The sequence below is a fragment of the Hemicordylus capensis genome, chromosome 4 (assembly GCF_027244095.1).
Source record: "Hemicordylus capensis ecotype Gifberg chromosome 4, rHemCap1.1.pri, whole genome shotgun sequence".
Lineage (NCBI taxonomy): Eukaryota > Metazoa > Chordata > Lepidosauria > Squamata > Cordylidae > Hemicordylus > Hemicordylus capensis.
Genome location: NC_069660.1, coordinates 119,220,156 through 119,291,201, shown reverse-complemented (window position 1 = coordinate 119,291,201; position 71,046 = coordinate 119,220,156). Strand labels below are relative to the sequence as shown.

Genomic DNA, 71,046 nt, shown 5'->3' with positions numbered 1-71,046 from the left:
CCGCCCGCGCCCCCCCCAATTGCTTTGCTGGCGCCTGGCGGCTAGTCAGTGGCCTGGCTTGGCGGCGGCGGCGGACGCTTGTGAGGAAAAACCTAAGTATAATGTAGTATGTTGGGAGGGCGGGGGGGTGCCATTTCAGTGCTTGCCCCGGGTGCCGTTTTCCCTAGTTATGCCTCTGATTGCAGTCACAGTCCAGATTAACAAACAATAACAATTAATAGCATTAATAAGAAAATTCAAGAATTTCAAAAGTTTACAAAATCACAAACTGTTCAAATTACTAATACAGTCTTTATGGAGCTTCAACGCCACAAAACAGAACTTTGCCACATTATCTGAAATTACAGGTTTAAAATTGGCCAGCATAATTTCCAAATAAAATTGGTCTGTGTGACCAGGATAAATGGCTAAAATAGGAGCAATAAATTTGGTGTGAGTGTCCTTATAAAACTGGCAATAAAGAATAACATAGGTGATAGACTCTACATCCTCTGAGTCGCAGGGACAACAGCGCTGATCATAAGGAAGTTGTTTGAATTTACCATCAAGTACTGCCGAAGGGAGAAAGTTCAATCGCGCGAGGGTCAGAAATCTCCTAAATTTTGGTACCAAGATCTGGTCTAAATATTCAGCTGGTTATAGTTTAAAAAGTTTGAGAACCTAAGTATATTCCCTTGGGTAGCTGTGTGGACTCCTGCAAATCTATATCTCAGAGCCGTTGCTTCACAAAGCAAAGCGCCTGCTCTAATCCTCGCCCAGTAAGATCTTCTTGAGACGTGCCAAAGTGATGCAATTTTAATTTCAGAGCTTATTTCCATTTGGAAATGAAACTGTCTGATAACACTAAAGGGGCAAGACCAGCTGGGAAGATTTATTTTTATAAAATGGTGTTAACTGGTTTTATGCCTGTCTGTTTTAGAGTTGCCCCTGAAGAAGCTCTTGTCTGCCGCAACACATTGGACTTCCAATAAAACATCCAAATATTTATAAACATCTTGTTGGTACTTTGGTGAATGATTCCTGATTTATTGTGCTTTCTGGCCTCCTTCAACTAGGAGGATTCAGTCTCTCCCCTTTGTTATAATCCATCTGCCAACTTTTCCCCTTTTTTCAGAAGGACTCCCTTACAACTCTATCCTTACTTGTCTAACTTTTCCTTTCCTTTCTTTCTGACAACAGGAAAGTGGACTATAACTTAGGGAGTACCTAGGGGAGAGGGGTCCCATGTTTGCCCCTCTCCCTGGCAGCCCCTCGGAGTGAGGGTGATAACGAAGAAAATAAAGAGGAGTGGGGGGCCCTCAGGAGCTATGGGGCCTGGGTTCTTTGAACACGTCTGCTCAATTAAAGCTACACCCCTGAACTTCGTAAACTGTTACTGTGTCAGCAAGTTATCGGGCTCTCACTTTATTGAGTGAGAGTAACTACTGCGGAGTTATTTTTCTCCTGCAACACTGCTCTGGATCTTCCTCTTGGTAACCCTCAACAACAGTGTTTTGCCCTTTCAGGTTTTCCTTCCCTCTTCAATTTACCCACTTCCTCTGTCCATCTTCTGGCAACTGTAAAAAATCTTCAACTGAACTCTTCTTCTCCCTGCTGTTACTCCCCGCTCTCCGCTGCCTGCTGCAACAGCAGCCTCACCAGTCCAGTTAAAACCACATCCCTTAGCAACTCCCCTAGTAACAGCTCCTGGATTAGGCTTCACAAAATAATAAAGCCGCTGAACCAAGAATAAGCCCATATCCCCAACTAAAACAAATAGAGTCTCCGCACCCTCACACCAGTTATGGCCATGCATAAGGAACTGAAGGCTTTGCAGACCTAATTAAATTTTGCTGTTGCATTTTAGAGGGACTTCTGCAGAAATGAAGTTTTGGGATTAACATGTTGCTAGGCCATCTCTTAGGGCAGAGGTGAGCAGACTTCAGGCTTGCAAGATATACTTTGGTTTCTACCAGAAACTCAAGGTCCCCCACCAACTACATCCAAGTGTGAAATAGTGACAAGGGAAGTGGAGCCAGATGCAAAATGATCAGTCGGGGCGGAGTCAAATACCTATTGCACCTATGAGCTATACACTGGGATGTCCTCCATATACAAGTACAAATGTACATCCAAGTTATTATTAATCTGGCAGCTATATTAATCGGTGTAGCTATAATTAAGCGGATGGGTTCAAAGAACCCGGGGTGCCCAGCTCCTCAGAGGCGCCCAGCTCCACCCCTCCCTATTTTCTTCATTACCTCCCTCACTCTGAGGGACTGCCGGTGAGAGGGGTGAACATGGGCCCCCCTTTTCCTAACTACACTCCTGAATCTGGGATTTTAACATGAAACTCAAATTGGCCAGCACTCATATTTTACTTGTGAGGTACACTGAGGCTGACAGTTAAGCACTGCAATAAGCCATAGAATCAGAAAATGATGTGAAGAAGAATCTACCACTGCACCAGGCAGACTGTTCCGCAGTTGAACAGCAGTTTCTGTTAGGAAATTCTCCCTAACGTCTAGCCTAAATCTGCTTCCTTATAATTTCAATCCACTGGTTCCAATCCTGCTCTCATGAATAATGGAGAAGTATACTTCTCTTTCTATGGGACAACCCTTCCAATATTTTAAGATGGCTATCATACTTCTCCTTAGTCGTCTTTTCTCCATGCTAAAGAGGATGGTGGAGGATTTTAAAAAATTTAATTTGCTATTGTGAATTCTGGGGAGTCAGAACCCCTTGTCAATCTACTGAAAATCATGTCCGGGTGGTAGGGTTGTGTAGTTTGAAATAAGCCAAACATTTACTTTAGGGTGCAAAGTTCCCAGTTCTTTATTCATATTGGCAATGACTAGCTATGGGACCTTGAAGGTGATCTATGAAAAAACAAAGCTTTGGACCAAACACATTTTGCACCACCTGAGAGTGTTTTATTATTTTTTAAAATGTTATATTTAAAATAGCAATGTCCTGCCTTTGCATTCTTAATATCAGTATAAGGCAGCTGAAAACAAAACAAAACAAAACACTATATTCAAAAATCAGCAGCTCTAAGCAAGCAGAATAGGACAAAACAGGGCATAGAAACTGCTAATCAGCTATAATCCCAAATTCGCTCTTGAACAACAAGGTCTTAACATGCCATCTAAGAGCCATTAATGATCTGATTATTCACAGTAGTGGAAGTTTCAACCTTAGAGCACATAGTTCAGCATTAGCAAACAAAAACCATCATAAGGAGAGGAGAGCTGGTCTTGTGGTAGCAAGCATGACTTGTCCCCTTAGCTAAGCAGGGTCTGCCCTGGTTGCATATGAATGGGAGACTAGACATGTAAGATATTCCCCTTAGGGGATGGAGCCACTCTGGGAAGAGCAGAAGGTTCCAAGTTCCCTCCCTGGCATTTCCAAGATAGGGCTGAGAGAGATTCCTGCCTGTAACCTTGGAGAAACTGCTGCCAGTCTGGGTAGACAACACTGAGTTAGATGGACCTATGGTCTGACTCAGTATATGGCAGCTTCCTATGTTCCTATGGCTAAATGGATTACAGTGGGGTTAACTTTCACAGGAGCTTTTACACACATGGCTTTTAGTTCGCATCTGCTCCGGAATGGAGGGTGCGAGTTCACATATCAGTCGGATTAACCCTGAAGTGGCAGCGAGCTATTAGGGACCAGTTCACACACGATTCTGGTTTTCCCCGAATTAGGGCTGCTCATTTTCCAGGGTAAAAACATCATCTATTTTCAGCGGCTTAAAAAAACAAAACCCCAAGGCTTCTGGTATGCCTCAGTGCTTCTCTGCAATGTGTGGAATGTGCCAATGCACAATGTTAGGGAGTATGTCAGCCAGTAGGAATGATTGTGTTGGGACTAGAACAGAAAACCCAAGAGGAGTGATGGAAGACACATCTGCTGCATAAACATATATAGACAGATGTACTTAGATGTACTCCTCCTCCTATCCCCAGAACAATCCTGTCCCAAACAAAGAACAACAAAAAAGCACCAACTTGTCCCACTGGTGCCATTCATCAATCACTTTAGTTAATTCAATTGTTTTGTAAGTTGCAAATCATGCAGTGCAAAGAAAAGCAAAGAGTTGTTTCCTTTGAATTAAAATCAATTAAAACATAATCCTTTTTTTACATAATCTACTAATCTCATTTTAATTGGAACATAAGCAAACATACCCCCCTCTCCCCGCCATGTTACCAACACTGAAAGTGAGCGTGTAAGGCAGGGATGGGCCAGGATCAGTTTTGGTTTTTACTACAATTCAACATTCACTAATTGGAGTTGGGTGTAAAAATAATGGCTAACGGCAGAAACAGATGCAAAATGGAGGGTTGGGGACAGAGCCAATCACCTGCTGCACTGCCTCCTTTATTGCTATAGCCATGTGCCCTGCACTGGGATGGCCAGCATAGACAAGCCTATATTTTAATTAGTCCCTGATATGTATTATCACGAGACCCTCAAATGACCAGAAGAACTGCATAAAAAGCAGCTGACAAGCACTGAGGCAGAGAGAGAAATTATCAAGGCCAACCATAACAAAAAGTTGTTGTTGTTGTTGTTGAAGTTGTTGTTGTTGAACTTGCAAACCTACTTCCTATTGTTTCCCCATCTACTCCTGCCCGCCCCAATGTTATGTCACAACAGTGCAAATCATATGCAGTATAACAATGAATGGTTGTCAGGCATTGTGGAATCTATGTTTCTTGAGTTTCCTGAACTCTCTGTACCAGCATTCTCCACTCCATCAAACCTCTAGCTGTATTTGGGCACCCAGCATCTTGACTCCCATAGGTGAAAAGGCAGGTTGGGGAGGGCAACTTGAAAAATGACCAAAGGACAATGGGTCTTTGGGGCTGGTCAGTAAGGATGGGTGGGGTGGGGTGTGTGCTGTGCCTCTTTTCTCAGGAGGTTATTTACACATGCCTTCATGCCCCAGGGTATCTGAAGCAGCAGATTTGCAAGATGTTTAATGAGGGGATTTAAATGGACAGTTCACATAGGCTCGGCTCTTCTCTGCAATCCCTGGGAGATCTTTTTCCTGTGCTTTCCCACTGGATAGTCCAGGTTTTTTCCTCCAACCAATCACAAATCACATCAGAGAGGAGGAGAGCGAGAGAACTTTTTTGTTGCTGTTTGACAGCTACGGAGGAGGAGCGGAAGACCGGCATTGGAGGCTTCCCTGCTGCCGATGGACCATGGTCTGCAGAAGACCACACGTCCCAACAACACAATCAGTCCCTATGCAGGCAGGGGGTGGGGGTATGGGGAGCTCCGGCCATTTTAGGGCTGCTTGCTTCCATTTTGTGCTGGCTGCCCTGGACAGAGAAGGTGGGGAGAGAACCCCTGACGGAGCTGAGATGTGGCAGGGTGGGGTGGGGTGGGGTGAGAAGACAGGGATCCAAGCCTGGCATCATGTGTGTTGTTGCTGACTTTTGAGTTTGCAAGCTGCAGTTGTATGATGGGCTGCAGTGTGTATTTGCTTACATTCCATGCTTGTGAGGACTGCTGCCACATGCTTGGTGGGGTGGTGGTGGTCTTTTTTGAGAGCGGCTGCTGTGCAGGGCTACACACACCCCAGAAGATTTAAGAGGCAGGGAAGATTAAAGCAGAATCAGTGCTTTCTCTCTGTCCTGAAGAATGGAATCAGCTCAGTCAAAAAGGCTCAAGTTACATCCATTCTGCATATCTAAAGCCTATGTAAACAATGAAGGTGAGCTAACATTTGAAAAACACCGAATTACTGGCATGGCCACTACACACATCAAAGGAGAAGCAACAGGGGCACAACAGAAGCTTCAGGGTTTTTTCCCCCCAAAGCTGCTGAAACTAGAAGATTTTTTTAAAGCCGGACATACTTCCATACTTTGGGCTAAGTCAGAATGCGAAGGCTTGATTTGGGTGGGGGTGGGGAGACAGAGTCATGTCTGTATTAGTCCCCGATAGCCTGCAGAGACAGGGTAATTGCAGCTAATATGTGGACTGGCACACAGGAGTAGATTCAAAACAAAAGCCCTGTGTGTAAAGCCTACAAGCAAACAAATTCACTTGTTAAGAAAGGAAACACACAGCCTTATCAGAAGAGAGAGCAAGAGCGCCATTTTCTCTGAAGAGAAAGAAGCTTGCTTCAACCCCTCTTCCCAGCTGTTGGAGCCTCCTCTCTCTCATTATTGGCCAGAAAAGGTGCCAATCAAGCTATCCTGTCATCTGATTGTTTGGGGGCTCCCCTAAGCATCATCCTCTCCTGCCCCAAGGAAAAATACACAGGCTGATTGCAACAGGCTGATTGCAACAGCCTGTGTGTTTTTCTTTTTCCCCTCAGGGGTGGGTGCGCAATGCTTAAGGGAGCTCCTGAACTATCAGAAGACTGAATAATTTGACTGACACCTTTTCTGGCCAATCATGGGAGAGCGGAGACTCCAGCTGCAAGGAGGAGAGGTTGAAGCAAGCTCCCTTCTCTTCACAAAAAATGGCGCTCTCTCTTTCTTCTGATTAAGAAGTGAGTTTTCCTTCTTAACAAGAGCATTTGTTCACTGCCCTCTTGCCTTTACTGACTGACTGTTTCTTCCCAATGGATTTTTTCTTTCCTTTTTTTTTTTTACTTTGCACCCCCCCACTCTAGCTCTCCCTTTTCCCTTTTCTTGACCTATTGGGTTTTCTTTTTCTGCATTTCCCCCACTGTAGTTCCCCCTTTTACCTTTTGTTGCCCAGTGGGGTTTTCTCCCCCACCCCTTGCATCCCCCCAATCCAGCTGCTTGCCCAGTAGTGTTCTCCCACCCCACCACCCCTTTTCCATTCTTTTGTCCAGTGGGTTTCTCTTCTTTGATCCCACACCTCCCAGCCACTCCTTTCCTTTCTTTTGCACAGTGGGGTTTTTCCCTTCCTTCCTGCCTCACTCCTTTCCACTTCTCTCTTGCCCAGCTGATAGTATTTCTGTGTGGAGATTTTGCTGTGTGCTTGCTATAAGAAAACACTCAGAGATCCCGGCTTGCCAGTCTGTCCAGCTGTGAGCAGTTGTGCAGGCCAGCCTGCTGTGGCAAAGTGTTTGCAATGGTGCTGAATGGGGAACTTCATGTTCTCAGAAAGTGAGGGGAAAGTCCCCAAGGGATTAATACCTGGAATGTACTCGAATGACAAGAGTGCCAGTCGAAAACAGCGGGTGCTTCTGGAAGGTCCAGTGGAAATCCTGGGAGCCATGGATACCAAGTGACATGCCTGCCTGGCCTCTAAAGGAATAAATGCATTGATTTTTAGAATATCCTTTCATAACAATAAGATATAATGATAGCAAAGTAAGGTACATAAAACAATAAAAATCAAAGGAGGCATAAAAGATAGTCAGCAATTATTGTATAATAAAGATTATGAGTTGGTATCGCTTCTCTCCTACCCTCCTCTGATACAGTGACCAGTAGCCTCCACTGCAAAGGGCTAAGAAGCTGAGGCAGTTGCAGGTATTCAAAAGATCCAGGCTCACAGCCCCACTTTTGATAATTAAACTCAATCATCCTCCCCCAAGAGAATTATATCTGATTCCTCCCCAAAGGGAAACTGGAGGTGACAAGTGCTGTATTGGAGGTGAAATCATCTGTTTGGTCCCCAGCACAGCACCTTTTAGTGAGGAAACTTTTCTGGCCTCAACACACTTCTTAATAATAATAATAATAATAATAATAATAATAATAATAATTCAATTTCTATACCGCCCTTCCAAAAATGGCTCAGGGCGGCTTACATAGAGAAATAATAAATAAATAAGATGGCTCCCTGTCCCCAAAGGGCTCACATTCTAAAAACACACACACACAAACACGATAGACACCAGCAACAGTCACTGGAAGTACTGTGCTGGGGGTGGATAGGGCCAGTTACTCTACCCCTGCTAAATAAAGAGAATCACCACAGTAAAAGGTGCCTCTTTACCCAGTTAGCAGGGCACTTTAGGCTGTGTGTCTATCCCTGGTGTCCCAGGTTGAGGCAGTGGCCAGAAGTGCCTTCTATCAGCTACGGCCAGCTGCGTCCGTTTCTTGAGATAAACGACCCCAGAACAGTAGTACATCTGCTGGTAACCTCCAGACTGGACTACTGCAATGCACTCTATGCGGGGCTGCCTTTGCATGTAGTCCAGAAACTGCAGTTGGTCTGGAATGCAGCAGCCAGGCTGGTCTCCGTGTCATCTTGGAGAGGACATATTTCTCCCATATTGAAGGAGCTACACTGGCTGCCGATAAGTTTCCGGGCAAAATACAAGGTGTTGGTTATAACCTATAAAGTCCTAAATAGCTTGGGCCCTGGGTATTTAAGAGAACGTCTTCTTCATCATGAACCCCACCGCCCATTGAGATCATTAGGAGAGGTCCGTCTGCAGTTGCCACCGGCTCGTCTGGTGGCTACTCAGGGATGGGCCTTCTCTGCTGCTGCCCTAAGGCTTTGGAATGCACTCTCTACTGAAATAAAATTTTAAATTTTTAAATTGCTGTAATGTTTTACTTTTTCTGTTTTTACTTTGTTGTAAACTGCCCAGAGACGTGCGTTTTGGGCCATATAAAAATAACTAACTAAATAAATAAATATCCAGACAGCTAAACTCACATCACTTCACATCTACACTTCCAAATAAATCCACCTTCAACTTTATTAAAGCAACTCAAACAGTCAGAAATTGACAGGCAGAGGATTAACTTAACTGTAGAAAGAAGACTTGGGGGAGATTGAACTGGTTAAACTGAAGCATATGACTGAGGTGGTTGGATGAAGTGCAAAGACAATACAGGACCAGACCTTCTAGGCTGCAACTCAGGATGATGGAACAAGCTGACAGGAAGGCTTTTTACTCTGAGGAGAACTGGCCTAAGCAGAGGGAGAGAAAATCCATTCGAAGTGTAATCAATCTGTTGGGGTTTGTGATTGTTTAGCAAAGCACCAAGGAAGCCACCACTCCAGTTACAGAGTGCAGAGTTTAGTTGTTGCAGCTATTTAAGTAACACACATGGAGATCACTGTAGAGTCTAAACTAAATAGGTTTATTAGTGAAATACATTTGGGATAGGAAATACCTATCCTATCTATCAGCTACATAATGAATAGGTAGGGGAAGAGAGAGATGTTTCCATCTTCTCTCTAGGAGGAAAGGAAGTGGACTGACTCACTACAGGAAGTACCTGAGGAGTCAAGGCAGGGGTCATAGAGTAGAGGCAGGCAAGCAGGGACAGGTAAGGAGACCTTCACTAACTCTCTCTACTCCCTAGTGGTCATTAGGATAGTTGGTGCAAAAGATCGATGTACTGGAACTCCATCTCCAACACAATCAAAGAAAAGGCCTAACCAGTTGCTAATAGATCCAAATAGGACAGATTATAACAATTATAAAAACAAAGATTAGGGGCAATGTAACAAAACTAGGACAACTGGGGCACAACAGAGACAGAGGGCCACAAACCTGGCCCAAACACACAAAAAGGGGTGAGAGCACGCCCACCCTGATGTCACTGAAGGATCTTCAGTTGTGTGTAACTCTCTGACAGGCAGCACAAGTTTGTTTGTTTGTTTGTTTAACATATTTTTGGTTGTAAACCAACCAGAGACTTGTGTTTTGGGTGGTATACAAATGAGTTAAATAAATAAATAAATACCACACAAAACTTACATCTCTGGGCGGTTTGCAACAAAAAAAATGACAACAGAAAAGTTAAAACAAATAAATGACAACAGAGAAATTAAAACATTGGTTAAAATAAATGACAGCAAAAAGTTAAAACATTACAACAATTTAAAACCTTAAAACAATATTTTAAAACAACGTTAAAATGGTATTTAATTAAAAGCCTGGATGAACAGATGCTTCTTTAAAGGTTTTTTAAAAATTGTCAGAGATGGGGAGACTCTTATTTCAGCAGGGAGCATGTTCCAAAGCTTCGGGGCAGCAGCAGAGAAGGCCTATTCCTGAGTAGCCATCAGAAGAGCCGGTGGCAACTGCAGACGGACCTCTCCCTGATGATCTCAATGGGCAGTGGGGTTCTTGACGAAGAAGATGTTCTTTTAAATACCCAGGGCCCAAGCCGTTTAGGATTTTATAGGTTATAACCAGCACCTTGTATTTTGCCTGGAAACGTATCGGCAGCCAGTGTAGCACTTTCAATACAGGAATAATATGGTCTCTCCGAGATGACCAAGAGACCAACCCGGCTACCGCATTCTGAACCAGCTGTAGTTTCCGGACTACATACAAAGGCAGCCGCACATTGAGCGCATTGCAGTAATCCAGTCTGGAGCTTACCAGCATATGTACCACTGTTCTGAGGTCGTTTATCTCAAGAAATGGACGTAGCTGGTGTATCAGCTGAAGCTGATAGAAGGCGCCTCTGGCCACTGCCTCAACCTGGGACATCAGGGAGAGGCTCAGATCCAGAAGCATCCCCAGACTGCAATACCTGTTCCTTCTGGGGAAGTGTGATCCCATCCAGAATAGGCAGATCAAACTCATCTCCCGAATGTCCACCTCGCACCATAAGTAACTCTGTCTTATTTGGATTAAAGCTCAATTTGTTATCCCTCATCCAGCCCATCACCACCTCTAGGCAGGCATTTAGGGAGGTTATACTTCCTCCCGATGATGTTGACATGGAGAAATAAATTCAGGTGTCATCAGCATACTGATAACACCCTGCATCAAATCTCCTGATGATCTCTCCCAGTGGTTTCATGTAGATGTTAAACAACATCAGAGACAATACGGAGCCCTGAGGGACACCATACAAAAGTTTAGATTTTGAAGAACAGTCCCTGAGAGACACCTTCTGGAGCCTGCCCAAAAGTTAGGAGCAGTACTGCAAAGCAGTGCCTCCCATTCCCAACCCTCTCAAGCGCTCCAGAAGGATACTTTGGCCGATAGTATTGAGAACAGTCAAGAGGTCCAAAAGGACCAACAGAGTCACACTCCCTCTGTCAATTCCCAATTGGAGATCATCCATCAGGCTGATCATCCATCAAGGCAGTCTCCACCCCATAACCTGTCCAAAAGCCAGTCTGAAATGGGTCTAGAAGATAATCTGTTTCCTCTAAAACTGTCTGGAGCTGGGAGACCACCCCCCTCTCAATTACTTTGCCCAGCCACAGAAAGGTTGGAGACAGGCCTGTAGTTATTCAACTCTGAGGGATCCAAGGCAGGCTTCTTCAGAAGTGTTCTAATAATTGCCTCCTTAAGACAACGAGGCATCCTGCCCTCCCTTAGAGAAGCATTTATGATCTCTACCAGGCCTTCTACAACAAGCTCACTGCCAGATAGTATCAGTCATGTCGGGCAGGGGTCAAGAGAACAGGTGCAGGCCTGTAGCCAACTGATGGCATGGTGTGTACCTGCCACACCAAAAAAATTATCTTTCCTCCCCAGCCTCACTGACTGTTTTCACTGGACATTTATAACCTGCCTCCCCTGACTTCTGCAACCCCCCCCCCCAAATCTTTGAGGCTGGCTACAGGCCTGAACAGGTAGTAGGCCGCACCGCTCCAAGCAGCTAAGCCTTTACAAAGCAGTTTCAAAAACTGTAGCCTATTTCCAGAACTCCCTGCAAGTGGGCTGAAGTGGCTCCTTGGCTGTTTCATGATCGCCACTCCTCACAACATGGGAACAGAGTGCATAGTCAAGTCACTACAATGATATTAAACTGACTCACTAGTATTTCCTGGATAACAGTATACTTAATGACAGCCTGACTTGGACATGTATTGGCATAAAGAGTTTGTAAAAATGTTTTGGGTAGGAGTCATCAGTGTATTACTTAGGGTTTCAAGTATGATGAACATATGTGCTGCTTGTGGAAACAACTTCAAATTTTAATGTCCATAGTTCATGTACAGACAACTCAAGTAATCAGTCAATTTTGTATTGCAAAATATAACCAGTAAATGTGAACCATTTTGCGTATTCAGTCATGTATAGTTATGTTTAATTTTGGGTTTAGACTGCACCATTATGGTCTGTGATGAATGTGGTTCCCCTAGCACTTTGCCTGCCCTCACTCAAAACTCCTTTTAAAAAGGCAGGATTTCCTGGATCTGTTCTCAGTCTACACTGACCTCTGTCTACACCAGAGGTGCTGCCACCAGCAGGAGAGGGGAAGAGATATTGCCACTTATGCATACTTGTTTGCCTCAAATTAAACTAGATAGCCACCCTTGACCCTTTAGGATTCCTCCCCTGAGATCATTTTCACTATGGGCTGAAGATCTGTTTCCTGGAAAATTCTCTGGGCTAAAGCAATTGCAACGATAAAGCTATAGTTTATTTAGCAGAGACCAGTAGCCAAATTAAATAATTGCACAAGTAGGGTTTTTCTTTAAAGAAGATTAGAGTTTAATGTGCTTCTAACTTGGATTGCAAAACAAGCAAGCAAAAGAGTTATATTTTACAAGCTCATTAGTCAAATAACAAACAGAAGACTGGAATAAATACCCCAACTTTCCCTAAATGATTACATACTTCTTCAAAAATTTCCAGAAGTAGGACCAATTTTCCATAAAGTTGAAGTTAGTTCCCCTGCCTCCCACCCCCTTTATGTTGGATTTGAAGGTTAGCTTTCAATGTAACTTGCATGTTCCTCTGAGTTCCTAGAGAATTTTAGTAGTGTGTAACCTGTTTCTAAAGTGGATACCTTTAACCATAGTTTACATGCAACCAATCCCCCCAATCTGGTTGCTTTTAGAAAGTAACATTACAATACAATTCTACTTACAGAAACATGGGAAGCTGCCATATACTGAGTCAGACTATAGGTCCATCTAGCTCAGTATTGTCTACAAGACCGGCAGCAGCTTCTCCAAGGTTGCAGGCAGATGTCTCTCCCAGCCCTATCTTGGAGATGCCAGGGAGGGAGCCTGGAACCTTTGGCATGCAAGCATGCAGGTGACCCCATCCCCTAAGACAAGGGTTTCCAACCTGTGGTACCCCAGATGCTGCAGAAATACCACTCCATCACCCCAGCTGAAATTTATTGTATCTGCGGGTGATGGGAGTTGTAGTTCAGCAACATCTAGAGTACCACAAGTTGGGAACCCCTGCCCTAAGGGGGAATACCTTACTGTACTCACATGTAGTCTCCCATTCAAATGCAAACCTGGATGGGCCCTGCTTAGCAAAGGGGACAAGTCATGCTTGCTACCACAAGACCAGTTCTCCTCCAGCTCTCCCCAAAACAAAGACACACTGAAAATGAGTAGAATTGTAAAATGTTTGCCCTTTACTTAAGTTATATGTAAATAAAGAGAAAAAGACCTATAATAGCTTAGGGTATACGCTACGCACATAAAGGGCCCATTTTCTCCCACTGTGATCCCAAAAATAGACAGATTGCCTACCAAGTTGAACATGTTTGCACCAAGATCAGAAACCAAACATGCAAGCAAGCAAGCTTCATCTTTGGTCAGTCCCACACAAATCTAGAATGCCTGTCTGGAATGCCTCTGGACATTTATCAAAGTCAAGCTTAACAATCTTTTGAAAGCAGTATAAGCTAGTTTTATTTGGTATAGCTTGTAATGCCTGAAGTTAACCTTGGTCAGGAGCAGAGCAGACATGAAGAAATTATGAGAAATATTTCTCAGTGAGTTTTTGAGTTCAGTTTCCTCTCTGAGTCACCAATTGTCAGATAAACTTAACCCACCACCCTAATGTGGGGCTAGGGATGTGCACGGAACCAGCAGGGTGGTGGTGCAGCTTTATGGATGGGGGAGGATGCACTTACCCCCCACTCCACCCCTGCCGCGTTTCCCCTGCCAGCGCTCGGTTTTCTAAACATCCTTCGGGGAAGCAGCATACCTCCCTGCCACCCCGCTCGCTACATTTTCTGGAAGTACTCAGAAGTAGCAGATGGGCCTACACGCAATGTGGATCAAACTATTTCTCACCTATGGCCTTATGCAGAAGACACTTCCACACATAATGAAATAGCTCGTCTGTTTTATCCAGTTCACAAAGACATCTGTCTTAAAGATAATATGGCTCCATCATTATAACACCTTCCTATGGTTATGGGATCCTTGGGCATACTCACTTTGTGATTTAACTCAGTAGTCCCCTTTTATTAGATTCTTGGGGCAGAAGTGACCAGAACAAGCGTTTGCAGTAAGGCTTAAATTCTTTATCCAACAAAATGCTTAATGAGAACACCGCGTGCGCGCACACGCACACACATGAGTGAGAAAGAACCTCAGACAATTTCTGCCTACCAGTTCTGGAGGGAACCCAGCAGGGCTGTATTTGTGCTTAAAGAGACAGTACCCATATGCCACAGTTGTCCCCAAATCAGAGCAGTCTGTATTGGTCAAAAACCAATGCTTTTTGAATTCTGATGGGGAGACAAATGAGAGCCCCCGCACACTACCATCATGTGCTTTAAGCCATGTAGGCTAGGGAAGGATGTGCACGGAACTGGTTTGGAGGCCCTTTATGGGCCTCCAAACTGGTTTGAAGGACCGGCGGTTCGGCTGGTTCGAAGGTGGGGGGGTGTCTCTTTAAGGATGTGGGAGGGTGCTCTTACCCCTCCCACCGTATTTCCCTCACCGGTGCTGCCTTTTAAAACAGTCTGGTGGGGTGGCAGCATATCTCTTTGCCGCCCCAATGCCTCCTTAGACCAGAAGTGATCAGAGGTTGCCGCTGCACGTGCACACATTGCAACGTGCATGTGAGTGCAATGTTCACATGCACAGCAGCAATTTCTGGTCACTTCTGGTCCGAAGAGGCATCGGAGAGGCAAGGAGGTACGCTGCTGCCCCACCAGACCATTTTAAAAGGCAGCACCAGCGGGGGAAATGTAGCAGGAGGGATACGAACACCCTTCCCCATCCTTAAAGAGATCCACCCCACCTTCGAACCAGCAAGTGCTGGTTCTGTGCACACCACTAATGTAGGTCCATTAGGATGTGAACTACCACATGCTACACAAATGGAAACTTCTGATTATCTTCAAGAGAAGCCTCAAAGGTCACTATAGCTGGCTAGGCTTAAAGTGACAAAGGTGACTGAAAGTGGTATGGTCTGAATGTAACGACATGGTAGCACCATTTTGCCAGATTAAACTGATGACAAGCATTCCTAATTTTACAACATGCTCTAGGCACAATGATGGAGCCAGGAATGAAAGTTCCATGTGTGACTCTTGTCAGCATCTGATAAATTTTATACTTAGGTGCTAGAAAATATTGATTCTCTGTTCACCAAGATTTTCTTATGGTTTCTGTAGCGGGTTTACCCCGGCCTTTGTCTCAAAGCAAGCCAACGTGAGAGGAAGAAAAATGCTGAATCATCCTCTCTCTTGCTTTCACCCACAAAGGCTGTTCCTTTAAAACCTTCCTGTTTCCCAAGTAGCTTAGTTGCTGCCATCACACCCACTTTTTAACAGAGTTTTATCCCCCCCACCCCGGCATGGGCAAAATTCCAGGGAACTCTCCTTTTTACCAGCGGAAAAGTACCAAAAACCCCAAAACCCCTTCCACGTGCAAACCTACACGTGATGAGAAAACTTGGTAGAGTTGTTGAACCATCAAGTTGAGGTGTGTTTTGCACCAGAGCAAGCCCTTTTCCAGCCCCCCTTTCCTGAGTTAAAAATCCACTCTAGCAGCTGGTTAAAATTGCAGAGAACAAAAAAGGGGGGGACTTTATTCAAACTACTACAGACTGCTTCCATCAGAGGCTTTCTCAGCTTTTAGTTACAGGTAAAAGGAACACTTAGTAGCTACAAGAATATTTCAAAAAGCATCCTCAGATGATATTGGAGCAGCACACTTTAAAAACTGTGGTTAACCAGCTACAAAGAAGATAGACGTAAGAAAATACAAAAAGCACCATTAAGGGTTTACAGACATTTTTGCAACACCCCACTGGAATGGTGCAGGCTGAGCATTTCTTAGCTTAGTTGCATTACAGATAAAATACCATACAACAGTTGTAAGGATATGCAAGGCACATGAAAGCAAAAATAAGTTTTTGCTTATTATTCTGACGCAAACTGACTAGCAAACTGTTTCCTAGACTAAATTTCCAGAAGCCCTGCCTTCTTTCCCCCTTGAACTCACCCCAAACTCCAGGAAAGAATTCAAGCTTCCTGCAATCCTGTCTCTCAAGAATCTACAGATGTCCTTCCATGACAGAATTCTCCAGGCTAGCTGTTGACCATGAGGCAGCAAAACTCCATTGCTCCTCACTAAGCCTTCTACCCGTCCTCTCTCACCTCCCATCTAGCTGCTTCTCCACAAAGACATGCTTCTCTTTCTGCCTCATGGCCCTCTAGGTTCCACCCACCATGTGCTGAGTGGCTGACCCCTAGCCTGTCAGTCAGGACAGGGTACACTTCCGGTTCACTCTTTACTGCCTGATCATTACAGTTTCCTTCTAGCTTCTCGTTATTTTGTGTTAGAATTCATTATAGAGATAGCACTACAAGCTAGTTATTTTTAAACAGGTAGAACCTAAGAAAAACTGTGTGCCGGGGCGTAACTATAATAGGGCAAGGGGAGACAGTTGTCTGGGGGCCCACTGCTTTGGGGGGCCCCCAGAGGCAAGTCACATGACTGACTCCCCCAGCCGCACACCCGCCCGGGCTCTCTTCAGTTGTATTCATCCTCTGAAATTGATGTGAGTGTTAAACCTGGAGCTACCAGAACAGCATGTCTTTCTGTAGTACCATTAAATGACTTGCATCGTCCACAATTTACAAAACCTTAAAAAAAATAATTTAGGATGATGTTCTATAGCGGCACATAGGTTACTATGCTTTTTGTTACTACTATTCATCCTCATTTAAGATTTCTTTACTTCATGAGCTGAGCTTCAGTGAGGTGGGGGCCCATTTTAAAATCTATTCTCTGGGCCCACTCCAACCTTGCTTTGCCCCTGTTGTGTGCCTAGTATAACAGTGTTATTACAATTAAAGGTAATACTGGAAAAATATGAGAAAAAATGGTTGTGTGCAAAAACAAACCTTGAAGTGTGAAAAAGCAGAGACCTCTAGTGGGCACTCTATTGTGAGCAGCAGTTCAAATTTGCTGGAGGAGTTTTGTATCTCAAAAACAGGAGGCTACCCAGTATCATGGTGTACTACCAATATTTTCAAAAGAAACTGCCATGTCCAGATTTATTTTGCATTTATTGAATTATCAGCTTTAAAGGATAATAAACACCACCAGATTATATTCAAATAGGAGCAAACCCTGTTTACAGATTTAATCTTCACAAAAAGTATTGTGGCATCTTTAAATGCCATAACAGATGTATTGAGATAAATGTTTTTGTGAGCCACTACTCATCTTTTATAAAAGTTTATGTTTTTATGAAATCTTATTAAGCTAACTTGGATGCCACTGGCAGGAAAGCAGCATAGTAGGAATTATTTAATACATACATTCAGTACCACAAAACTCTTTGTCATTTTTACTGCAACGAATTAATCCCTCTGAGTCTTATCATTACCATTATTCCAGGTCAACACAGAAGCAGGGTTAATGCACACAAAGGGTAATCTCAGGACAGGCTGCTCTCTGAGGCTTTCTTGATACTTGACTGTCAAGCCTACATTAGCAAGCTAAAAATGTGCATTTTCTTTGAGAAACTTTTCACAAGTGATTACTTGGAACTAATCATTTCCAATGATGGGATATAGCTCAGAAGCCTAGGTACTTTAAAAAATGGAGGACAGGCCCCCCAGTTTCCCATCTTGGGAAACTGGGGGGCTTTTTAGGGATGGAGGCTAGAGAGCTGAGTCTGATAGAAGTGACAAGGGATGATGTTCTAAACCAGGCATCCCCAAACTGCGGCCCTCCAGATGTTGCTGAACTACAACTTCCAGCATACCCAGCCACAAAAAATTGTGTCTAGGGATGCTGGGAGTTGTAGTTCAGCAACATCTGGAGGGCCACAGTTTGGGGATGCCTGTTCTAAACTGTCTGGAAAAACTGAAAGCTAACAAATCACCAGGGCCGGATGGCATCCATCCAAGAGTCCTCAAAGAACTCAAATGTGAAATTGCCAACCTCCTTGCTAAAATATTTAACTTATCCCTGAAATCGGGCTCTGTACCAGAGGACTGGAGAGTAGCAAATATAACACCGATTTTCAAAAAGGGATCCAGGGGCGATCCGGGAAATTACAGGCCGGTTAGCCTAACGTCCGTTCCAGGCAAATTGATGGAAAGCATCCTCAAGGATAAAATTGTAAAGCATCTAGAAGAACAGGCCCTGCTGGGAGTGAGCCAGCATGGCTTCCGCAAAGGTAAATCTTGCCTCACCAACCTTTTCAAGTTCTTTGAGAGTGTCAACAAGTATGTGGATAAAGGTGATCCAGTTGACATAGTCTACCTGGACTTCCAAAAAGCTTTTGACAAAGTTCCTCATCAAAGACTCCTGAGGAAACTTAGCTGTCATGGAATAAAGGGACAAATACATGTGTGGATTGCTAACTGGTTGAAAGACAGAAAACAGGGTAGGTATAAATGGAGAGTTTTCACAATGGAGGGAAGTAAGAAGTGGGGTCCCCCAGGGATCTGTACTGGGACCGGTGCTTTTTAATTTATTCATAAATGATCTAGAAGCAGGGGTAAGCAGCGATGTGGCCAAATTTGCAGATGATACCAAACTCTTCCGGGTAGTGAAATCCAAAACTGATTGTGAGCAGCTCCAAAAGGATCTCTCCAAACTGGGGGAGTGGGCGACAAAATGGCAAATGTGGTTCAATGTTAGCAAGTGTAAAGTGATGCACATTGGGACCAAAAAACCCCAACTTCAAGTATATGCTGATGGGATCTGAGCTGTTGGTGACAGACCAGGAAAGGGATCTTGGGGTTGTGGTTGACAGCTCGTTGAAAGTGTCTATTCAATGTGCGGCAGCTGTGAAAAAGGCAAATTCCATGCTAGGGATCATTAGGAAGGGGATTGAAAATAAAACGGCTAACATTATAATGCCCTTATACAAAACTATGGTGCGACCACACTTGGAGTACTGTGTACAATTCCGGTCACCACATCTTTAAAAGGACATTGTTGAACTGGAGAAGGTACAGAAGAGGGCAACCAAGATGATCAGGGGCCTAGAGCACCTTTCTTACGAGGCAAGACTACAATACCTGGGGCTTTTTAGTTTAGAAAAAAGACGACTGCGGGGAGACATGATAGAGGTCTATAAAGTCATGCATGGCGTGGAGAAAGTGGAGAGAGAGAGATTCTTTTCCCTCTCACACAACACTAGAACCAGGGGTCACTCCATGAAATGGATTGCCAGGAGGTCTAGGACCAACAAACAGAAGTACTTTTTCACTCAACGCGTGATCCACTTGTGGAACTCTCTGCCACAGGATGTGGTGACGGCCAACAACCTGGATGGCTTTAAGAGGGGTTTGGATGACTTCATGGAGGAGAGGTCTATCAATGGCTACTAGTCAGAGGGCTGTAGGCCACCTCCAGCCTCAAGGTTGTGCCTCTGAGTACCAGTTGCAGGGGAGCAATGGCAGGAGAGAGGGCACACTCTCAACTCCTGCCTGTGGCTTCCAGCGGCATCTGGTGGGCCACTGTGCGAAACAGGATGCTGGACTAGATGGGCCTTGAGCCTGATCCAGCAGGGCTGTTCTTATGATAAGTGAACCTTTTAATGCTCCCTAAAGGAATCTCAACATTCTCTTCCAGTTTTTGAAGCCATTAATTACCAGTACACATCCTTGTTATATCTAGCACATTTCAGCCAGGGGCATGTTAGGCTTGGGGCCGGGTGCACAGTACTCACTTTATTTTCAAATTTCCCTCTGCTTTGCAATCACAGTTCTTGCGGTGACTTTGACAACATGTGAAATTTGTGGTGGGGGTTGTTACTGTGTGTTAGTATATCATCTTTCAACATTTCTCTCTCTTGGTGGTGTCAACATGGAATTTTTAAACACAGAATTTGGCGGGGAGAGTGGGGTTTAGTATTTCTGGAGAGGTGTTAGCCATCCAATTCTCTTGGACTGTCACAATCGCCCCCTCCATTGAACCGAGGAGTTGGGCTGATGCTGGGCACGGTGCCCAGCATCCCCCACCCCCTCCATTAGGCCTGACATGTGGCCAAGGGTCCCGCATGTCCAAAGACTGAGTCCCCACCTTTGCATCTATCTACATATTTAATACCCAATAGACGTGTCTCTGTGGGGATGCGTCCTGGCAATCCAGCAGATTGGCTGGGCAGAGCAGGCTCTCCGGATTGGCTGGCCAACAGTCGGCAGCCACCACTCCCGAGGTTGCCACTGGAGGAAGTGCTGCGCTGCTGTCGTGGGCTGCTTGGGAAAGCGCACGGGGGCCATTGGGGGAAGCGCGCGGCTGTCGGTGGGCTGCTGGGGGAAGTGGGCGGCTGGTGGCAGGTCGCTTGGGGAAGGCGCAGGGGCCAGGTGGCTGCAAATGGACAGCGGCGGCAAAAAGCCAGAAAACAGCTGCGGGTGGGCTGCTTGGGCAAGTTTGGCGGAAAGTAAAGCAAGCAGAGTGGGCAAGCAGTAAGGAGTTATGCAGTGGGGAGTGAGAGTCATGGCTTGCAAACGAGAGCGGCAATAGCCCGCTTCAGGAAGGGCCGCAAGACACAGGTGGCGGTTGGCAGACGAGGGCGGCAAGGCGCGAGACAGGAGGCGACAGTTATTTTGCAGTTGCTTGCCCACTGTACCTGACGCAGGAGAGATGGAGACTGATGGACAGATGGATGTGCTTTCAGAGTGCACAAAGCAAAACGGGGCAGGAAACAGTGGGGGGGGGGCGGGGGACAAAGCTTGGGAATGCAAGACCTCACACAAAAACTGGGGGGAAACCCTTAAGAGACTCTGAGGGCCAATAGCTGCAGGGCTCTCCCCTCCAAAAACCAAACAAACAAACGGTGAGGTCCAACAGCTGCCAGAATCCCCTCCCCTACAAAAAAGGGAGGGGGGACTGTGAGGGCCAACAGCAGCCACTCTGCCCACACACACACAAAGGAGAGATGGAGAGAGAGTGAGGGAGCGTGGGATTACAACCAAACAATTTCTCACAACAAAGCTCCAGAGAGTAAGTAAACTACCGCACAGATGCTCTGTGCCGGTTCAGCTAGCACAAATTTAAAAGGAAAGGATGAGAGTCGAAAAGGAAATGGGAAGAAGGCGCTGGGTTCCATAACCTCTCAAAGTATGATCCCAAGTTGCCACGGTCTCCTGCTTTGTCCAAAGAAAGTTGGTGGTGTCACTTATGAAACTGGCTGTAGGATGGGGGAACCAAGAAGAGTGAAACCGAAGCACTGGCTAGCACTATTAGGAAAGAGAAGGCACCGAGGAGCTACGCCTACCGAGTGAGACCACAACCGCGTGTAGGCAGCGTCCCCGAGGGCGCATGCGCACAGGATTAGGCGAGCTTTCCGAATACTTCCCGCAGAGTAGGCGAGGCTTCGAGAGCAGGGACGTGGTTTCGCTCCCATCGGCGCCGGAAACGTTCATTCCTTTCCGCCCGAGTCCGGCTTCCGCCCGGTCTTGCGTGCTCTGCCGTTGAAAATCCCCCTTTTGAGTCTCTGGCTGCTCCCGCTTCCTTAGAGACGGCGGTTTGTGCTCCCACTATGGCGGACTCAGGGGTTACGGTTCATCTCGGGCGGTCGCTCACTGACGATGAGATGGCGGAGGTGAAAAAGGAAGTAAGCAAGGAGGAGCACCCGGCGCTCTGGCCGCGGTGCAGGGAGAGGAAGCTCGGCTGCTGAGGGCCCTAGGACGGGGCGGGGGCGCTACGAGGAAGCCCAGGTGGAGGGGCAGCTGAAGGGAAGGAGATGTTGAGCGGGGAGGGGGAGGAGAAGCTGGGTGCTGGGGCGGGGGCGCTACAAGGATAAACTGGGCATAGAGTGAGGTCGTAGAAAAGACTGTAACCCTAGCTGAACCATGCTCTGTGCGGTAGTTTACTTACTTTTTGGAGCTTTGTTGTGAGAATTTGTTTGGTTGTAATGCCACGCTCCCTCACTCTCTCTCCATCTCTCCTTTGTGTGTGTGTGGGCAGAGTGGCTGCTGTTGGCCCTCACAGTCCCCCCTCCCTTTTTTGTAGGGGAGGGGATTCTGGCAGCTGTTGGACCTCACCGTTTGTTTGTTTGGTTTTTGGAGGGGAGAGCCCTGCAGCTATTGGCCCTCAGAGTCTTTAAGGGTTTCCCCCCAGTTTTTGGTGTGAGGTCTTGCATTCCCAAGCGTTGTCCCCCACCCCCCCACTGTTTCCTGCCCCGTTTTGCTTTGTGCACTCTGAAAGCACATCCATCTGTCCATCAGTCTCCATCTCTCCTGCGTCAGGTACAGTGGGCAAGCAACTGCAAAATAACTGTCGCCTCCTGTCTCGCGCCTTGCCGCCCTCGTCTGCCAACCGCCACCTGTGTCTTGCGGCCCTTCCTGAAGCGGGCAATTGCCACTCTTGTTTGCAAGCCATGACTCTTACTCCCCACTGCATAACTCCTTACTGCTTGCCCACTCTGCTTGCTTTACTTTCCACCAAACTTCCCCAAGCAGCCCACCCGCAGCTGTTTTCTGGCTCCTTGCCACCGCTGTCCATTTGCAGCTGCCTTGCCCCCGTGCCTTCCCCAAGCGACCCGCCACCAGCCACCCACTTCTCAAAGTGCATAGCCACCTTGGCACCTAACCCAAGTGCGCTGCCGCCCACTTCCCCCAGCAGCCCACTGACAGACGTGTGCTTTCCCAAGCGGACCACAACAGCAGCGCGCCTCCCCCAGTGGCAACCTCACAAATGGTGGCTGCCGATTGTTGGCCAGCCAATCCGGAGAGCCTGCTCCGCCCAGCCAATCTGCTGGGTGGGACGCATCCCCACAGAGGCATGTCTTAAATTAAATATATAGATGACGGGGATTAAATATATAGATGCCAGCCCCAAGTGCTAAACTGGTTGCTACTGTAAAGTTTCGTAGAATGGGGGAATTTGAAGAGAGAGTTCAAGAGGTCATGAAACCATTAAGAGGTAAACGGGTGGGGTCCGCGCAGTCCGCCCGGAGTATTCAACCCAGCTGGCGTGGGCCAGCGGATCCCCTCCTGCCCCTTCGCGAGGAGGGGGGCTCCGGGAGGGGACCACCACCTGGACGGTCACAGCCCCCGTCAGGCGCATTTCCACCGTGGCGGTGTGTCGCGACCGGCTCCGGGTCAGCTGGGAAGGCCTTGGCCGGGCAGGTGGCCTCACGGGCCGGGTGGGTGTTACAGCCCTCAGGCAGCAGCTCTCTCCGCATCCCGGGGTCGAGGGAGACGACTGCCGCCATGCCAGCCCCCCGTTCTCAGCTCCGGGGGTCAGAGGCCCGGTCTACCCAGCCTCGGTCCCTCGGCGGGTAAACCAGGCCTCCGCCCCAGTCTCTGCCCTTCTCCGCCCCGGCCTCGGTCCCTCGGCGGGTAGATCAGGCCGCCCCTCCGGACTCTGTCATTTCAGGGCTCCCGAGCTCGGAGGGCTGCTCTGCTGGCGGCGGGTAGACAGGGTGTCCGCCTTGGTATCTCAGCGGGTAGACCTTGCGGGTAGACCTCTCCTCTGGACCTCGCTGTTTCGGGGCTCCCGAGCTTGGAGGGCTGGTCCGCCCGTCCGCGGCGGGTAGACCGGGCATCCCTCCCGCACTCTGCCGTTTGGGGCTGCCGGGACAGACTGCTAGCATTTCGGGGAGGTGGGAAGACCGGGCCTCCACACCCACCCCCGGACCTGGTGCCTCTCTGCTCGGTTGGCCGGCCTCCGGCGGTTCCGTGCTGCAGGCAGGCAGGCATCTGGCAGCAGCAGCCAGTGGCCCTGCTGTACTGTGAGTCAGGGCATGCCTCTCTCCTGCTGTTGCTCCCCTACAACTGGTACTCAGAGGCATCCTGCCTTTGTGGCTAGAGGTGGCCTGTAGCCCTATGACTAGTAGCCATTGATAGACCTCTCCTCCATGAAGTTATCCAAAGCCCTCTTAAAGCCATCCAGGTTGCTGGCTGTCACCACCATCTTGTGGCAGAGAATTCCACAACTTGATTATGCATTGTGTGAAAAAGTACTTCCATTTCCTGGTCCTAAATTTCCTGGCAATCAATTTTATGGGATGACCCCTGGTTCTAGTGTTATGTGAGAGGGAGAAGAATTTCTCTGTATCCACTTTCTCCACACCATGCATGATTTTATTGACCTCTATCATGTCTCCCCGCAGTCGTCTTTTTTCTAAACTAAATAGCTCCAGGTGTTATAGCCTTGCCTCATAAGAAAGGTGCTCTAGGCCCCTGATCATCTTGGTTGCCCTCTTCTGCACCTTTTCCAGTTCTACGATGTCCTTTTTTAGATGTGGTGACTAGAATTGTACGCAGTACTCCAGGTGTGGCCGCACCATAGTTTTTTGTAAGGGCATTATAATATTAGCAGTTTTATTTTCAATCCCCTTCCTAATGATCCCTAGCATGGAATTGGCCTTTTTCACAGCTGCCTCACATTGAGTCAACACTTTCAACAAGCTGCCCACCACAACCGCAAGATTCCTCTCCTGGTCAGTCAGCGACAGCTCAGATCCCATCAGTGTATACTTGAAGTTGAGTTTTTTGGTCCCAATGTGCATCACTTTACACTTGCCAACACTGAACTGCATTTGCCTGTTTGTTGCCCACTCACCCAATTTGGAGAGATCCTTTTGGGGCTTCTCACAATCTGTTTTGGATTTCGCTACCTAAAAGAGTTTGGTATCATTGGCAAATTTGGCCATCTTGCTGCTTACCCCTACTTCTGTATCATTTATCCCTCAAAGTTTAATAACTACAGGCCTGTCTCCAACTTCCCATGGTTGGGTATGGTGAATGAGAAGGTTGTGGCCTCTTAGCTCCTGGCAGTCTTGGAAGAAACTGATTATCTAGACCCATTTCAAACTGGTTTTCAAGCAGGCTACAGGGTGGAGACTGCCTTGGTCGGCCTGATGGATGATCTCCAATTAGGACTTGACAGAGGAAGTGTGACTCTGTTGGTCCTTTTGGATCTCTCGGCGTCTTTGATACTATTGACCATAGTATCCTGGAATGTCTGAGGGAGCTGGGGGTAAGAGGCACTGCTTCGCAGTGGTTCTGCTCCTATCTCTCGGGCAGATTCCAGATGGTGTCGCTTGGAGACTGTTGCTCTTCAAAACTTGGAGCTTTTATATGGGGTCCCTCAGGGCTCCATATTGTCTCCAATGTTTTTAACATCTACATGAAACCGCTGGGAGAGATCATCCAGGGATTTGGTGCTGGGTGTTATCAGTATGATGATGACACCCATATCTATTTCTCCATGGCAACCTCATCAGGAGAAGGCATATCCTCCCTGAATGCCTGCCTGGAGGTGGTAATGGGCTGGATGAGGAATAACAAACTGAGACTGAATCCAGACAGGATGGAAGTACTTGTGCGGGGTTATTACTCAGGAAACGATATTGACCTGCCTGTTCTAGATGGGATCACACTTCCTCAGAAGGAACAGGTACGCAGTCTGGGAGTGCTTCTGGATTCACACCTCTACCTGGTTTATCAGGTTGAGGCAGTGGCCAGAAGTGCTTTTTATCACCTTCGGTTGATACGCCAGCTGCGTCTGTTTCTTGAGATTCATGACCTCAGAACAGTAATACATTTGCTGGTAACCTCCAGACTTGATTACTGCAATGCGCTCTATGTGGGGCTGCCTTTGTATGTAGTCCAGAAACTACATTTAGTACAGAACATAGCAGCCAGGTTGGTCTCCGGGTCATCTCAAAGAGACCATATTACTCCTGTATTACAGGAGTTACACTGGCTGCCAATAGGTTTCCGGGCAAAATACAAAGTGCTGGTTATAACCTATAAAGCCCTAAACAGCTTAGGTCCACGCTATTTAAGAGAACGTCTTCTTCTGCATGATCCCCGTGCACTGCGTTCATCAGGGGAGGCCCATCTGTGGCTACCTTTAAGTAGTTTGGTGGCTACTCAGGGACGGGCCTTCTCAGTTGTTGCATCCGAGACTTTGGAATGCTCTTCCCGTTGACATAAGACTCTCCCCATCTCTAGTGGTTTTTAAAAGATCTTTGAAGACTCATCTTTTTAACCAGGCCTTTTAACTTTTGTAATTTTAAATATTGTAAATTGATTTCATTTCAAGCAGCTTTTGGGTGTTTTAATTGATTTTAATATTTTATTTATTTGTATTGTTCTTTTATAGTTGTGAACTGCCCCAAGACTTTGGTTGGGGTGTTATATAAATGTATTAAATAAATTAAATAAATAAATTTATGAATTAATTAAAAAGCACCAATCCCAGTACAAATCCATGAGGGACCCCCCCTTCTTACTTCCCTCAATTGTGAAAACTCTCCATTTATACCTACCCTCTGTTTCCTGTCCTTCAACCAGTTAGCCATCCACACATGTACTTGTCCCCTTATCCCATGACGGCTAAGTTTTCTCAGGTGTCTTTGATGAGGAGCTTTGCCGAAAGTTTTTTGGAAGTCCAGGTATACCATGTCAACTGGATCACTCTTATCCACACACTTGTTGACACTCTCAAAGAACTCAAAAAGGTTTGTGAGGCAAGGTTTACCTTTGTAGAAGCCATGCTGGTTCTCTCCCAGCAGGGCCTGTTGTTCTATGTGCTTTACAATTTTATCCTTGAGAATGCTTTCCATCAATTTGCCTGGAATGGATGTTAAGATAACTGGCCTGTAATTTCCCGGATCGCCCCTAGATCCCTTTTTGAAAATCGGTGTTACATTTGCTACTTTGCAGTCCTCTGGTACAGAGCCTGATTGCAGGGATAAGTTATATATTTTAGCAAGGAGGTCAGCAATTCCATATTTGAGTTCTTTGGGGACTCTTGGATGGATGCCTAAGAACATTTCTAGCAATATAGGCAGAGAAGTGTGGTAAGCTTGCTGCTTTTCATTCAGAATTGAAGAAGAGTCTTGTGATGGGGCTTGTGTACTTGTTGGAAGGTTAGAGTAGCATTAGAAGAGGAAAGAGGGTGACTAACCAAAGGGCATGCATTCTGCCCCAGTTTTCAAGTTTCTGTGTAGGAGTTTCTCCTAGAGTTTTGATAGAAATTCCCCTCTTTGTTAGCTGAGGTTGACACACAATGAGTCAATGGTATTACATCTTGTCTTTTTGTAGTCGCCTCCTACGGGTCCCTCCCCCTGCTGTAAAGTGCTTGGTGCTGTTTGCTGCAAACTGTAAATCTCCTCAGTGATCTGTTAGTCTCTGTGTTCTAAAACTAATGCTTGTTACTGGAATAGTGCCCAGAAGGTGACAGTTGATGACACACCCTCCTGGCAGAATGACCTGTTGTCTCTCTATTAACCACTTTTCACTTGACTTGAAAATAGATTTGAGTCCTTATTGTAGGGTTGATTTCCCCAACTAACTGAGCAGAGGCACCTTTTTAAAGTGGTGATTCTCTTTAATTAGCAGCGGGGAGAGCAACTGGCCCTATCCATCTGCAGCACAGCACCTGTCCGTTGGCTGTTGCTGGTGTCTATCTTATGTTTCTTTTTCAGATTATGAGCCTTTGGGGGACAGGGAGCCATTTTGTTATGGGAACCTGGAGAAGTTCTGATGAAAAGGGGTATATAAATATTGGTTGTATTTGTCATCATATTTAGCTTTATGAACATTGGTTAGTGAAGTAGGTAGAACTCAGCATAACTTGAAAGCCAGGGTGAAGCTGCTGTTTTTCAGCTGAGTGTAAAATCTCTTCTTTCAAATAACTGTTCATTATTAAGACTATTATTGGTCCCTGTGTACCTTAGAGAACTTCCCTGCCTTCTCAGACCTTCTAGTGAAGATTTACTCCCTTCAGTTTTGGATGATGGTGACGACCCATGGCCTTTTCTGTTCTGGTGCTACATGCCCTCTGAAGAACACCTTACCTACCAGGCACAGACACCATTTTGAGGAATGTTTAGAAAAATATCCAGGAATTTTTATTTTGTCTTGTGGATTATTTTGTGAATTTTTTTAAAATGAAATTCTGATTGGTAAATGAGGGAATAGGAGCAGAGATGTGGGATTTTCCTGAAAATTTTCCAGGGAAATTCCCATGCATTTTTATTTGCATAAAATTTGAATGAATTCTCCCCCCCGCCAAAAAAAATTTTTTTTGCTATGCAAACTTTCCTGATGTCCCAAATAGACTGTGATCTGATTTGACAGTAATGTACCAACATAATAATATTACATTACTGACAAGTAATGTACCAACATAGTCTGATGAGTGAAATTTTTGTCTGGCTAGTAAACAGAGGCAGTGTTTCTTGATCCCTGGTTTCAGGCAATGGCATAGCTAGGGCATCGGGGGCCTGTGTCGCCGCCGCCACTCCCCCGCCCCCACCGGCAATGGCATGCACAGGATCTCCCACAGTGGTGTTGCATGTGCCTTTAGTCATTACCAGCTGCCACACTGCCGCTGCTACCACTTGCTGCTGTACTACCACAACTGTTGCTCTTCCAACTGTCTGCCACTGCTTGCCATAAGGCTTGGGAACAGAAGAACAGAACGGGGGCCTCTCTCCTTCTGAGCACCTCCCAAGCCTGATGGGAATGGAAAGTGCACATGCGCTTTGATGCTGAGACAGGGTGCGTGAACGCTCTCCATTGGGCTCAGAGGGTGCTCGGAAGCAGAGAGGACCTGTTCCATTCTTCTCTGTATAGATGAATGAAAGGGGGCCTCTCTGGTTCCAAGTGCCCCCTGAGCCTGATGGCAAGTGCAGTGGGTGGCAGGAGTAGCAGGACTGAGTGGCAGCAGGTGGCAGAAGCCACCTTGGCAACTGGGGTGGGGGTGGTAAGCAACTGAAGGACCCCACCCCTCCTGGGGCCCATGTTGTTTGAACATGGGTGAAGACTGGTAACTCCACCCCAATGTCAGGGATTCCTCAAATCAGGGATTCCTCAAATCAGGGATTCCTCAAACAGAAGATAGCAATGGTGAGCAAGTGTCTTTGAATGGCAATACATCCAATATTCAGCTGTAGGGAGAGTATTCCGTTCTTAGTTCTCCAGCCTCAGAGGGGAGTAAGAGCAGGAAAGAGGGCATGCCCTCAACTCCTGCCTATAGACTTCCAGAGGCATCTGGTGGTCTAGATGTTGGACTGGATGGGCCTTGGGCCTGATCCAGCAGGGCTGTTCTTATATTCTTATATAAAGGAAGACTGAGGCCCAGCATGCCTGACCCATGTGAACTGTGTGTGTGCCTGACCCATGTGAACTTAGCAAAGAGGCACCTTTTAATGTGGTGATTCTCTTTATTTAGCAGGGGGAGAGTAACTGTCCCTATCTACCCCCAGCACAGTACTTCCAGTGACTGTTGCTGGTATCTATCTTATGTTTCTTTTTAGCTTATGAGCCCTTTGGGGGCAGGGTTCCATCTTATTTGTTTGTTATTTCTCTGTGTAAACCACCCTGAGCCATTTTTGGAAGGGCGGTATAGAAATCAAATAAATAAAAATAAAATAACTGAGTGTGTGCCTGACCCATGTGAACTGAATGTGTGCCTAATATGCTTGGAATCCTCAGTAGCTATCAGAGGTTCCATGACAGATGTTCCGAGTTCCTTTTCCTGGCAGATAAAGCAATAGTACGGGAAGTCTTCGCTGAAAACTGAAAGTTTGAAAATTACTGATCTATATAAATATACTGACAGCTCAAACTTATGTATCTTTGTTCAGAATAACTTCCATTGTGTTCATTGGATCTTACTCCCAGGGAAGTGTGCATAGGATTTCAGCCTGAGGGATCTCTTTAATTCTTAGTACCAGAGATTTGGGGTGGAAATTTTTTCTGTACTTAATTTTTCTATGGAAAATTTTCCATTTGTAAAATTTCTGCTTGGCTGTTTGAAAAACTCTAGAGATTCAGCAGGGGGGTGAATATGGTGGAGATTTTTAAACTATATATATATGCATTAAATAACATGCCAATCAAGTCATAAACAATTTAGGGTTTTAGGGAAACTTGCATAGTAATTTTTTGAGATAAGAAAAATAAAGCAAATATTATGCAAATGAGGGTAAATTTGCATGGGGATTTTCCCCTAGAAAATTTTTTGATCCAAAATTTTCCATAAAACCCACATCTCTGGTACCAAAGCTTCCTGAATGTGATTAAGAAAGATAGTGCAAGCATTGTGCGTTACCAGTACCTTTGCCACCAGTATCCTGGAGCAAACCATAATTTTACCTGTAGTAGTACACTGATGGAAATGTCAGTTAAATAGTAAGGCCACAGTAATTAGCAAGTTTACAGATTGGGGATTGTGATGAAAAAGGAAATGCTGGAATGACATGCCAAAGGCATGTCAGATAAATCAAGGTGAATGTGTGTGAACATAGATGATATACTGGCCTAGATTATCTTTTGCCTATCTTTACTGTGTGTGTTGTCATTCACCTACCCCCTGCAATTCTGTAATGGTCATGCAATGAAGTATTAAGGAGCATAGGCTTTTAATTAGATACTGTTTTAATAGTTTGTTCTTAATAGTTTGAACATTGTTTTAATTTAAACTTATTATGATGATTTAACCTTTTTATTTGTGTTTATTTGTATTTTATTTGTATAATGTTTTAACCTTTTGTTTGTAAACAAGAGACTTGTGTTTTGGGCGGTATAGAAATACATCAAATAAATAAATAACATTTCAGTAGCATTTGAGTATTAGCTTCAAGGAGCAATTAGATATAGTAAGTCTATGTATGTTTCCCAGACTATGGGAAACACCTATATTGGGCAGCAGTGATATAGGAAGATGCTGAAAGGCATCCTCTCATACTGCATGGGAGGAGGTAATGGTAAACCCCTCCTGTATTCTACCAAAAGAAAACCACAGGAGTCGAAATCGACTTGATGGCACACTTTACCTTTTATGTAACAAGTAGCATTATGGAAAATAAGTCACATCTATTAAAAAAAAGTTCAAAAGTTCAAAATCTTTGTAACCTGTGTTCCTTAGACCTATGCTATACAAATTACTTAAACTGAAGCCTAAACTTTGTTGAGCTTAGTCAATTAAGCAGATCAAATCACTATAATGTCCTGATTTGTAAATACAAAGGATGTGCCCCGCACACACCCTGCTGTGCTGGCCCAGATTGCTGCTGCTTCCACATCCTTGGGCCACATGTGCAGCCTCCAATGCACTGCCTTGTTCAACACAAGGTGGTGTTATGGAAACTTCATGTATTGTGCTGGTATATATTCTAGAATTTTTCATCTAGAATGTGCTAGTAGCTATAGCTGTTAATGTGGTATGCTCATCAAAGCAGTTGCACAGTAATGTGAAGATATACTTGCTGAAGAAGGGACTTTAGGAAAAGCGTGAAACTCTTTCAGCTACTTATCCATGCATCAATGAAGAGGTTTGCAGGAGTGGTATATGTATGAAAACATATTATTCTAATTAATAAACTTGTTTTTAAGTGTTATGTGTACTTTAATTTTAAGAGTGATTCCCTAATAGAGGATGGCTGAGTGAATTGCCTGATCCCTGTTAGGACAGGCTGGAGTGGCACAAAATAATGTGATTTGCAAATTACAATTAACCATGCAAACAATAGCATTTTATGTTTGTCACCACCACCCCATCAAAGCAGCAAACCGATAATGCCATATTCCAAAAAATGTAGTTTTCAAGCTATGATAGTGTAGTCTTTTTATCTTATTTCTGTGACATTTGCTTCCTGAGGGAGCACCCAGAAGGTTTTTAAAATGTGTTTTAAATATTTCTACTGTCCATCTTGCACAGAGATTGTTTGCATTTTGGTATCTATATACATAACTCTCCTAGGCGTACCCATGGCTAATCCCATGTGTGGCAGCTCTAGTGAGAGTTGGCGAGTGAGCTGCCGGGAAGAAGAGAGGAAAGTGACATCGGAGGTGGGGAAGAAAAGGCAAATGGGCAGGCAAGTGAACAGGTGGGCAAGAGGCAGGGGAAAGGAAGTGCTGGGCAAAGAGGGATAGGAAGTGGCAGGCAGCCTGAAGGGGGAGAGGAAATGTTGACCAGAGATAGTGGCTGGCCAGAGATAGAAAACGGTGGACGGGCAAAGGGAAGAGTAAGTGGCGGCCAGGGGTGAGATCTAGCAGAAGCGCATGCCGCCTCCAACCTGTGGCTAGTGGTGTGCACGGAACCGCGGGGTGTGGTTTGACTCTGGGGGGGGTCTCCCTTTAAGGTTGGGGGGAGGGTGCACTCACCCCTCCTGCTGCTACTCCCCCGCTGGCGCTCCATTTTTTCCCAAATCCAGGGGGTGGCAGTGTACCTCCCTGCCGCCCCTTCCCCATTGTTGCCCAGAAATTGGCGTAAGTATGGGCTGCACGTGCATGCAATGTGCACACTTCATGTATGTGACGTGCGCATGTGATGTGCGCAGCAGGCACACATGCAGCCCATAGTTCCACCAATTTCTAGGCAACAATGGGGGAAGGGGCAGCAGGGAGGTACGCTGCCGCCCCATGAATTTTGAAAAAAATGGAGTGCCAGCGGGTGAAAAGTGGTGGGAAGGGTAAGTGCACCCTCCCCCACCCTTAAAGGGAGACCCATCCCCCCAGCGTTGAACTGGCGGAACCACCGGTTCTTTGAACCAGTTCAGAGTCCCAGAAAGGGCCTCCAGACCGGTTCCATGCATATCCCTATCTGTAGCCTCCATTGCAAGCCAGCGGGAGAGCTCATGTCACCTCCAACAGGCCTACTTGCGAGGAAGACAGCCAAGCAGGCATGGGAAAGGGCGACGAAACCTTCTCCTCTGGGTCTGCCTTCCGCTCAAATGACTAGTTGGGCCGTACTCGGCCCATTTTGGCCCTCTCTTTGCCTACGCAGAGATTCTTGAAATGGGCCGAGAAAGGGAGGGCTGAGAGGGAGGGGGTAAAGGAGAAGGAGGACCGAGAATGAGGGAAGAGGGCCAAGAACAAGGGGGGGAAGCAGGGGGGGGAAAAAGGGAGAACTAGAGGCACAAATGCTTTGCACCTAGGCCAGCTAGTATCACTGAAAATTCAAGGTCATGTGTTGAGTGCCTATCCTCTATTCTTTATTTCCTTTTCCTCCTTCGCTGTAATTGAATGAAGCATAGGTCATTGTAGTGACTGTTAGTGGCAGAGTGGTATGAAATACGTTTTTTATACTCATCAGCTTTCGTTCTTCAATATTAATTGCAATACCTGAGAATAGTGCACTCTAAGGCGTATCCGTACTTAGGGTGCTTATGTCATCTCATTAACTCTTACAATGGGATTGTGCAGTAGACCACCAGTGAGTTTGTTGGTGAGTTGAGATTTGAATCAAGAACTTCCTGATTTGTAGCTTGTACACTAAGCTCCATCATATCCTCTGTTACCAAAGTTGGGTGATTTCACAGTTGTCGGTTTGGAAGCAAGATGGGGCTTCCTAAAAACAAGATGGTTGTTTCTACATACTCGAGGAGACTCCCTGGATGTTCAGAGCTATATATGTTAGTACAATAAAAGGAAAAGTAATGGCATGACAGGGACCTGTAAGCTTCCAGGATGATAAAGATAGTAGGGATACAGAATGTTGAGTGTGTCAGTTGAGAGTGAGATAGGGAAGGATTTGGCCTGCTTTGATGGGGTTGGGGGGATGCATTTCAGGAAGAGGCTGTTAAATTCTACCCATATCTATCTATCTATCCGTTGCTAATCCCATGCATGACATCTCTCTCAAGAGTTCGCGAGCAGCTGCCAGATAGCAACGGGGATGGACAGGCGGCTGAGGGTAAAGAAACCACTGGCCAGGAGAACAGCCAAGCAGCAACCATTGGGCAGGGAGGGCGAGAGGAAAATGGCACTCATCAGGTGGGGAGGGTGAGAGGAAAGCCGAGAAAAGAACTAGAGGCGCAGATGCTCTGTGCCTGGTTCAGCTAGTTATATATTAATATAGTGATCAAGTTCAAAATAAGGATATTTAACTGTTAAGACAAGCCTTACTGGCTAGCATTTTCAGTAAATGTTTAAACTATTTAGTCCAATCACTTCATCAATCACTTTCTCACTTCTTGCCTGCAGACTTTTATGGTTAGTTTCCCAAAAAATCATGCTAACCTACACAATGTTACTGTTACTACCAAAATGGGTCATTTCCATGGCAATGGCAGCAGAACGGAACTTATGGAAATTAGTGTTTCATTCATTTTTAGCATGCAGCATAGATTTATTTTTAGTGTGGATACTGAGTATAATATGAGAACATGAACTTTCATTTTCTCATTAGAAGACTGGGTGTTTCCAGCCCCTAATGTAGGCGGCGGCAGGTAGTTGGAACCACTGTTTCCTCTAAGGTGCGCGCATGCACACGTGCACCAAATCCCAGCCCCCATGCAGAAGATTCTGGCGGGTGCGCAGTGTCTGCTGTGCCCGCCACCCTGTTCCCCCCCCCCAAACTGGGAAGATTGCCAAGCTTTCCCCAGCTGGGTTTCTGCACCACCACCACCCGCTGCCTCTTCCTCGTCCAGTTCTGGCTGCAGATCTTGCGAGATCTGCAAGAAGGAGGGAGGAGGCGGAGCAGGGGAGGAGACTAAAAAAAAAAAAAAGGTTGAAAAGTTTGCCAAAAATTTTCTCTGACAAAGAGAAATTGTGTGAGAGAGTAAATGTGCAGGAGTGTAGTGTGTGTAGTATGAGTGTGCGTGTGTTATGTGCACACATGGCCTCAATGCAGCCACCCAGGACAAACCTCTCCCCACTCACTATTTAAAAAAGATTAGAGGGAACACTGATTGGACCTTACCATGTTAATTCTTTAATAATATCACAACAATTTAAATCATTTATATCCTATTTCAAGGCTGACAGCTAGCTCCAACCCTGAATCTTTTACATTATGTAGTGCAATGTGAGGAGGCTTCAGGAAGCTGGGAAGGTTTGTTTTTTTTTTTAAAAAAAAATTCAGCACTACAAGGATTCTGAGCTCTAAATACAAGTACTACCATTTAGGACAACACTTATTATTATTTATTTATTATTATTTATTTAGCACATTTTTATACCGCCCCAACCCAAGGTTGTAGGTGTCTCTTGTATGGTGCATATTCCTATATAAAATAATTATTTTATATAATACTGCATAACACAGTATGAAAAACTTTGTTTTGTGTATTGTATTACTTCCATACTCTTGTATTTATATTATATAATCTTGTATTTGCTGCTCATATTAGAACATAACCCAGTACAATATGATAAAATCCAGCTGTTGTTAACATGGTCTTATCTTTATGCTAGGTCTTGGAGCGGCTCCGTCGCTATCTATGCGATAAAATAATTGCAGAAAGACACTTTGATTATCTTCGTTCCAAAAAAATACTCAGTAGAGAGGACACTGAAGAAATATCTTGTCGAACCTCAAGTAGGAAAAAAGCCGGGAAGCTGTTGGATTACTTAGCAGAACATCCTAAAGGACTAGATTCCTTGATAGAATCCATCAGATGTGAAAGAACACAGAACTTCCTATTAGAAAAGATTACTGATGCTGTCTTGAAAGCAAAAAATGAAAAACTGGAAGCTCTTAAGGGTAAGTTTAATAACTTAATGTTATGAATTTTAGTCTATTTCAAGAGGTAAAATAAAAATTAGTAGGCTCAAGTGGAGCTTACTCCCAGATAAGTGTACATAGGAATGTCTTTACTTGTGAATGTTAACTGTGGCTTTCAGTTTCATAGGATGACCCCCTGGTTCTAGTGTTGAGAGAGGAACAAAGATTTCTCTCTGTCCATTCTCATTTCCATGAATAATTATATAAACTTCCATCATGTCTCCCCGTAGTCACCTCTTTTCCAAACTAAAGAGTCCCAGATGCTATACCCTTACCTCATAGGTGCTCCAAGCCCCTGGTCATATTGGTTGCCCTCTTCTGCACCTTTTCCAGTTCTACAGTATCCTTCTTAAGATATGACGACCGGAACTGTATGCAGTACTCCCAAGTGTAGCCGCACCATAGATTTGTATAAGGGCATTATAATATTAGCATTTATATTTTCAATCCCGTTCCTAATTATCCCTAGCATGGAATCTGCCTCTTTCACAGCTGCCGCGCACTGAGTCGACACTTTCAACGAGTGTCCACTACGATCCTAGGACCTCTATGCTGGTCAGTCACTGACAGCTCAAATCCTATCAGCGTATATGTGAACTTATGAAAAAATTAAAGAGCACTGGTCCATGTATAGATCCCTGGGGGACCCCGCTTCTTTCTCACTTACATTGAAAACTGTTAATTTATTCCTACTCTCTGTTTCCTGTCCTTCAACCAGTTACCAATCTACACATGAACCTGTCCCCTTATTCCATGACTGCTAAGTTTACTCAAGAGCCTTTGGCGGAGAACTTTATCAAAAGCTTTTTGGAAGTCCAAGTATACTATGTCAACCGGATCACTTTTATCCACATGCCTGCTGACACTCTCAAAGAACTCCAAAAGATTAGTGAGGAAAGACTTTCCCTTGCAGAAGCCATGCTGGTGGTTCTTCAGCAAGGCTTTTTCTTGTATATGTTTAACAATTTTGTCCTTAAGTATGCTTTCTATCAATTTACCCAGCACAGAAGTTAAGCTGACCGGCCTGTAATTTCCTGGATCTCCCCTGGATCCCTTTTTGAAAATCAGAGTTATATTGGCTACTTTTCCATCTTCTGGTACGGAGCCTGATCACAGAGACAAGTTACATATTTTTGCTAGGAGATCAGCAATTTCACATTTGAGTTCCTTCAGAACTCTTGGGTGGGTGCCATCTGGCCCTGGCGATTTGTTAATTTTCAGTTTTTCAAGACAGTTTAGAACATCTTCCCTTGTTGTTGGCCAGTTCCTCAGCCGCTAAACATGAAAAGCTCAAGTCTGAAGAGGTTATATGGTCAGTATCCTCCACCATGAAGACAGATGCAAAGAACTTCTCTGCAATCTCCTTATCCTCCTTAATAACCCCTTACATGCCATCATCATCTAAGGGGCCAACTGCCTCCCTGACAGGTTTTCTTCTTCTGATATATTTAAATATGTTTTTGTTATTCCATTTGACACTTCTAGCTATATGCTCCTCAAGTTCTCTTTTTGCATCCCTTATTGTCTCCTTGCTTTTTTTTTGCCAGAGTTTATGTTCCTTTCTGTTCTCTTCATTTGGGCAGGACATCAATTTTCTGAAGGAAATCTTGTTCTCTTTTATAGCTTCCCTGACTCTACATGTTAGACATGATGGTGTCCTCCTGAACTTGGTGATACCCTTCCTCCTTCCTGGTATACATGCCAACTGAGCTTCATCTATTGGGGTCTTAAATAACAGGTTCCTTGATTTCTGGAGTGATTTCATCGTCCTGACTTTCCTATTCAGCTTCCTTTTTACCAGTCCCCTCATTTTTGAGAAGTTTCCTCTTCTGAAATCCAACACATCTGTGTTGGACTTCCTTGGCAATGCTCCACTCGCATATAAGCTGAATTGGATCACACTATGGTCACTGTTCCCCAGTGGTTCTACAGCTCTGACATCTCACACCAGGTCCTGGGCACCACTCAGGATTAAGTCTAAGGTCACCTTCTCTTTGGTTGGTTTTGTGACTAACTATTCTAAGGCACAGTCGGGGTCTAAAATTAACTGAATGGACATCAAATGTGTGAGCACGCACCTTAGAGGGAACATTGGTCACAAACCCATCTCTCTGTGCCCTGAACAATCAAATTGCCCACTACTAGGAGGCCCCCAAACCCCAGAGGAGTATCCTCTCTATCAGAGGATATAGGTGCATCACCCAAGGAAGGGGTCCCTCCTAAGGGAGCATTCCCCTCTTCCTCAGACTGATGTCCTTCTTCTCTGAGACCTTTATTCTCCATGATAGCAGAGGAGCTGCCAGCCTGGGATGCCTCTAACACATCCCTGAGGGTCTTATCCACATACCTCTCTGCCTCCCTAAGCTTCTCCTGGTCAGCCACCTTGGCTTCAAGGGAACAAACTTCTTCAGACAGATAGTCATAAATGCAACCCTCCATGCAACACACTTTGAAGCACCCCCTCCGCTGTGGCATTCTTCATAACTGGTTTTATTGGCTATTTAGGATATATAGAGCTTGTTTATTTGAAAGCTAGGTCTTAGCTGCAGTTGTCAGCTAATTAAAGGTTTCAAGTCCTCCAAGAAAATGGGGTAGTACTCACCTTCTTTGCGTGCTGGGTATCTCCTTTGTGATAAAGAGGGACCGCTTGTCTGCCTCCTCACTAAACTCCATGCAAAACTCCTTCAATATCTGTTAGCAAAATACTGTTTGCAAAGTTCCCCTGGTCAGAGCCTTGTCTTCTTAAGAGCTGCTTCCAAACTGAGCCACCTCTGTATGTGGCCCCTCCCACAAGCTGTGTGACTCACCAGCAAATCCCCACCCACTGTCTCTCTAGGCACAACTGAAACTGTCCTGTCAAAAACAAACCTCTAGCCAGCCAGAAATCAGACCCTAGCAAACTTACATTGTCTTTCCCCCCCTTGTTTTCTTTTTTTTTGCTTGCTTGCTTAAGGAAAAAAACACAAAAGTTTGCTGCCTCCCCTGGTCTGAGCCTTATATTCTCAAGAGCTGCTTCCAAACTGCAGATTTCTCTGCCATGGGATGTGGTAATGACCACTAGCTTGAATGGCTTTAAAACGGGCCTAGACAAATTCATGTAGGACAGGTCTATCAATGGCTACTAGTCTGGTAGATATAGGCTAGGTATATGCATAAGCTGGTTCAGCGCCTCCTCTGGGAAACGCCGAACCAACTCAGGCTCCAGCGTTCAAGTGGGGTGGGGAACGGTTCACTTTAAAAAGCAGGTAAGTTACCTGCTTTTTAAAGGAATCACTCCCTGTTTTGCCGGCAGCTGCCCAAGCTTGTCATGCACATCCCTGCTATAGGCCTCCTCCAGCTTCAGAGGCAAGATACCTCTAAATACCAATTGCAGGGGACAACAGCAAGAGAGAGGGCATGTCCTTGCCTCTTGCCTGTGGGCTTCTCAGAGGCATCTGTTGGGCCACTGTGTCAAACAGGATGCTGGACTAGATAGGCCTTGGGCCTGATCCAACAGGGCTGTTCTTATGTCCTTAATTGTGGATGTTAGTGTTTTTTGCACTTAAGGTTAATAAATTCAAGACACAAGGTAGTAAAAAGACAGTGAATTTATTCAAGATCCATGGAGGTGGATGTTTTGAAGACTACTTGGAAGATGTACATATATGTGTTTATGAAAAGTTGAGGCTTCAAGCAGGAGAGCTTCTCTTCTGTGCCTCAACAGCTGTCCTGCTTGGATGACTGTCTGATAGCCTTTAGGGACTGACTAATAGTTTCGCAGAGTCCAGATCTAAACACTAAACCATGGTTTAGTGTTACATGAATGAACCTAGTGGAGCAACAGGCTGACACACTCCTCCCTCCCTTCTTCTCTATCTGTGTTCACTTAAAGAACAATCCACAGTCCTGCATTACATACAGACTTGGGGAACTGCAGTTCAGGGGTTTAGCAAGGTTGGAGTAGTACAAAAAGTGAGGAAGGCCAGTGGCCACCCCACCTGCTTCTTTGGAGAGGCAGGAGGGGAGAGCAAAAAGCAAGCTGTCACTCAGCTAGAGGGCCCCCTTTCCCTCTGGGGCCAGGTTGCCCCTCCCCACCCATTCAGTTATAGCTATGCCCCTGCCTCAGTTACTTAACAAAACAGAGATAGAACAAGCAAGTTATCAAAGCAAGATCAAGCCATGGGTTGATATCCTGGTGTGTTGCCCAAGTCTGTATTTAATGCAGAACTGCAGTTTGTTTTAAAGTGAAATCAAAAATGTTCACTCTCCTCTTGTGTAAGAGAGGAGGAGGTGGGAGAGCAAGAGCCTGCAGCTCTTGTAGGTTCATTTGTATAGTTGGTTTAGTCTTATGTCTGAACTTGGCTTTTGTTTGCCTATGAGCTACAGAATCCTGAAATCTGGGCCTGCACAAACTGCTTTCTGTCGCAGTAGTGAAGCAAATATCTTGTCTACAGTGGAGGAACATATGTCTCATGAAAAGATGAAACATTTAGTTGCTTAATCTAGTTGACCAATCAATTAAAAACATTTTAATTAACTAAAAAGATGTACCTAAATAATCAGGTGGCACATTTTCTCATACACGTGTGTGCGCACACATACATACGTTAAACACCTGCAGAGGACAAGAGCTATCTTAGAATAACATTCCTGTGTGTGAGACAGGGGTGAATGCCTCTACTAAGATGCCAGCTGTATCACGGTGGTGCATCACCAGCATCACCTTTACTGCCTTGGGATATGCTTTTATTTTATTTTAATTTTTTATTTATTGAATTTATATACCACCTAATATTGAAATATCTAGGTGGTTTACAGAATTAAAACATAATATAAAATAATATAATATATAAAACATTTAAAATACATAAAAAGATAAAGTAGATGAAAACACATTAAAATTTTAAAATTTAGTATCATTTTTATGGAAGAGAGTATAAGATACAACTATAAATCTAAAAATAATCTCTACTCTTCTATTTTTCAAGTTTATGTAAACGTAATTGACAAATTGATTAGTTATTGAGACTTCTTTAATCAGATGGTGGTCCTAATGAGGTGTCTTTCTAATTCAGTCATAATATTTATTTATTTATTTTTTATTCGATTTCTATACCCCCCCTTCCAATAATGGCTCAGGGCAGTTTACACAGAGAAATAACAAATAAATAGGATCCCTGTCCCCAGAGGGCTCACAATCTAAAAAGAAACATAAGATAGACACCAGCAACAGTCACTGGAGGTGCTGGGATGGATAGGGCCCGTTACTCTCCCCCTGCCAAATAAAGAGAATCGCCACGTTAAAAGGTGCCTCTTTGCCAAGTGATTATAAGATATTGCCTCTTCTGCATTTTTATTACAAAACCTTTAGCCCACTTAGAACTCAGGGTGGGGGCATAGAGCTCCCAAGTTAATAGTTTGGCTTCTGTTTTTAATTGAGAGCTGGGTGAGATTCTTTTATAATGTGACTGGGTTCAGCTGGAGATGGGGAAACAGGGGCCATATCCACTGATTATGGGGCGGCACTTCCGGTGGTGGTGGGGAACAGAAGAAGTAACTTTGGCAGGTCAGCAGGCCATTACAGGGGAAGGGGGGATCAGAAATCTAATAGCTGTTCCTCCTTCCGGCTGCCCTGTCAGCTCTTTGACCTCGGGGAGCAGTGCCAACCACCCTCGGAACCTCACCTTGCTCCTTTGCAATGCCAGGTTGGTCCAGAACAAATCAGAAACTATTCATGATTTGATTCTTGATTCAGGAGCCGACCTTGTTTTAGAGAGACCTGGTTGGGGGAGGCCGGTGGCCCGGTTTGGTCCCAGCTTCTTCCTTCCGGATACTCTGTTGAGGAGTGGGTGAGGGACTGCGGGCGGGGAAGTGGAGTGGCTGTAGTCTATAAAAATATCTCACCAGGATCCCTGTTGAGGTGTCGGACCGTATTGAATGTGTGTACCTAAGTTTGGGGACCAGGGATAGATTGGGACTTCTGTTGGTGTACAGATCACTCCGCTGCTCAGCGGAGTCCCTAACTGAACTGATGGACTTGGTCTTGGGTTTGGTGTTGGAGTATCCCAGCCTTGTGGTGCTGGGGAACTTCAATGTTCATTTCGGGGCCAATTTGTCCAGGGTGGTTCAGGAGTTCATAGTAGCCATGACGACTATGGGCCTATCCCAAATGGTCTCGGGACTGACTCATATTGCTTGTCACACACTTGATCTGGTCTTTTCATTCTGATTAGGGTGGTGTTCCATGGGTGGGGACTCCTGAGATTTCCCTATTGTCATGGACGGACCACCATCTGGTTAAGGTTGGACTCACAATCACTTCCCACCTTCATAGGGCTGAAGGGCCTATTAGAATGGTCCGCCCGAGAAGGTTATTGTATCCAATAGGATTCCGAGAAGCTTTAGATGGATTTAGTGTTGGCTCTGCCGGCGATCCTGTTGATGCTCTGGTGGAGAACTGGAACAGCAAACTCACTGGGGCAGTAGTCACGATTGCTCCTAAGCGTCCTCTCCGACCCACTGCAAAATTGGCCTCTTGGTATACAGAAGAACTACGGGGGCTGAAGCAGCAAGTTAGACGACTAAAGCACAAGTGGAGAAAGACTCGACTCGAATCTGACAGATTGCAACATAGAGCTCGTTTGAAGACTTATGCTCAGGCAGTACGTGCAACAAAGAAGCAATTCTTTTCTGCCCATATTGCATCCGCAAGTTCAGGTCCGGCAGAGTTGTTCAGGGTTGTGAGAGGGCTAGTACGTGCCCCTCCTCCTTTGAATCAGAATCTGGAACCATTGATCACCTGCTGTAACGTGTTTAATGAATTCTTTGTGGGGGGAATCTCTCATATTCGGGCCAACTTAGACTCAGTCTCCACAATTACTTCAGTATCTGATATGGAGTTGTCCAGCAACTCCTCTTGTGTAGTTAGGTTGGATCAGTTCCAGTTTGTGACTCGTGAGGATGTGGACAAGCTGCTTGGAGTGTTGCGGCCTACTGCCTGTTCACTTGACCCTTGTCCGACATGGCTTTTAATATCTAGCAGGGGGATTGTTGTAGGAGGCCTGGTAGAGATCATAAATGCTTCGCTGAGAGAGGGCAGGATGCTTCCTTGTCTTAAGGAGGCAATTATTAGACCTCTTCTAAAGAAGCCTGCCTTGGATCTCTCAGAGTTGAATAACTACAGTCCTGTCTCCAATCTTCTGTGGTTGGGCAAGGTAATTGAGAGGGTCATGGCTTCCCAGCTCCAGATAGTCTTGGAGGAAACCAATTATCTAGACCCGTTTCAGACTGGCTTTTGGGCAGGCTATGGGATGGTGACTGTCTTGGTCGGCCTGATGGATGATCTCCAATTGGGAATTGACAGAGGAAGTGTAACTCTGTTGGTCCTTTTGGACCTCTCGGTGGCTTTCAATACTATAGACCATAGTATCCTTCTGGAGCATCTGAGGGGGTTGGGCATAGGAGGCACTGCTTTGCTCCAGTCCTACCTTTCAGGCAGATTCCAGACGATGTCCCTCGGGGACTGTTCTTCAAAATCTGAACTTTCATATGGTGTCCCTCAGGGCTCCATATTGTCTCCTACATTGTTTAATATCTACATGAAACCTCTGGGAGAGATCATCTGGAGATTTGGTGCAAGGTGCTATCAGTATCCTGATGACACCCAAATCTATTTCTCCATGTCAACTTCATTGGGAGAAGTCATAACCTCCCTAAATGCCTGCGTGGACGTGGTGATGGACTGGATGAAAGATAACAAACTAAGACTGAATCCAGATAAGACGGAGGTACTTATTGTGTGGGGTTGAAACTTGGGAGATTTTATTTATTTGACATATTTTTATACCGCCCAAAACTTATGTCTCTAGGCAGTTTACAACCAGATAAAAACAAAGGTAAAACTTCAGTTAAAAACAAAAACAAGAAATTTAAAACACAGCAATTAAAAACACACACCAAAAAAACGATATTCTAAAAACATTAAAACAATTAAAACAATATCAGTTAAAAGCCTGGGTGAACAGATGTGTCTTTAAAGACTTTTTTAAAATTGTCAGAGATGGGGAGGCTCTTATTTCACTAGGGAGCACATTCCAAAGCCTCAGGGCAGCAACGGAGAAGGCCCGTCCCTGAGTAGCCGCCAGACGAGCTGGTGGCAAAAGCAGATGGATCTCTCCTGATTATCTCAATGGGCGGTGGGGTTCATGATGAAGAAGACGTTCTCTTAAATACCCAGGAGATTGATCTGCCTATTCTGGATGGGATCACACTTCCCCAGAAGGAACAGGTGTGCAGTCTGGGAGTGCTTCTGGATCCGGGCCACTCCCAGGTTGAGGTGGTGGCTAGAGGTGCCTTATATCAGCTTTGGCTGATACGCCAGCTGCATCAGTTTCTTGAGATGAACCACCTCGGGACAGTGGTACATATGCTGGTAACCTCTAGCAATGCACTCTATGTAGGGCTGCCTTTGTATGTAATCCGGAAACTACAGCTGGTTCAGAATGCAGCGGCCAGGTTGGTCTCTGAATCATCTTGGAGAGACCATATTATTCCTGTATTGAAAGAGCTACACAGGCTGCCGATAAGTTTCCGGGCAAAATACAAGGTGCTGGTTATAACCTATAAAGTCCTAAATGGCTTGGGCCCCGCATATTTAAGAGAACGTCTTCTTTGGCATGAACCCCACTACCTATTGAGATCATCAGTAGAGGTCCGTCTGCAGCTGCCACCGGCTCATCTTGTGGCTACTTGGGGACGGGCCTTCTTAGTTGCTGCCCTGATGCTTTGGGATGCTCGCTCCCTGCTGAAATAAGAGTTTCCCCAACTCTAACAATTTTTAAAAAAAATTTTAAAGATACATTTGTTCACCCAGGCTTTTAATTAAATATCATTTTAATAGTTTTAACTTCATTTTAAAATATTGTTTTAAGGTTTTAAATTCTTATAACTTATTAACTATTTGATGTCATTTATTTTAGCCAATGTTTTAATTTGTCATTTATTTGTTTTAACTAATGTTTTACCTTTTTGTTTTTGTTGTAAACCACCCAGAGACATAAGTTTTGGGCTGTATAAAAATATGTAAACTAAATAAGTGATCTGCTGAGATTTGATAGCTGTGTGATGAATTTGGGCTGCATAGTTGCATTTGATACCTCCCTTCTTCCAAAACAACTCCCTTTTCCACCCACTAAAGCCATCCTAGAACTTTGACTTCAGGAGTCACCTCTGATGTAGCATGAGGAGATACTGGGGGAAAAACAAATTTTAAAAAGCAGTGCCTGTTGGCACAAAAGCACAATCACATCTAAGAGTCATTTTAGAAACTGGTCTGTAGGACTGCCCCCCTTATTAAGACTGATTGTTTCAGATTCAAGTGGAAGACCCAAATTACTGATAAATTGGCCCATTATGGTTTCTCTCAGGATGAGATTATCAAAATGGGATATGATTGAGCCAGGATCGAGATCAAACAACGTATCATGGATATGGAACTGCAGGAAGTGGTTGCTTCCTTGCCTAAGAATGTCTTTTGGGGGGATCAAATGCTTAACATTAAACCAGCTAGCTATCTAATTACCATTCCTAAATTTAGACGTGCTCTGATGCTCGCCTGTCTAAATGTGCTTCCATCTGCTGTCATGGAGGGAAGATTTAAAGGTATCCCTCTCTCTGTTCTACTTTGCCCCTGCGGGTCTGGTCAAGTGGAGACAAGTGCGCAAGCTGTTCTATATTGTAACTTTTATAGGGACACCCATTTAAAATTAGTGTCCCCTTTGCTGCAACATTTTCATGGGCATTTGGATGACTTCTATTTGAAGTATTTACTGTCCAGTCTTGATGATGAGCTAATTAACAAAATGGCTAGGTACTGTTATATCATTTGTAACATCCGTTTAGGTTTTCAGTAATGTTTTGCTTTCTTTTTTCTGCTATTCTTGTTCTATGATTGTAATGGGGGGTGCTTTGTTCTTTTTGGTCATCAGCAAGATCTGTCTGGAGTTCACCATAACTGTCTTAGGTTTAACCTGTTAATACTGCGTTGCAACCTGTGTGATTTATTTTCCTGATTTTTTGCTCGTGTATATGTTTTACTATGTATTGGTCTATGACGGCAATAAAGTGTCTGTCTGTCTAGAAACTGGTCTGAGTACTTAAATGTTTGAATATACCCATATGAACTTTGGATCTTACAAATAAGAATCAAAGTTGGAAGAAGCTGACTTTCAAGATAATCTGTACTTTGGCAACATCTTAAAATCTCCTTTAAACATATTTAAAATGCTGTATGTTGTAAATAGTATGCAAATAATCTGACTGTTTTGTCTTGTAGGATTAAGCTGTAGCAACTGCATGGCTTCGGTATGTGAGCAGACAAACAACCTCTCTAGGTCCCAGTCAAATGACTCTAACTTATTTGAAAAACGAAAAGACAAAGAAACCACCTACCTTCATCCAGAGGAGTATAGTACATCTGCTTTTGTATCTGCTGCTTCTCTTTGTTCCATGAATTTACCTATTACAGAGGTTGGAAATACGGAAAACTCTGTTATCTCAGCTACCCTTCCTCGACCTGGAGACTCTGGAGCACCTCCTCTTCCGCCAGAATTGCAAAATGAACAAGAAGAGGCGGGTACCAACTCAAGTGACACTCCCTTCCTGCCTTTGAGATCCCGCTCGCTTCATCCACAATGATTTGCGGCTTTTCCCTTGATTAATTTTTAAGTGATTTTTCCTTGAGTTAATTCTAAAATACAGTGTAGGCTGCCTTGTATACTGTGCAAAAACTGTTAATGAACAGTTGAGGCCACAACTCCAGGGCAGACCAAGGTAATACTGAGAGCAACCTTTTAAACAAAATAAGTTTCTGTATCTGAAAGGTGTGTTAGTTTTTGAAAAACTGTTTTCTATAATTTCATATCTTAAAAATTCATTAGGATGCTTTTTATTGGTTCTTGCTACTTCAATGCCTTTTTAAAGTTCTTTTTTATATTCAAAAACAATATACGAAAAATGATACTGGTACTCAGTAGAGTATTTAAAGAGTTTTATAAATTCTTATTTTTTCAACTTTTCTACAAATGTACTGTCCAAATACTGAGAAGATGTAGCTTGATCTACATCCATGGAAACCATTTCATAATTCTTGATTAGACATATTGATTCCTGATACCTAGAGGAATCAAGTCCTAGAGGTCTCCCTGGTTTCTCCAAGCATTACAATCCTCCTCAACTGCCATGAGGAGGGAGATTTACCATAAAGGGGAAACTTGTCAAAAATATAGAAAAAGTGATACTTGAGAGATTCAGCTGTTGCTGGGACTACATTAGAAGTAAACTAATGCTGTGTGACTAAACATATACAAGTACAAAGCAACCAGAAAATAATATTGGTCTGGCTGCAAAATGATGAATGTCAAGAAGTCATCAGTAGAGGAGGAGCATTGTTTGGCTTGCAGCAGTGTGAGTGTTCATATAACAATGCTTTGTCACATTATGGGGTATCTCTCTTGTCCAGATTATGTGCCATCTGAATAAATCCTTCATTTACTTGTAGCATGATGTGCTCTCTGTTGGAGGAAGATATGATCTTCTGGGTATCCTTGTTCCTGTTATACTTCTACAGGGTGTTCTTCACAAGATATTTTACTTACTAAGGTACTCGGGTACCACCAACCATCCCTACACTTTCTGTAGTAATGTCATTATACTACAGGTGCCTTAGGCTTCTTTTACAATGCTAAATATATTTCTAAAGTGAAAATCTTCTCTTGCTTTTTTAAAAGATGAAACAATGCTATGCTATAGACAAAATGCAGTCAGAGAGTGCAGGTGATCCTCAAGCTGTTAAAGGGGTTCTTTATGGCCAGACAACAGGAAAAAAGTGCAAAGGAGATAGAGAACATGAGAGAAGGGCCTAGCTTGTAAAGTACATTCAGGATCTTCCAGCCTCATTCTTTTCTCTGAACCTTTTAAAAATCTAAATATGTTTATATTTGCCTCTTACAGAGAATATGTGCTACTCAATCTGTTTGAATATACTGTATGACAATGAAAAATATATTATTTTAGATATTATGTGCTTTAAACATAATGAATGTTATCAGGGTAGCATAGGGGAAAAGAAAGGGTCCTATACCCTTAATAGATAGAGGGAGTTTCACTAAGTGCAGCTTGTCATGCAGGGGAAAGATGAACAGTACTTGCTGGAATTCCCTCTTCTATTCATCTATCCTTTAATAGATTCATAGAAGAGGGAATTCCAACAAGTACTGTTCTGTACTTCTATACAGGAATGCTGTCCTCTTTTTTCCTTCTGGCCACAACTCTAGGGTACAACAGAACATTTTTTCAGGTTTTGCTATTCCTCTTCCAATCTTCTGCTGTAGAAGTTGTTTACTGCCTGGGTCTCAGGGAGAAGGTGCTTTTTATAGTTTAAGATTATTCTTCACTTAAAAGAAAGTGATCTCCTGTGAGAGGTCTTGGATACCAATGCAGTTTTTTTCACAAGCCCTTAATTTAAAATGTGCAATAAACAATCAGGTTTAATTTCACTAATAGCCTGGTCCTATGCATGTTTGTTCAGACGTTAGTCCTAATCAGTTCAGTGCAGCTTACTCCTTGGCAAGTGTACATAGGATTACAGCCTAATAGTTTAATAATGCTTGGTTTTGAAAATGATAGGTTAGTTATATGTAATGCATTGGTAACTATCCTCAGAATACACTAGGTCAGTCTATAGCTCAAGCTGATCTGGTGCCTGGTTTTTACCTCCTGTATACCATTTCTTTAAAGAGCTTGCTGCCTTTTATCTTACCTCAATTCAGACTTCCACAGTAGTGTCTTACTGAGGTTCAACTTCCTGTCTTAGGTGTGTATCAATATAGATGGATCAATCTGTTGCCTACTCTAGATTCTTCCTGAATTTTAGGCAAATCCTATGTTTACACAACTATAAGCCAATGATCACCATTACTGTGTGTGATGATCCACTTTTTAAAATCTTCAAAACTTTCCAGATATTGAAAGTATAGGAATTTTTCTTACGTAATTAACCCTATTATTGGCCAAAGCATACTAATGTAAATACAGGAGGACCTCAATATTCGCAGGGGTTCCGTTCCACGGTACAACCACAAATACAGAAACTGAATATCAAGGCATTAGAGCAATTGGGGGTTAGGTGCCCAGTTGGGGGGAAACGTCTTTAAAAATATCAGATTTGGGGGTGGGGGGGAAGCTGCCTACCATCATAGCTGCTGCCCCTGAGTTGCTCTGTGCCCCCAAATGGCTCCATATTGGCCAAAAATCGCTAATTCTTGTTTGTTTGTTTGTTTGTTTTAAAAATTGAGCCATTTTGTGATTCTGAAATGACCGCTTCCAGTCATTTCCGGCCACCCTCGACCTGCAGATACATGAGGTCAACGTGTTCCCCCCCTCCCCCCCCCCCCCCGAAGCTGCTCTGGGAAGAGCAGAAGGTTTCAAGTTCCCTCCCTGGCTTCTCCAAGATAGGGCTGAGAGATTCCTGCCTGCAACCTTGGAGAAGTCGCTGCCAGTCTGTGAAGACAATACGGTGCTAGATGGACCAATGGTCTGACTCAGTATATGGCAGTTTCCTATGTTCCCCCCACGTATGCTGAAGTCGGGTGTCTTTTACCCAACCACGGAGACACCAACCCACAGATATTGAGGTCCTCCTGTACCCAGATAGCTACTTAGACCTTTCCTGAAGTGTAATATGTTATACCATGTAAATTGCTGAACAATCACATGACTAGCTGTATTAAATAGATATATTTGAAAATGATAGTACCCTTAAAATGTTTGAAACTTTTTTAATGGTGTAAACTTTTATATAAAACAATACTGAATTGAAACATTGTTTCCCAATACTTCCCTGGTTCAGGTTTTGAACTGTGTAATCTGAGAAGCATTAACTTCTAAGAAATTGTCAATAGATTCCCCACCCCCAATTAGATTTGCCTATGCCAATACACTACACATTTGCTAACCTCATGTCCTGTTCAATGGCAACTAGTATAGATGGAAAGGCTTGTGTTCTTAACATTCTAGGGGAGCAGCAGATCATAGCTTAAGAGTTGACAAATGTCAAGAAACTTTGTCTAGTGCAGATTCTATGTGCTATTTTTGTCTTGAGTGTCCAGTGATTAAAAAATGATGTTGGACAGTAAGATGTTTCTTCTATTTGAAAGAGCAAGGTTGGGGATTGTTCTCTCAATGGTGTTTCCTGTTTTCCTGTAAAGCTGAAGAAATAAGCATAACTGAAGTAATTCACTGTCCAGGTCAATAAAGATTTTACCCTTTCATGAAGGAACTACAAAACTATGTTTTGAACTATGCTCTACAAAACTGTATAACTTCTATAAGCAAGTAGGTCGAAGGATTTCTGAAGGTGTTAACTGGAACTCAGGATGATTTAATATTAACTATGATAGCAAAAAGGATCCTCCATGTTCAGAAGCCATAAACCCCTGAATATGAGATGCTAAGGATTCAACAGGAGAGGCTGCAGGGGCGTAACTATAATAGGGCAAGGGGAGACAGTTGTCTAGGGGCTCATTGCCTTGGGGGAGGGCCCAGAGGCAAGTCACATGACTGATTCCCCCAGCCGCACCCCCCCACCCCCGGGCTTCCTTCAGTTATATTCATCCTCCAAAATTGATGTGTGTTAAGACCTGGAGCTACCAGACCAGCATGTCTTTCTCTAGTACCATTAAATGACTTGCATCATCCACAGTTTACAAAATCTTTAAAAAATAATTTATTTGTTACCACTATTCAGAGTGGGGACCCATTTTAAAATCTTGTCTCTGGGCCCACTTCAACCTTGCTACGCCCCTGAGAGGCTGGTTGCATTCATGCTCAGCCTGAGGATTTTTTAAGGCTTACCATTCTTGGAAACAGGATGGTGGATTTATTTGATGGATACTTGGTTGAATTTGAACAAGTTGGAGCCTGAAACAAAAATAACTTCCTATAAAATCTGACAATGTATGTAAAACCCAACTCCTTTGAGAAGTCCGTAATGTTGGGGAAAGTTGAAGGAAAGAGAAGAGGATGACAAGCAGCGAGGTGGATGGACTTGATCACAACAGCAATTAACGCACCACTGAGAGACCTTAAAGGCCAAGTTGAAGACAGATCATCCTCGGGACAATCCATCTATGAGGTCACTAAGAGTCGACACTGACTTGACAGCATTTAATCAATAATCATTAGCTTGCCTATCTCTGATAGAGCTAACCCTGGCTTATTCATAAGCTGTCTTAGAGTGTCTGGACAGAACATCTGTGAAGGGACCATCTTGCTCTTGGGGAGGTGGAGGGGAAGAGACAGACATGAGCTGGGGATCTGCCACCATCCAGCTCCCATGTTCCAGCTGTGTCCCCCTCCCAACTACAACCACAGAGCAACCAGGAACCATCGTACTCAGGGTGTGTGTGGGGGCCCTGAAGGGAGACTTTGCCACCAGGGAGGCTTGAGATGAAAGAGGGGAGGTGGCGGCGGCAGCGGCTGCAGCAGCTCCTCCGTTACCCAGGCCGGAGGAGCTCTTCCGTAGCGTGAACCGGCCGGCCTTCCTCTACAACCCCTTGCACAAGGAGATTGACTGGGAGAGCCGGGTCCTGAGGGCGCCTGAGAAGGTTGGTAGGGAGTGGTGGGGGCCCTGAAGGGAGACTTTGCCGCCAGGGAGGCTTGAGATGGGAAGAGATCTGGTCTTGTGGTAGCAAGCATGACTTGTCCCCATAAGCTAAGCAGGATCCACCGTGGTTGCATATGAAAGGGAGACTAAAAGTGTGACCACTGTAAGATATTCCCCTTAGGGGATGGAGCCACTCTGGGAAGAGCAGCTAGGCTCCAAGTTCCTTCCCTGGCATCTCCAAGATAGGTCAAGATTTTTAAAAAAAAAATAGGACAAGATTTTTTTTAATTGAACCAACAAACTACCAAAGCATACAGTACGTTGCCAAAGCACAATTATATACAAAGTGGTTGTTTGTACATGATATATCTACAAAGATTTACACACAAGAATTTGGAAACACACAAGTTATGAAGTATATGCAGGTAGTACTGTAACACGGGGGTGGGGGAATTACAAGGTACATCAGGTAATCGGGGGGTTACGTCCGACGTCCATTTCCACAATTTGTCCCATTTCTGTTTAGAAGAGATACTCTTGTCTTTTTGCACATAACCATACAAACTTTTCCAGAATAGATTTACTGTCTCATCTGCGTGAACCTCTTGGTCGCGTCTTCCCTCCCTATTCCTATGCAGGAGCATTGCATAAATGACATACAAGTTTACTAACCTGATTACGAGAAGGGGAACGTTCCAATTCCCTCGTATGGGGGCACCCGTTCCGTCCCGTTTCCTTGAAGGTTTCTTTCTGGGACCTCGAAAGGAGTTTCTATCGCTCAAACCCGATGTTAGTTCTTCCCAAGTCTGTTTTTCCAAATCAGGCCACTCTAACAGCTTGCTTACTCCCTGCCACACTCTTTTGGCTACCACACACTCTTTTAAGAAATGTGAGTGGGTTTCCCTGAATGTTTTGCCTAGCTCACTAGCTTTCTGTTTGCAGGTGATTTTAGGATACTCTTGCTGGTCCTCTGGGAGCCATGGCTTAGCCGCATTAAGTGGTAGTACTTGATGGTATAAGCGCCACCTTGTTTCCCATAAATGGAAAGGGACTTTTTTCTCTTTAAAGAGAGCGATGGGGTGATCAGGTTGCAACAAGTACTGTGAGGTGCGGTGTTTGTAGCGTTTACGTTCTAAATCAGGTTTTAAGAAACCCACTTCTAGAATCTCTCCATAAATTGTTTTCCTTAGCTGCTTAATTGAGGAGGATCCTTTAAATAGATCCAGTTCAACCTTCCATTTTTTAAGTGTGAATAACAAATCTCTCAAGTAGTCCGGGTGTTCTCTTTTTAATACTTGTGTGATATTGCCATTGAAAGATCCTTTCCCCCACCATGCTATGCCCCATGCTGACTTGCGCCAACGCAGAGCGAAAAGCGAGACCCAGGTTTTTTGCAGGAGGTTGGACATATCATGGACATTCACGAAAATCCAGTTTCCAAAACTGTAGGACATGAATTCAGTTACAAAATAGGGTTGCAGGGCAGGTAGGGCTAGGCCTCTCCACTCAACCTCCTTAAATGCTACCGCACGGGCCAAAGGGAAGGACGCTGTGTGCCATACTAGACGGAAGATCTGGCTTTCAACTCTCCGAAGGAGATCGAGCGGGGGAGGATAGACTACCGCCAGGTTATGCACCGGGGGTATCAGGTAAGTCTGGATGTAAACCGCTTTCTGGTACATGGCGAGGCTCCATTTTTTCCACATGGTGATTTTAAGCATTACTTTTTCTTCCCAATCTGTCCAATTTCCCCCCCAGGCTTTTTCCTTAATCCCATATTCAATCCCCAAAATGTTTACTGTATCTACCCACTTCAGTTTGGACTCTGGGGCCCCTTCGCTTTTACATTCAGAGATGGGTAGGCACGAGAGTTGCTGGCGTCCGGGGTCCATTTTAACAAATATGCTTTTGTCAGCATTTAATTCTGAGCCCGAGATCTTGCCATATTCCTAGAAGAGGTTTAGTATTACAGGGATTTCATTTTCATTCAATAACAGTAATGTAACATCATCAGCATGAGCTACAAATTTTACCTTAAACTCAGAATGCGGTTCTGAGTGGACAGGTGGTTCGGCTATCCCATCACTCTCCCTCCTCCTCGCTCCCGGGAAGGTCTCGCAGGGCGGGGGGATAGAGACCGAGAGTCCTTGCAGATGGGGTTCTCCCTGAATCCTGATCAGGATCGGATCCAAGGCCAAAACATAAAGTAATGGGCTCAGTGGGCATTCTTGGTGGACACCCGAATGCAAAGTGATCGGGTCGCCCCGCCATCCATCAATCTGTGGTGTCACCTTTGCATTCGTATAGAGCAGCTGTATCCAAGTAACGAAAAGGGGTGGTATACCTTTAGCTTTCAACAATGTCCACAGATAATTGTGGTTCACTTTGTCAAAGGCCTTAACTTGATCCAATAAGAGGAGGTGACCTTTCCAACTTTCATTCTGTATAGAGTAAAAAAGTTCTCTCAGCAGACACAATGAGTCTGTCATCTTTCTTCCCGAGATAGCGCTTGTCTGCAAGCTGTGGACCAATTTAGGGGCCACTTTCGCCAATCTATTTTTTAGGATTTTGGCAAAGATTCTGTAATCGATATTTGTGAGGGTTATCGGTCTCCAGTTTTGTGGTAATGTGGTGTCACCTTTCCAAGATATCTCCCTATCTATCTCCAAGATAGGGCTGAGAGATCTCCCTATCTATCTCCAAGATAGGGCTGAGAGAGATTCCTGCCTGCAACCTTGGAGAAGCTGCTGCCAGTATGTGTAGAGAATACTGAGCGAGATGGACCAATGGTCTGACTCAGTATAATGTAGCTTCCTATGTTCCTATGAGATGAAGGAGGGGCAGCGGCGGCCCTTCCTGTGTATGTGAGAGATGGAGAGGGAGGGAGATGTTACGATGAATTAGTTAAGAGCATAGGCGTAACGATAGGGGGGCAGGGGGGGGCATGTGCCCCCGGCACCATCTTTGTGGGTCACGTGGAGGGCGCCGCCATGACCCCCGACAATCCAAAATTATTATTATTTAAATAAAAAATAAAAATGTCCCTTCTGCGCGGCGCCCGCGGCCCCCCCCCCATTGCTTTGCTGGCCTGGCTTGGGACTGGGAGACACAGGTGCTGTGCCGCCGCCGCCGGGCAAATGTGCTTTCCCTTCAGGGTGGGAAATTGGCTGGGTGGCTTCCCATTAGCCTTAGCCACCCGCTCTCCATCATTTATTGCTGGCAGGAAGAGTTCCTTCTCGTTGTCTGGTGTCTGCTTAGACTCCTGATTGTGGCTTGACAATGCTCACAGAGAGAGGTGTCTAGGATTAGTGTACTCTGGCTGGTACCTCTGGGCATCCTTGTTCCTGTCCTTTTGGAAAGGTGAGTTTTGGATTTTCCTGATTATAATGTTTGTTCTTAGGAGGAGCTCTCCTGATTTCCCTAGAGATATGCATCTAGAAACTTTTCCAGGGGCTGTTGTTTGTGTTCAGTGAAATCAAGGGGCTGCATGAAATGGGTGGAAATGGGACCAAACAGAGGGTTGTTTTATAAATTGTAAATAATAGACTTCTAACTTTTTTTTAACCCTGAAGAAAAAACCATGTGATTAAAACAACAGACCAAAAAATAAAATAAAATAAAAAAGTGCTAGAGTTCATGTGTTGTGTTTTGCTCTGACAACTTCCCCTGTGAATCAAAATACCATATTCTGGTAATAGAAAGAAGGGGAAATGATGGGTACAAATATGCAGTGCTGGATTCTTTTTTTTTTTTTTTAAGGATGTAAAGTTATATTCTCAGATATGACAAGATAGGTAGGAGAGCTTTAAGAGGACTCATAGATTGCTTATTGAACATGACATGTATAGATGAGGGAGATTAACTATTTCTGTTTCAATATTTTTCCTGTTACCCTTTCATTTTGATAAGACAAGGTCTTAAGTCAGAGATGGAATTATTATTTTTTAAGTAAGAGTATTAACTAAAATGAGACAAGAAGCTTGGCTCACTCTGTAGTTAAGGTATAGTGCCTGGTTTTAATCTGGAATATTCCTGTTATGCCAACTGGACTAAATAAATTTAGATCCAAATATTTCAGCTTAGTGGTGGATCAAGCAAGTGGTGAATCAAGCAAGACACAATTCATTATATAAGAAATATAAAAATGAACCTATAAAGATAACCCAATGATTTACAGTTACAATAAAATATGAAATTGTACAGGATTGGTGCAATTGAATAATATATATTTTTAAAACCCATAAACACATTGAATTCCAGATTAGGTACTAAAAGAAGGATTAACTGCACTGAGGCAGATGTAGCATATCATCATAAAAGTGTTTTTTTTTTTACTGGTTCCTAAATAAATGTAAGTGCCATTGAGGTAAAGAAAGCCCCGTGAGTTTGAGAAACATGGCCTAATCCAGATGGCACATCCTCATTCATGAGCCTTAGATAAGTATCTCTTTGCCTTAGATCCCCATCTATAAATGTAGCCTACCTTACAGGGGTGTTGTGGGGGAAAATACAGTAATGTAATGTGCTTTTCTTATTAGCAGTGCCCTAATCAATTATTAATGATAGTTTAAGATACTTCTACTTTGCATCTTTTTCCACATTTGGTTTATAGCTATTCTCATTGCAAATGTGAAGGCAGAAAATTTCCATTAAGCAGAGGACTTCACACACACACACGGCCAAGGAGGTAAAAGCAGAAGTAGGGAAAGAAGAGCCCCTAATTGTTCAGAGGCTTTCTCTCTCACTTCTAGGTCTTGGCATAATACTTTGCTCATCAAAACAACGCAGAGATCGAAACAAGTGATTTCTGCTATTTTGGAAAGTGAACTCATATTAGTAAGGTTTCAATGTACACAACATAAGGTCAATTTATTGAAATGTTCTGAGGGAACATTTGAAGCATTTTAGAACTGACCTAAGCCTCTTGGTGCAGGATATTACATGAGAAAGCTATAGTAATAGTTTAATTGATTTTTGTTTATACTATACACTCACTCACAGGGTTGTTGTGAGGAAAAACCTAAGTGTAATGTGGGATGTATCATCATTCATTGCATCATAATTCTGATGTTTGAGATACAAGCCAACTTCACAGGGTTGTTGTGAGGAAAAACCTAAGTGTAATGTGGGATGTATCATCAGATGTATGTTGGGGGGGGGCGCCATTTCAGTGCTTGCCCCTGGCGCCGTTTTCCCTAGTTACGCCTCTGGTTAAGAGCTTCAACCTGAGTCTTGCTAAGATAGAAACTGACAGACCAGGACATACCATGTTGCTGAGGGCGTCCAAAGGGTGGTGGTCTGGAAGGGGAGGGCATGCAGAGCGGAGAGCGAGGCGTTCTTCCCAGTCGTAAGGGGGCTTTTCCACACGCTCCACAGACTCGGAACCTTCTGCTTCGCGTGTCTTGGCTTCCGCCGGCGGGTGTCCTCGTCACACCAGCCCCCGCCATGGCAGCAGAGGGGAAGGACCCGCTGGGATTTTTCGCCGCTTACGGCAGCGATAACAGCTCCAGCGCCGGCTCAGACTCGGAAGGTGAGGAAGCTCCTGACTTAGGCCGGCGGCCGCCATCGCAGACGCAGAGGGGGAGTCCTGAGGGGAAGCCTCCGTTACCCAGGCCGGAGGAGCTTTTCCGTAGCGTGAACCGGCCGGCCTTCCTCTACAACCCCTTGCACAAGGAGATCGACTGGGAGAGCCGGGTCCTGCGGGCGCCTGAGGAGGTTGGTAGGGAGTGGGGGGGGGGCCTGAAGGGAGACCTTGCCGCCAGGGAGGCTTGAGATGAAGGAGGGGCGGCGGCGGCCGCAGCAGCAGCTCCAGTGGCCCGGCAATTGCTAGTTGTGCCCCCGCTCGCGACGAGAAGACTGGGCAGTGGGAGGGAGGAGGGGGAGAGGTCCTACGCAGAGTATAATGAGTTGTTTGAGCTTATAGTTTTGCTGGCTTGTGGGATTTTGTCGTCATCATCATCATCATCATTAATAATTGTTTGCACAAACAGGTGTTATTGACTGGTTTGTTTGATCCAGACATGGAGTCCTCCCCAAGGACCTAGTGCCTATTAATTAATTAATTAATTGTTTGTTTGTTTGCTCTGTAGCTTGAATGGTTAGCTAGGACTCGGGTCCTCCGATTTAAAAAGGTATTCGAGCCCCTTTAATCCAGCTGTTGCTCTGCAGAGCATAACAGGCACCCATCTCTATTATCTATCTATCAATCTATATATTTCTCCTAGGTCTGTCAGGGAAAATGCATCCGGGTAGCCCAGCTGATTGGCTGCGGAGGCTCCTGCGGAGGCTCCTGATTGGCTGGCACAGCGCACCCAGGAGAATTTGACCAGCGGCGGGCCAGGAACGGTGGCCGCAGGTCCGGCCGCGGAGGCGGGGCAGTGGCGGGGGCCCGGCCGCAGCAGCGGGACTCAGCCCGGCAGCCTGGGCAAGAGGGTGGGGGAGAGGTAGCCGGCCTCAAAGAGGCTGGCCACAGAGGCTAGCAAGGAACGGCAACAGGCCTGGTAGGCCCGGCCACAAAGGCGGCAGGAGGCCCGGCAGCGGGCCAGGCCGTGGAGGCGGCTCGCATCCAGGCGGCGGCGGAACCGGCCGCCGAGGCCAGATGCCCGCGGGAGGCTGGGGTGGGAGGGAACCGGGCGGTGGGACTTCCGTGTTTGCCGCCTGGGTGGAGCAGCAGCAGCAGCTGCCGCCACCCCCAAGAGAGAGGGGGGCAGCGGGGAGAGGGGAGGGCAGGAGAGTCTGGAGCAGGAGCGTGAGACAGTGGGGAGGGGGCAAGAGAGTAGGGAGGGAGGAAGATACAGCCGGCCCCAAAGAGAGCACAGATGCTATGTGCGGATTGGCTAGTTAACATTACCATGATGGGCAGCCATTTAGCAGCTCTGACGAATGGTGGCGTGGCCAGGCGCTGATTCAAGAGGATATTTTTTTAAAAAAATGGCTACATGTATTTTCATTACGTTAAATAACTGCAGCTCGCTAACACTGGTTCTGAATAGGAAGATGATACGACAAAAATCCAAACACTGCTGTTACGTTAGTTGTGTTGTGTCTCCATACACACACACACACGCAGAGCGGAGAGCGAGAGCGAGAGCGAGGCGTTCTTCCCAGTCGTAAGGGGGCTTTTCCACACGCTCCACGGACTCGGAACCTTCTGCTTCGCGTGTCTTGGCTTCCGCCGGCGGGTGTCCTCGTCACACCAGCCCCCGCCATGGCAGCAGAGGGGAAGGACCCGCTGGGATTTTTCGCCGCTTACGGCAGCGATAACAGCTCCAGCGCCGGCTCAGACTCGGAAGGTGAGGAAGCTCCTGACTTAGGCCAGCAGCCGCCATCGCAGCCGCAGAGGGGGAGTCCTGAGGGGAAGCCTCCGTTACCCAGGCCGGAGGAGCTTTTCCGTAGCGTGAACCGGCCGGCCTTCCTCTACAACCCCTTGCACAAGGAGATCGACTGGGAGAGCCGGGTCCTGCGGGCGCCTGAGGAGGTTGGTAGGGAGTGGGGGGGGGGGGGCCCTGAAGGGAGACTTTGCCGCCAGGGAGGCTTGAGATGAAGGAGGGGCGGCGGCGGCGGCCGCAGCAGCAGCTCCAGTGGCCCGGCAATTGCTAGTTGTGCCCCCGCTCGCGACGAGAAGACTGGGCAGTGGGAGGGGGAGAGGTCCTACGCAGAGTATAATGAGTTGTTTGAGCTTATAGTTTTGCTGGCTTGCGGGATTTTGTCATCATCATCATCATCATCAATTGTTTGCACAGTCAAACAGGTGTTATTGACTGGTTTGTTTGATCCAGACATCGAGTCCTTCCCAAGGACCTAGTGCCTATTAATTAATTGTTTGCTTGCTTGCTTGCTTGCTCTGTAGCTTGAATGGTTAGCTAGGACTCGAGTCCTCTGATTTAAAAAGGTATTCGAGCACTTTTAATCCAGCTGTTGCTCTGTAGAGCATAACAGGCACCCATCTCTATTATTAACATTACTGCTTGATGGGTCAAATATCTGATTGTCTTGATATCCCAGTCTACAGGAAAATGACCGGCCCCTGAGATTCTGTAGTAGTTTCTTTGCATCGTACCAGTGTCCGAATTTTGCAACACATTTCATTGTCAATCCAATCCAATCCAATCCAAATTCTGCTACATCTTAAGATGTGGTGTTATTGGTCTCCCTTGTCTCCTTTGGGAAGGGGGCATAGCTTAGGGACAGAGCATGTCTTGCATCTCTATGGTCCCTGATTCACTTCATGGCATCTTCTGGTTGGTCGGTGGAAGACCCTTGTCTGGAAAACATGGGGATCCTCTGCCAGTCAGTGTAGACAACAGTGGGCTATAGGGGCGTAGCAAGGTTGGAGTGGGCCCAGGGACAAGATTTTAAAATGCCCCCCCCCCCCCACTCGCTGAAGCTCTGCTCATGAAGTAAAGAAATCTTAAATGAGGCTGACTAGTGGTAACAAAAAACCTAGTTATATATATATATTTGTAAATTGTGGTCGATGCAAGTCGTGTAATGGTACTAGAGAAAGCCATGCTGTTCTGGTAGCTCCAGGTCTTAACACTCACATCAATTTCGGAGGATGAATACAACTGAAGGAAGCCCGGGCAGGTGTGTGGCTGGGGGAGTCAGTCATGTGACTTGCCTCTGGGGCCCCCCCCCAAGGCAGTGGGCCCCCAGACAACTGAATCCCCTTGCCCTGGTGGGCTAGCAAATGTCTGCCATGGTCTCAGGCTTAATATGTGCACTTTAGGGGCTGTGTGGAATTACAGGTTGTTTATTTAGTATGGGGCTTGCCGGCTTGCCTATACTCTGTATGAAACTAACTGAACCTATTTGGGATCAGCCTGAAATTTTTATTCCAGACCAGGTTGTTCTCTCTCTCTTCATTCTCCTCTGCTGTTCATTGTAACAAGTGATGGAGCTTGTTGATTTGAATTGTTTGCATTTCTAATGATTCTGGCACTGATGACTGTTGCTTTATTCATCCATTACTGTAATGATGACTTGACTTTTAGGTATATCTCTAGATGTGAGAGCTATTCATTCTTTGCACTTTAGTTGTCCTATACCACAGTATTTTAATCTGAAGCATTCCTCTCAACAGCCTCCTAAGGAATTCAAGTCATGGAATACAAATGCTGTACCACCCCCTGAGACTTACAGTGTTAAAGAAACCAAGCCTCCACCACCTCCTGAGCTTGATATGGCAATAAAATGGTCTAATATGTATGAGGATAATGGCGATGATGCTCCAAGGCATACAAACAAGGTCAACTTCTTGCCAGAAGAAGAGCAAGAACATTTAGAATTGGGTAATACCAACTTCTTTTATGGATATGGAAAATGTGGGTTTTATTTGTTCATGAGTCCTGTAATAGGAACTTTTATGCTCCCTATGTCTCTTGTGTCTCTTTTTTCTGTTAATTTTAACTTGTATATCTTTAGCTATAGGCATGAGTGCATTCTATGACTCAGCAGCTCCTGGGAGATTTGGGGGCCCAATGGAAGGGTTGATCTCCCTGCTCTGTGCCATGCTCAGCATCACTTCCTCCCCCTTTTCACCCCCTCAGACTGAAGAGGGCAGGTGCAGTTTAATAGCCCAGAGAAGAGACAAGTGAGTGGTGTTTGCAAGGAACATAGAGGGAGGGCAAAGACAGCTGCTAGAGAAATAAGTAGTTAAAAACATAGGAAGCTGCCTTAGGCTTATACCAAGTCAGACTGTTGGTTCATCTAGCTTAGTATTGTCTACACTGATTGGCAGCAGCTTCTCCAAGGTTTCAGGCACGAGCCTTTCCTAGCCCTACCTGGAGATGCCAAGGATTGAACCTGCGACCCTCTTCATGCAAAGTAGATGTTCTGCCACTGAGCTATGATCCCACCCCCTCAGCTGCCTCTTCTCACACACATACTCACTCTCAGGGTGGCATTCTGGGCAGCATTGCACTCTGTTGCACTGCCCAGAGAAACAGACAGACACTGCCTCTTCCTGCTCACTTATCTTCTTCCTCTGAGCAGCATGGTAGGAGTGGATGGAGTCAGCTGGGCCCATCCCCACCCTGTGACCAAGAAGAAGCACACAGGTGTTCAGATGGGTCGAAATGGCTGCTCATTCTCTTGCTCACTCAGCTGCACCCTCCCTCTGGACAAAATGGTGGGGAGAGGGATTGGCCCCCATGAGTCCAATCTTTCCTACCTCAGCCCCCACCCCCACAGAGAGAGACGGAGGGTGTGCAAGCAAGCAGAGGTGGCAGCTGTTGCTGTGAGAAGCCATGACTTCCACTTGTTTGCTCATTCTCTGGACTTCCTATTTCCAGTCCCCACTCCTGTGCTCTTCAGAGGGAGAGCTCAAGTGAGTTGATGAGGTGACTGCTTTTTGTACAAGCAGGTGCCTCTACTGCTTGCACATCTGTGTGCTCTGGACACAGTAGTGGTGGTGACGGGTCCAGCATATCCAATCTTCCCTGCTACCTTCCTTCTCTGGGTGGGGCAAGTGGGCAGGAGCAGTAACTTGCATTCTCCTGGAGTTTTACCACAGAACGCAATCCTCCCCACACTGCCACCAAAGAGAGAATGTGCATGATCTGCCACCCTCTGCCCCTTGTTCATCATCCTTTCTCTTGGCAGTGTGATGGGGAAGGTTAGACTGAAAGGGAACAAACAGAAAGATGGGATCTCCCAAAGGTAGGTTGCCAAGGGCTCCCTGATGTGCAGCTGGCTCTGGATCAGTCACAGAAGTGTGTTTTTAAAAATTCTGTATCAGTTGACAACTATAGCTCATACTAATCACTTGTGGATTTGTTTAATTTTGAGGCATTAAGAAAGAATATGTAGTCTAGAAATGCTATCTCTATTTCACATTGCTCGATTGTTCTGATCTGAGAACAGTTGACTTTGCCTACTTCTGCATTTGTAGCGTTTGGGATCTCTAGCTTATATCGAATTTTGCATTGACAAACACTGTCTTTTATTTTGAAGATGATGAGAATGATGAACCAGTTTCAGTTAAGAAACGCAAGCTAGACCCCGAGGAGCAGACAAAGAAGAAAAAGCGATGAGCTGGACAAAGTTTCACTCCTGAAAACTGTATTACTGGATATATAGGACATCTGCTGTGTCTTTGACTATGGGAACAAGAGAAGAAACAGCATTGTGAACAATGCAGCACATTTAAGGGTCTGTGAAATATCATTCAGGAAACCCTGAAATGTATTGGTTGGTAGTGTTGTAGATTTCATACCTACTAACCCAAATGTTTCCATTAAAAAACCTTTTTATTAAAACAATCTTCTTAGAATAGTATGGTAAATATCTGTGCAATGCTAGTTAAGGAGAAAGGTGAGAATGGTTTACTGCACTGCTGTTGTGGTAGAAGGGTTTTTAAATTAAGAAATGGCATTTCTAGGAAACACTTTAAACTATGTATTGTGGTATCACTATTTTGAAATGTATGTAAAGAATATAAATTGGTCACTGAGAATAAAACTCTGTGTTTGAAGGGTTTCTTGTAGCTTGACTACAAATCTGGATACAACCTGGTTAGGAAAACTGCTCTTCGCAGCATTGAAAATAGAGTGTTTCTATATCTATAAATGGTGTGTGTTTGCTCAAAGCTTCTAGTATGCTTTGGGGAGGATATGTCTAGTTTTGTACTCTGAAAGTGCTCGCGCGCTCTCTCTCTCTCTCTCTCTCTCTCTCTCTCTCTCTCTCTCTCTCTCTCTCTCTCTATATATATATATATATATATATATATGTATAGAAACATATGCCCTTCCCATTAATTATGACCAGTGCGAGGAGGAAAATCATATCTATGCCCCACCTTCTCAGGATATCAATTGATGGCAATGTGGTTTAGAATCTTCTCTGCTGTGTCTCCCACACTCTGGAGCTGATGGAGGTCTGCCTGAGCTAGTATAGGCAGGTACAAACTTTTCAGGCAGACTTTCTAGCTATGAGTGGACTAGTTTTTATACTCTGGTTTTGGGTTTTGTGTTTTTTTAAAAAAAAATAGAGCTTTATTGTATTATGTCAGCTTTATTGTATTTTATGTCAGCTTTTTGGACCATGGTTTTGGATAATTTTGATCAATTAAAAAATTAATTGTATATTGGTCTTTAGCACTCCTGTTGAAGTGCTGGTACTCTTCCTTCAGTATGCATTTATTTATGTATTTATCTTATAATTTTATATCCCACTTTCCCTCCAAGATTCAAAGTGGCTCACAATCAAGAAAAGTTAAACACCATACTACAAATCTTATCGCCTAGAGCCTTTGGAGTCAGGCGGTATATAAATAAAATAAAATAAATAATCAAATAATATGATTATTTAGGGTTTTCATTGCGTCAGTGCGTTAGCTTTGCTTTATTTTATCCTCTGTGTTTGTATGTCTAAAGTGAATTTTCTTTTTTCATCTTGGCTTTGTGAGAAACCTCTTTGTTGCTGTATAATTCAAGATATGCCAAATCCTGTTTTCCAATGATTATTATAAGGGCAGATGTCATTAATAGCCAAGTGGTGGGCAGAGTTTGTATGGTAGGAAAGGCTATGTTGGGATTTCCCCATGCCACACCACATTCCACCATAAAAGGGAATTCTACTATAACTCTGAAGGTACCTGAAATCAGACTGAAGGAAATTCTGGTAGCTGACATTTAACTTAGGTGAAAATGCTGGTGGCAGTAGTGAATACAAGGGAAAAATCACATGGAATAAATGATATTGCCTATTGGCTGCTCTTCTCATAATTTATTTTGGCACCCCCTGTACAAATTTGTCCATATTTACCTCCCTAAATGAGGTATTTATAAGGTATATTATAAGGATTGTTTTCATTTCTTAGTTGAAAACAATCTCAATGCAATCTTCAAATAAGATGCTGGCTGGTCCAATGTTAGTTTGTGTGTGACTGTGAATATACAGTGAGGGAAATAAGTATTTGATCCCCTGCTGATTTTGTCCGTTTGCCCTCTGACACAGAAATGACCAGGCTATAATTGGAATGGTAGGTTTATTGTAGCTGTGAGAGACAGAATAACAACAAACAAACCCTCAAAAGCCCAGTGCCTAAAAGTCAGCGATGGATTTGCATTGTAGTGAGGGAAATAAGTATTCGATCCCTTCACAAAAGATGTCTTAGTACTTGGTGGCAAAACCCTTGTTGGCAATCACAGAGGTCAGACGTTTCTTGTAGTTGGCCACCAGGTTTGCACACAACCCAGGAGGGATGTTGTCCCACTCCTCTTTGCAGATCCTCTCCAAGTCAGAAAGGTTTCGAGGCTGATGTTTGGCAACCCGAACCTTCAGCTCCCTCCACAGATTTTCTATGGGATTAAGGTCTGGAGACTGGCTGGGCCACTCCAGGACCTTCATGTGCTTCTTCTTGAGCCACTCCTTTGTTGCCTTGGCTGTGTGTTTTGGGTCATTGTCATGCTGGAATACCCATCCACGACCCATTCTCAATGCCCTGGCTGAGGGAAGGAGATGCTCACCCAAGATCTGACGGTACATGGTCCCGTCCATCGTCCCTTCGATGCGGTGAAGGTGTCCTGTCCCCTTAGCAGAAAAACACCCCCAAAGCATAATGTTTCCACCTCCATGTTTGACGGTGGGGATGGTGTTCTTGGGCTCATAGGCAGCATTCCTCCTCCTCCACACATGGAGAGTTGAGTTGATGCCAAAGAGCTCGATTTTGGTCTCATCTGACCACAACACTTTCGCCCAGTTCTGCTCTGGATCATTCAGATGTGCATTGGCAAACTGCAGATGGGCCTGTACATGTGCTAGTGGTGTGCACCGGACCGCGGAGCTGCGGTTCGGAGCTGGGGTGGGGGGTTCCATTAAGGGGGGGGGCTTCGCGTGTGCGCAGAAGGCTCCCTGCACTTCGCACTCGGCAAGGAAGGGAGCGGGCGGGTGGGCGGACGTCTCGCTGCCGCCCGCCCGAGCGCAGTTTCTCCGGTCCGGGCGAGATTTAAGGGGGCTTCAGCGGCAGCAGGGGGCTTCGAGGGGGCGGCAGGGAAGCACCCTGCCGCCCCCCGATTTTTAAAATAAGGAGGAGCAGAGCCATAATACATAATAGAAGCGGGCGGCGAGGGATCCTGCCGCCCGGACTTTTTGCAATATTTACGGCGCCAACACGGGAAAGGGCAGGAGAGGTAAGTAAAGCCCCCCCCGCCCTTAATGGAACCCCCCACCCTAACCCTCCCGAACCAAAACCACCCCTTCTCCAGACCGGTTCGGAGGCCAGTAGAATGGCCTCCGAACCGGTCCGTGCACACCCCTAACATGTGCTGCCTTGAGCAGGGGGACCTTGTGGGCACTGCAAGATTTCAGTCCTTCACGGCGTAGTGTGTTACCAATTGTTTTCTTGGTGACTATGGTTCCAGCTGCCCTGAGATCATTGACAAGTTCCCCCCATGTAGTTCTGGGCTGCTTTGTCACCGTTCTCATGATCATTGCAACTCCACGAGGTGAGATCTTGCATGGAGCCCCAGACCGAGGGAGATTGACAGTTATTTTGTGTTTCTTCCATTTGCGACTTATCGTGCCAACTGTAGTCACCTTCTCACCAAGCTGCTTAGCGATAGTCTTGTAGCCCAGTCCAGCCTTGTGCAGGTCTACAACCTTGTCCCTGACATCCTTCGACAGCTCTTTGGTCTTGGGCATGGTGGTGAGTTTGGAAGCTGAGTGATTGCTTGCTTCTATGGACAGGTGTCTTTTATACAGGTACTGTAACAAGCTGGGATTAGGAGCACTCCCTTACAGAGGGTGTTCCTCATCTCAGCTCGTTACCTGCATATAGTGAAAAGACACCTGGGAGCCTGAAATCTTGCTGGTTGATAGGGGATCGAATACTTATTTCCCTCACTACAATGCAAATCCATCGCTGACTTTTGGGCACTGGGCTTTTGAGGGTTTGTTTGTTATTGTTGTGTCTCTCACAGCTACAATAAACCTACCATTCCAATTATAGCCTGGTCATTTCTGTGTCAGAGGGCAAACGGACAAAATCAGCAGGGGATCAAATACTTACTTCCCTCACTGTAATCATCTTTAGAAAAACAAGTGTTTTCAGTATGTCCTCCTTGAGGGGTTTTTGGGGGGGGTGGGGTGGGGGGGACACCAAGTTCATTTACCAACTACATGCTGCACTTTGTTATATAGTCTGCTTTCTTGCTTATGCCCAAACAAAAATGTGGTTGCAGAGATAGCTTGTTTTTGTGCTTGAAGCAGAAAATCTAAAGGGAATTCCCATGGTGATAAAACTATTGAACTGAATAACTGGTGGCCCTGTAGGGGTACCCAACAAAGATAATTGGCAATTGAATGCTCCTTACTGGTATTTCAAAAGCTGATGCCTTGCCCTGCCTAATAGCAGGTCCTGCCCTGTCTGGTTAAAACAATTTTTGTTTGCACTTAATCAACCTAGGCTACAATCTAAATAAAACCGATATTATGATTATTCCACATTCAGATGGATAGCTAGTTACAGCTTGTCTATTCTTTTCTGAGAAGGTGGTCAGGCAGATTCTGTCTCAGAATAGTGTCCACAGAGCCAAGTGGTTTTCTTTGTTAGAATACAGGAGGGATTTACCACTGCCATCTCCCGCGCAGTATGAGATGATGCCTTTCATCATCTTCCTATATGCATCCTTCAAAAACAATGTAGCAAATGGGGGAAATGTGTTATCTTTTGTTCACTCAGACTTTGCAGAGTAATTTTTGGTAGCGGGAAAAACAGCTAAAAGGGTTGTTTGCCTTTAGCTTACAGCTAGATTCTCATTTCTGAGCAGGAAACGAGTTTTGAACAGAAAGCACATTTTGCCTATGTTGGCAGAATTGTGGCATTGGTTTAAATAGAAAGGATGTCAGTGGTTGGCTGCAAACACTTCCCCTCAAAGTTTTGTTCTTGTAATGACATGTGAAATGGGTACCTATGGCACTGTAGCAGTTTGAAATCTGCTCTTGAGTAGCAATTCTTTTTCTGCTGTAGTAAACAAGTCTCTTATGAATGAATACAGAGTTCCTCTCCCATCTGGGGCGGATAAACAGGAGGGAGCAGAAATGCTAATTTAGTGTCTGAAAGAGGTGCTGCTTGTTCATGTAGCATATGCCTTTGCTAAAAGCTGGGCACACAAAAGTAGTCTGACTTTAACAGCTGACTTGGGAGACTCTGCTTAAACACAAATGCCAACTGCTTGCACTCACTGTGTGTGTTTGTAGGTGACAGATGTTCTCCTGGAGCAGTCTGTGTTCCCAGAGAACAATGTGTGTTGTAAATAACCCGAATCCTTCTGTTCTTTCAGGCATCAATGAGAATTGACATTTAGCTTGGAAGACAGGCTTCTCCCAACCCAGACACAAAAAGGCCAAAATATGGGCTCTGGGCATCATTGCTACCACATCAGGAGCTACCACATATTCCTAGTTATAATTTTGCGGCCTGCAGCTTGCACACATGCTGGAGTATTGGTGAATTAGGGTTTCAATAATGCAATCTGCAGCCCAAATCACTAAATTAATATGACAAAATCATAAGTAAACCACTGAGACTGAAACAGGTCACTATGGTTTAGGGAAAAGAGGGCTTCACGGTACCTCTCATTCTTTATTTTCTTCCAGAGACTCCACTAGGAGGTGCTAAATTAACATTTTCCCATTGGTGAATATTTCTAATCAGGCAACTTTGTTTTGACTGAGGGGGAAAATAACCTTATTGAAGGTACACAGCCACTGCATTGAATACATGCTTAAACTGACCTAGAGCTTTTACTGTCTGCAGCCTTTTCTAAATTCCATTTTGTTTGTTCTAGCCCGCTCCTTGGAATGGCTTTTGTGTGTTTGCAATATGTTTGGCTAGCCAACTAATTCTTAAACTGCAGTTATTTGGGGATGTTGAGAGGGCTTGGGGGTGTGGTTTTGTTCAAATCTAGATTTTATATTTGCATTTTGTTTTCAATGTCAAGATTTGGGGTTAGTACTGAAGCTGATATTCCTGAAGGGCGAGGTTCTCACAATAGCCGACAATCCATTCCAGAGAAGCACCGTTTAGATACTATAAATTTGACACTGAACTAAAGCTTAGAAGAAAACATACTTTCTATCATATTTCAAATCTGTCGATGTCTCTGAATGCAATGCTCTTTGCTAATACAAAATGCATAATCCAGACTTTGTTCGTTGGAGATATCTCTTCCCAGTCTCTCAGCCATGCATTCACTTGTAACAGTCTTCTAGTTCTCTCACTTAGGGAAGTCTGGAGAAAAATTGCCTTGTTCAATGTGATGAAATGTGCGTGAGAGAAATTGCTTCTGTGGTGCTATTTAAAGGCCAAAGGTTAACAAAAGCGGTACAACCCCTAGGGCAAATGTAAATTGCTTTAACAGATGTCCAAAGAAGTGACTGTGAAATGTTGGGCACAGCTTTCTTTGCCTGAACCATGGACTAATTTTAGATCTAGTGCAAAATCTGGTCCATTTGAAGTCAATAACACCAGCAGTTCTTGTGCTGGGCTGTTTTGACTTATTGTTTGAGGCATAGAACTGCTATAAGTAGGCCAGAATAAAAAAAAACTCACTTACTTGAACATTTTATACTCCATCTCTTTGACTGTTTGTTCGAGTCTGTATATAAACATTATTAAGATTAATAGCCATTTAAAAAAAACAAAACCCAACCATTAAAATGTCAGCAATCGCTTTATGGAGCGAAGCAATGTTATCCACAACTCCATAAAATTGCAGAAAAGAAACAATAAGTGCACAGTTAATAGAAATGGGGGTGCTGAGCCAGATCCTTTTTTTTTTAAAAGCTGCAGTCGTCTCTTTCTGCTGTTAGGAGCATACTGGACTTTAAGCTTGCCTCCTTGGTTTTCTGAATGCATGATGGAATTTATGTATCGGCACATAAATTCTGGGCTTGGCTATATATTCCAGTTTCTGTGGTCTATTCTGCAAGCCAAAAAAACCACCCTGTTGCACTGGTGCAGTGTCACACCTTGAGGTGTTGCTATAGAGCACCACAATGCTTGGGACATTGCATCAATGCAACATATTTTACTCTCATCACCTTTACTGAGATAGGTTACATTAGACTGAGAAACAGTAATTTGCCCATGCTCACAGACTAAACTTGGCAGTGTCTCAAACCTAAAGTTCCCACAACCAAATCTGAAGATCCAGACACCACACCACAGTGGCACACTTACCCAGTGGCAGAGTGGTGCTTTGGAGGTATCCTTTTGGGTTAGTGCTTCTGACATAAAACATGGCTGTGTGCTGTGAGGAAACAGTCCCATTCTGCTCACTACCAATCTTTGATGTAGTGAGACTACACAGGTCCCCACACTGGATGAGCTCCTCTCATTGGCTTAGCACTGATCATAGTCTGCTCCATATTGAGGCTGTACCTGCACACCAAAGAGGAGGCCAGCTGGAAGTGACTGACTTCTACATAAATGAATGGTAGTTTCATGGTTTCTGGAAACTTGCCATTGTGTTCTCCTTGAAATGGCAGTTTCTTCACCTCAGGGTGTACTTTCCATGCATTTGTTCTGAAAGACAAAGGATTTAACAACTGAGTGCAGCTTGCTACTGTTAATGGAACTGCTCCGGGGTGATTGGCAAACACCCCTAAATGTGTTCAGGCATTGTCTTGGGAATAAGTGAGCTGGGGTGGAGCAGTCCCACGTCAGAATAATTTTTGTGCAAAGTTTTGTTCACGGGGAAAATGAACTGACAGAGGTTGAAGTTCAAAAACAGGTTTTATTTGGGGTTGAGGGATACAGTGGAATAAGAAAGTTGATTAAAGCAATATTACTATTAAAATATGTTACAAAGATTAACCAGATAATGGCAAAGAGGCAGTTTAACTTAGTGTCCAAGTTAAAATGACTTCTAGGCTGGCTAGAGAAAAGAAGGCTTTAGAAAAATAGGTTTTTGGATTTAAGAAAGAGAGCAGGGACAGGGAGACCCCAGAGGGGCACAGTATTGATCATACAACTTCGTCCTTCCTTTAGTGGCAATTGGACCCTTGTGGCTCAGGCACAACCAACGGACCTCTTTCCTCAGAGACTGAACCAGGCAATGAAGAACTGAAAGCAGCTCGGGGATTAGGTAGCAAGGGTAAATCTGAAAGGTGTCTGTTTTCATGCAAGCAGCTTCAAGTAGCAGCAAGGTGAGCTGGATAGATCAGGCCAGCGAGGAAGGCCAATCTGGAGGCTGGAAGTGTGAATGGCACAGGGAGCAAGACGAGGCCAGGTGTTATGGTGGGTGCCAGGTCTGTTGTCCAAACTGCAGATAACTCCAAAGTGTAAAGACCAAATGAAGCACACTGGTTCAAGAAACAAGGGGCATTATAGTCCAAAATGTGTCCTGAGGCATTCCAGTTGCTCTTCTTTCCTGGGAAGGGTAACCTCTGGTGAATCTCAAAGAGATCCATTGTCTGTTTGGTGTGCTGGAGTACAACACAATGATTTGAACGGGTCAAGAACAACCTGTATGTAAATGGACTGAATGAATGTGCAAACATGGTATCTCTTGGTTAGGAAGGACCTAGTAAGCCCATCAGTATTTTAATGAGTACATCTCTGAGTTCCTATTGTCCACTTAGCTCTTTTGTGATGGGAAGGGAGTTGCATTTGCTGTGCATTATCTGACCTTCCTGCTGAGGTGATTAGCTTGTTTGAGGCAACTGCAGAGAAGGGGAAATAAAGGCTCAGTCTTCGGACAGAAAGGCCTTGAGGAGGGGAAATAAAGGGCCAGTCTTCGGACAGAAAGGCCTTGAGGAGGCTAATTCAAAAGTACTTAGACAAAAATACTTAGACATACCCTAATATAGGGAAAGGTGTGAGGCTAATCATCTTTCAATTTGCTTGGTAGCTGGTGAACAGTGTTCTCTCTAACAGGGATTCCCAGTTG

The 71,046-nt window shown here is 44.9% G+C and overlaps 3 protein-coding genes across 7 annotated transcripts; 2 read left to right on the top strand and 1 right to left on the bottom strand.

Moving 5' to 3' along the window:
• Positions 1-21,425: 21,425 nt before the first annotated feature.
• On the top strand, positions 21,426-49,817 carry BCL10 (BCL10 immune signaling adaptor). The gene is made up of 3 exons (XM_053246984.1): positions 21,426-21,652; positions 35,202-35,490; positions 45,824-49,817. Exons 1-3 carry the CDS (start codon positions 21,578-21,580, stop codon positions 46,183-46,185), a joined length of 726 nt encoding a protein of 241 aa, XP_053102959.1. The 5' UTR covers positions 21,426-21,577; the 3' UTR covers positions 46,186-49,817.
• On the bottom strand, positions 39,106-56,551 carry LOC128323586 (uncharacterized). Of its 5 annotated transcripts, none has more exons than XR_008306363.1 (4): positions 56,418-56,551; positions 50,401-50,466; positions 45,940-46,006; positions 39,106-40,765 (listed from the first exon to the last, which is right to left on the bottom strand). XR_008306363.1 is itself a non-coding variant. In XM_053246982.1 (2 exons), exon 2 carries the CDS (start codon positions 53,041-53,043, stop codon positions 51,487-51,489), a length of 1,557 nt encoding a protein of 518 aa, XP_053102957.1. In that variant the 5' UTR covers positions 53,044-53,323; positions 56,418-56,514; the 3' UTR covers positions 50,966-51,486. The 5 variants fall into 5 exon arrangements, 1 of the variants encoding a protein (XP_053102957.1); XR_008306365.1 differs by lacking the exon at positions 39,106-40,765 and adding an exon at positions 40,963-42,050; XR_008306364.1 differs by lacking the exons at positions 39,106-40,765; positions 45,940-46,006 and adding exons at positions 49,312-49,754; positions 53,185-53,323 and having other exon boundaries at positions 56,418-56,514.
• Positions 56,465-63,234, top strand: C4H1orf52 (chromosome 4 C1orf52 homolog). The gene is made up of 4 exons (XM_053246983.1): positions 56,465-56,866; positions 58,221-58,628; positions 60,234-60,441; positions 62,105-63,234. Exons 1-4 carry the CDS (start codon positions 56,465-56,467, stop codon positions 62,182-62,184), a joined length of 1,098 nt encoding a protein of 365 aa, XP_053102958.1. The 3' UTR covers positions 62,185-63,234.
• The last annotated feature ends 7,812 nt before the right edge of the window (positions 63,235-71,046 follow it).

Bases quoted from the DNA above. Each gene is read 5' to 3' on its own strand.
- C4H1orf52 (XM_053246983.1), top strand. From the start codon at position 56,465: ATGCAGAGCGGAGAGCGAGGCGTTCTTCCCAGTCGTAAGGGGGCTTTT. The intron at 58,629-60,233 runs GTTGGTAGGGAG...TCCTCTCAACAG, and splicing joins TCCTGCGGGCGCCTGAGGAG to CCTCCTAAGGAATTCAAGTC. The intron at 60,442-62,104 runs GTAATACCAACT...TTTATTTTGAAG, and splicing joins GCAAGAACATTTAGAATTGG to ATGATGAGAATGATGAACCA.
- LOC128323586 (XM_053246982.1), bottom strand. From the start codon at position 53,043: ATGGACCCCGGACGCCAGCAACTCTCGTGCCTACCCATCTCTGAATGT.
- BCL10 (XM_053246984.1), top strand. From the start codon at position 21,578: ATGGCGGACTCAGGGGTTACGGTTCATCTCGGGCGGTCGCTCACTGAC. The intron at 21,653-35,201 runs GTAAGCAAGGAG...TCTTTATGCTAG, and splicing joins TGGCGGAGGTGAAAAAGGAA to GTCTTGGAGCGGCTCCGTCG. The intron at 35,491-45,823 runs GTAAGTTTAATA...TTTGTCTTGTAG, and splicing joins AAAACTGGAAGCTCTTAAGG to GATTAAGCTGTAGCAACTGC.